Source organism: Vanessa tameamea, chromosome 12, assembly GCF_037043105.1.
Source record: "Vanessa tameamea isolate UH-Manoa-2023 chromosome 12, ilVanTame1 primary haplotype, whole genome shotgun sequence".
NCBI lineage: Eukaryota > Metazoa > Arthropoda > Insecta > Lepidoptera > Nymphalidae > Vanessa > Vanessa tameamea.
Window position 1 is genome coordinate 4590548 of NC_087320.1, and position 72089 is coordinate 4662636.

The window sequence follows — 72089 nt, forward strand, 5'->3', positions numbered from 1 at the left end:
CTATTTTCATATAATATAAAAAAGCTTATAGCGATCTATTACCTATATATACATATATTTATAGTTTAAATTTGTATAATTTTAGCTTAAAAACATTTGATTGATGTATTTTGTCGTAAATGTTCCTTTCTGATTATCGGTAGGTATCGAACGTATTTATATAATATATAGTAATAACAAGATTCGAACATATTTTTGAAATGATAATCTTAATGTTATTTTTGTGAGAACTATCTAAATTAATGAGATTTTTCGTTTTAATTTATATACCTGTGTTACGATTCATTTTAATAAAAAGATTAATCCAACGCCAATGTATTAAAGTAAGATAAAACTTTCACTGTAAAATGTCACAGATTATAAACCTGGCTAGTTATTCAAATGACCTGTTTCGATAAATTATGGTATGACGATCATCGACAGGTCTATTTTTTATCTTTTATTTTAAAATAAAGGACATAAAAACAGTTTAGTTAGTGTATTTGACTCTAAATATAAAGTATTTTTAATAACCAACCATTTCATACTTATCACCTTGAAGTTCTTATAAATTACCCTAAAGGTTAAATGGGCATTATACCTACGTCTTTAGCTGGCAATTCACTATTTAACGATCAATATTTTTTAATTAATTTAAATACAATTTCATTTATTCGTAAGTCAATGTGATGTATGAATGAATGAATGTATGAATAAGCTCAATTTAAGCTTAATATACTACTTTGTATATTAATTTGCACATGTTTTGTTTTTTAAAAGTAAATAATTTCTAGCTTGGATCTGTGTGGAGATAATACCTTGATATATAGGTACATAATTATTTTATAATGATCATTTTGACACAATTGTTGTTAAAAATGAATGCAAAGGAACATCCTGGTGGTTAGAGGTGGTATATGGTAGACATACGACTTTAAATCGGTAAAGTTCCATAACAATGGGATTTATATCTAATTTAAGACGTTTGCCCCTTGTAACTCTAAATACCCTAGCACGCTTACCTTTCAAGATGAAATTCAGAAGTATGAACATTGCTAAATATAATTGAATTTATTTCGAACCCATTTCTTAAATTAACTTGACATGATATTTTCATAGATCCTGACTAATGAACCTTATAAACATTACATCTGTTTCGACATAGTTTTGTAAAAATAACAATTTACTGTACTTACTATAAAACTCATTACGGAGTAAATTAGGGTGTTTTGTATCGACCCTCGAATGAAAGAATGAAAATAAATACTATTTTATGGGTTGAACGACATAATGTTTAAATATAAAAACATTTATTTTTTAAGTTTTTGATACTACTATATTTATAATTTTATGTATAATTATAATACAATTTTAGTTAAGTTAAATCTTATTGAGGACTTACATAAAAGTTGATGTTATGTACGAGTACTCGTTTTGACATGATATACCTATTTTGATATTATTGTCGTGTGTTATTTTATTTAAGATGATTGTTGGCCAAATTTAATATTAAATATTTTATTGGTACATTGATGCTATTATTCATCTTCTTAATATGAGAGGCATATGTTGTGTGATGTGTCCAGACATACCTACTTTGATTTTAAATTAACATGGATGGTAATTTCGTTGATATAAAAGAAAATAATATGACAATTAATAGTAAATATATGTAGTAATACCTAGAATAAAAATTATAAATTACAAAAAAGTTGATTCTTGTTTTTGATATGAAGAAAAAGAAAATTCAAAATTTAAATTTATTCCGCTACAGAAATAAAATGCGGTTATTTTTCCCAAATAGGTACTAACCGCTATTAATATGCCATTAGGTAGGTAACGCTATTATCTCACGATTTTATTTCCTATTATAAATTATATTCAATATAAAATAAAACGAATATAAATATTTTTAATCAAAGTCGCATGCTAAGTACCTACCTACATTTGTTTTTTTTTTTTAAATTAAGTAATTCATTTCAATAAATTTAAATAATACCCATTAAATTTGATTGTTATATGTTAAATAATGTTCAATAAAAACCACTTAAATAAAGCTAATGATGTCGCTTATTGATTAAATAACTAGTAAAATTACATTTGTGTTGTTTACACCTTTAAAGATGTATCGCTTTGAATGTTACCCACATCAGATATTAATTTTAAGTGCTTAGTGATAAGTAGATGGTGTAACTTTTTCAATAAATAAAATAAAATAATGTACTTGCAAGCGCACTGAAAAAAAAGGGATATATCAGAAAAAAAACAGTAATAGATATAGATACAGTTATTAAATAAAAATATCATTTATACGATTAAGAGTACAATAATACATTTTATTATCCTACCTACCTAAATGTAACTATGTACGTGTGTGTGTAAGTACCTACCTATACTGTGAAATACATATTAATAGGATTTATTGGTTTATATTGGTGGTATTTCGATAACATTTAGGTACTATACCTATTTAGGTAGGTATTTAAGAAAAATGTGTTATTGATTATTAAATTCTAATACCCATACCTATTTTTTCTATTCAAAATTATTTCCTTGTTAAATAATTACTTAGATATAATTTTAACCATTTTTTTTTAGAATACCTAATGAAATCTTTAAGTAGCTTGGTATTGCTTTTTATAAAGACTAAATGTTTTAAATTGTGTCTATATGTATGTTTCTTGTAACTATAACCTACGTTTTTTAACATTTTTCTAATATGTTTGTAATAAATATCTACCGAAAGAATATTATTTATGTACAGTCTGCGTCTGTCTAACCTACCTACGATAGCGCAGATCTACCAAATGTCAAAATTTTCAGGTATTGTGTTATTATTAATAAAACTTTTATATAAGTAAACCGTGTCTTATTAAATATCTTCACAACCTACCTTCATACATCATCATTTTAGATCATTATAAATGTTTTACCAATAGGTACCTACCTATATGAAGAATACAGCATGTTTATTCCGTCGGAGAGCGTGGGTTCATTGTCCTGTCGTAATAAATTATGTACAATTAAGTATTAGATGATTTGCATGTGACGTGGAAGTACATTTGTACAAGGCGTGCGTGTTTCCGGAAAGCCGACGGGAAATCCTAGCGAGGAAGTCATTTAAATATTCACACAATACCTACGTCTAAACATATTCAGGAAGGAGTGTCTGTTTACTTTCATTAAGAGTACCCGTGTAAAGTAAAACTATGCTATACATTACATTACAATGAAAGTTTTGCTTAAAAGATTTAAAGAATTTTAACAATATGTAATATTATGTAAGTACCTACTTATTAAACAAATGATATACCTGCATCGATCCATATCGGTATATAAGTATATTTTTTATATCATTACAGATTGACTATTTAAAAATTATAAAGTTTCATAGTCTGAAACTGAGTTTAAATCATGCATTTTATGTTCATTGCGTACTTCGACGTTACCTTTGAATACAAAATCAGTGTTGATAGTTTGACGTGATGCAATCCAAAACAGCTTCTATTTTGAAAACCAAAAAGTATATTATTGCTATGCAAATAATTATACTATGTACCTACTATTATCTAAATACATACTTGACTATAAAACTTATAAGCTTTATGATCATAACTACTAGAAACTAGGAGTCTAAACTGTTAAGTAAGTACTTATTGAGAATGTAAAACATACCCTTACCTACCTACCTACTTTATAAGAAGTCAGGTATATGGTTTTTTAGTTGGTATGATTAACAATCTACCTATGTAGACAGTAATTTATAGTTTATTTGTAATCAAGTATTTATTTTCTTTGAAAGTCCAGGACAAATTTCTTGGTGGTAGGGCTTTGTGCAAGCCCGTCTAGGTAGGTACCACCCATTCATCAGATATTCTACCGCCAAACAGCAGTACACAGTATTGTTGTTTTCCGGGTTGAAGGGTGAGTGAGACAGTGTACGTAACTCCAGGCACAAGGGACGTAACATCTTAGTACCCAAGGTTGGTGGCGCATTGGCGATGTAAGGAATGGTTATTATTTCTTACAACTCCATTGTCTATGGGCGGTGGTGACCACTAACCATCAGGTGACCCATTTGCTCGTCCACTTACCGATATCATAAAAAAGAACAAAATCCAATTAAAATTAAAATTAGTTAATGGTATAGGTAGAATATATTTTTCAAATTTTATGGAGGTAAGTATCTAACTATTTGAGATGTGTATTTCATTACTAGTACCTACCTATAACGCCTAGGTTGAAACACCCAGTTATTAGGTACAACCTATTTATTCTTCAGCACGTAACGCTTCAGATTAAAAAAAAAATGTATTTATCATAATTAAAAAGTGATTTTAAGATCATTCTTTAGTAAAGCATCAAATTTACCTATTTTAATAATATTACTAAAACTATGTTGGTACCTATTTAAGTTCTATTGGATCTCCGATGATTACCTGCTTAATACTCTACCTAATCTAATTAGATAATATTTCCAACTGGATTTTTTCAATTTCTTATAGATTAAAGTTAGATTTGCTTAAGATAGATAGTTAGGTCTACCAATATATCTATCTGCTTACCTAACTAAACAAGTCTTAGATTTGTAGGATATTGCCAGTCTGTTTGAGGAGAAACCACTCCCTCATCAAAACATTACTATGTAGTGTATGTAAAGGTACTTTGTATTGGAGTGTTTCGGTTTGTACGGGGTGTATCGAAGCCTGTGCAAATACAGACACAACATAAAAGATAATATTAGATTTTACAAATACCTACTTACCTATACACCTTTAATTAGATAAGTACCTATATTAGAATAGTAGATACCTAAATTCTTCCTGATTTATTTACCAGCTTCTTAATCGAAGTAGGCAGGTATGTACAATATGGCTTATATATTATTATAATATACAGGTAATTATTTCCTAACGCTCAGTCTGTCTAGGTAGATAAGGTAAGTTAGGTAATTAATGGTTTCCATTAGTTAGATAAAAGAAGTAAGGATTGCAACTTACCGATTATAATATAATAGTATGTAGTTACCAAATACAATAATCACGTATACTACAAGTCAAATATTATGATTTCAATATTAATTATTAAGTAGTTTTTTATAAAAAATCTAATTTTATTATTATATAGCTCTTACCGCCATCTACTACAAAGTGAATGAACTACGATATAACCAGCGCCATCTATCCGCAACACTCCGTAGCAGTAACTCAAACCATCTCTCCCATTTGACATTATCGCCGTACTCTTTACTCGCTTGAGTAAAGAAAGAGTACGATATATATCACAATTTATCTATCGAATGAGGTTTTGAATATCATCTTCTCGCTGATTGGTGAAAAAAAGATATGTTAGCCGATACTTGCAGAACGTACCAATAGAAACAAAGAGAGAGTTCTGAGAACTGTCGGCCATGCTATTTTAGGCGGGGCATAGCTTAAGATCCTCCTTTATATTCCTGACGTATGCACTCATTTGAGTTATGGATCATGGCGTCATAGGTTCGAGCTTCGTGTATTTTAAGAAATCTGCTGAGTTTTGTTTTCTTTCGAATATTTCTAGTGAAATACGTGCCAAATATCTGGGTTAAGTAGGCTTATTCATTGTCTACATTACTTGGGATTGGCAATATCATTCAGCATTAGAAAAATACATATTAATACAGTCTCATATCATATTTTTGCTGATTTGATTCTGGCTTCGACAAGAATAAAACTGTTTGAGTAGTAGGTATTTGAAATTATACTCCGAGCAAATAAGTAAAAATCTAAAATTTATATCTAGTTACCTATGTCAATTAACTCTACTAAAGATAGAGTAGCGCTCTACAAAAGTCTGACCTAATGAATGTTATGTGTATTTAAATATCTATCAACGCCATCCTACCTCAATATAACCATAAAACAGGTGACCAGTGCTTTACGAGCGACGCGTGCGGGGCTGTCATAAAATCACTCGAATCTCTTGAACATTAAAACTCGTCAAAAGCCGTTCGATTTTTAATGGGATTTTAAAATACCTATCTACTTTTACGAACCGATTATTTTGTCCGACCTTTTTTTCATTTAAAACTTACCTACTTATATGTACTTATTTTTAAATTATACCTAACTAATAGGTATAGATACCTAACTGCTTAGGTACTAATGTATTTATTATGTGGCCCATAATAACATATAGGTAGGTATCTATTTATTTATTTTTTGTTTCACCTGCGACGCTATAACTAGCGTCGTAAAATTAGTTTTACCAAGTGATGATATAAACATATAATAAATTTAAAATATATAAAAAAAAACAATTTCGCTTTTTAATTTTTATTATCAAGGCAATTTAAATTAAAACTTATGCCTTTAATAAGTAATAACATTTATTACGAAAATAAACTGACAATTAAATGTAAAAATAAACAGATGTGTTCAAAAATTAAATTAAAAAATACATCGAAGTATACTTATATTAAGTCGGTGTATTATGTCAGTAGGTAGATATTAAATTCAAAATCCGATTTGTAATTCGGAAGCAATAATTTATGATATGTCTGTCCAAACAAACGATTAAATATATCTATGTATAGGTTTTAAATTAAATAGTTAAGTACGTAAATTGTGAACATATTTATGGAAATTGCTAGAATGTAGACAGAATTATAGTTACATGAGTAAGTACATTGTCCGAAAGAGCAATAACTTGTATTTATAAATAAATATTCAAAATGGATTAATAGTTACAAGGATTGAGAATAAAATTTATTGTAGGTATTTTGTTAACCTTTTAGTAAGTACTCAATAACTAAAGATCACGCAATATCAGTTTTGGAGCTGTTCAATTTTACTTACAAGATATTTAGCATGTAAAATTTAGATAGATTACCTAAATTTTATTTGAATGTAATTTATATTAATGTAGGTAAATATATTCGCTTATAATGTAGAGTTGCATTTATATCGAATAATGATATGAATGATACTAATAGGTAAATTATACTTGACTTTAAAATTACAATAAATTGACTGTTGTATTTATGTAGATGGGTGAGGTCTTCGTAATTGCTTAAATAAATGTATACTGAGTCATTTATGTATGCATACATTCTTTAAGCATATTCAGGTAATTAGGTTATATTTAGTAATTAGGTTTTGAGAGCGAAATAGCTATAATATTGCTATAATTTATATTGAAAAGGAAACGCGTGGTTTGGCTCATTATCTGCAGGGTCGGAAGACGCTCGCCTGCGGCTACTGACCCTTATTATATTTTCGCTGACATCTGTTCACATTGACAAAGGCAAGATGGCGCTAAATGGATTGGAGCTCTACTTATTTTTGATTGGTTTATTGAAGGAGAAAAATATATTATAATTATGGTATAATAAGAAGGTAAGTATACCGGTACGTATATAAGGAAAGTAAATAAATCTCTAAACTGTAAAAAATATTATTATCAACCTGATAGCTTAAATAAAGCTAACGACATATTTCTTAAAGTTCATTATCAACAGGCCTATAATTGTAGGTACTAAATATAACTACCTCTATGAACATTATTTAAAATATTTATATTATTCAAATAATGTTTCTACTATTTATTACTATTTATACTTACTTAACTATTGATGACAAAAACTGAATGTAGGTAAATGTCGAAATACGAAAAGATCGAAAACATATGGGTACTACATGTTGTTAAAAACTAATTTAGATAGGAACTATATTTATGTGCCAAAACAAGATCCAATTTGTGACAGAAATAAATTTAACCTAGAAATAATTAAAAACGGATGTACTGTGAAAGAATCAATTTGTAATCGCAAACAGCCTTTTTATACACCTCCTATTACTCACCGAACCTACAGTCTGCCGTCACGCGACGTTGTTTTGACCGAATATAGCAATTACGTTATACGATTATTACAGTGTAACTATAGTTTCATAATTGTTATTACTATCGTTCGATCGAACGCCATTTAATATTTTTTTTATTGATAACTTCGATCAGTTACATTTAAAAATTACCATTTTGTTTGATTGAAATGTTATTGCTGTATCGTAATGTAAATGTTGGTATTTTTTAATGGTAGCTTTAATTTTATTGTATGTATGAGATTAGGTATATTGCTAATAATTTATCATATCACAAGGTTCGTTATATTTAATGAAGATTTATTTCTTAACAATAAGGTTAAAATGGTAATAAAAACAAATCAATAAAATTGATATGTTTTTTTTTTCTCTCTTAACTAATGAGTTTTGATTATAATTAACATTGTACGTATACAATAATAGCATCAGAGCACGTTCACAATGATTGACTTACACTATCAAGGTAGCTGATCAGTTAAATTGGTTATGGCGAATGTTCTTTTTTTAAATTTAAATAATTAAAAAAATATCTTACCTTATGCACACGCGTTGTCAACCGTAATCCTTGAATCTGTAACAAAATATTATAAATTATGTAAAATTATAGAACAAGCTACATAACTTAAGGTATAAAGCAAAATAAGAACGTACGTAAAATAAAGATTTCTAAAGAAACGAAGCCTCATGTGTCCAGAATGTGTTCGTGACGTGTGTTTAAACATGCAGCGTTAGGTCACATGTAGGTACGTAAGCGCACGCCCCGCTGTCCTTGTATTGTGCGGTGCAGTATGTTTCAATCCGAAGTCGTAACCGGGCCTCATCACCTGGGCCGATCCGTCACCAGCGCTTCACACCGTAAAACCCGTCTGCCTCTAGTCTACTGTTTTTACGACCCAACCGATGCCTATAAAAATAACCGTCGTATAAAACTGCGTGCACACGCTATTATTATAAATGATACCGCCTTTACGACAAGTGAATATTTACGTTTTTATTTCAAGTGTTTATTGCCTGTTGTGCAACTTAATAGCACACTTGAACTTGTCAGGCTAGTGACACCGTTTGATCCAAATCGCGTTTTATTGTTTTGCTCAATGGACGGACGAATTTTACGATCGTGGCGTAATCTGTGACGTGTTTAATATGAGGCCGTAACGTACGCCCTGGACTGACTCATGCCTCATCTGATACGCCGTAACTTTTCATTTCTAATTCGTTTGTAATAATGCTTACCAATAAACAAATTTAGTTTTGTATGAGAATGTAAGGAAAGCTTTAAAGGCTCACTTTCAAATGATTATACACTCTACTTATATCTCACAAATGTAAGTTTAAGATAACCTTTACCTCGAAGTTGAATTTACTTATCTATATTTTATATATCGCTCCCTCAGGTATTTACATATTGGATAAAGGCAGAGCAAATCGTACCAGCGAAACGGTTCTTCCTCGAGAAAGTAGTATTTGCATCCATATTTCCTTAGTAAGGTAACGTCCCGGGAACAAATAATAGGTCCAATACATCTGGGCCCGCATTAAGGGACATCTTTTTATTTCTTTCGAGCTCCGGTAGGTAAATATTTTTGTTATTATCTTATGTTTTCGCTTGGGGTTCAGGTGTATATTTCGAAGGGGCACGGAGCTTTTGATAGAAAATTGCAAAGTGCATATTTTTCTCTATCATTTGCAGAAACCTAACAAATAATAAATATATGGTTAATTATAACAAAATGGAACAATTTGTAAGTCAAATTTCAAGCCTTATTAAGCCTAAGCATCAAACCATATTCATAATTACGTATATTTAATCAGAAGTTACGGCATTTGTAAACTATCAGTTGAAACCAACATAGGTATATAAAGTTTCGGGTAATCCTTTGTAACATGATGTTCCCATTTAGTACCTACTTTCGTAAGAAGTTAAATGAAATCCGAGCCAACCCTCATTACCTCGCATAAATAACTGCCGACATAAGCATATTTTCCAAAAAACCTGATACCACAAGGAATTCGAAGGTATTTAATTCTTAATCAACCGATCGGAGGTTCAATGCATAAAATCGAATATTAACACCGTTTCTGCATTACGTACCTTCCGAAAACTGTTTGAATGTATTAATAAAATCTGCAATATTATGTGACGGAGAATCATGATGTGTTTCGTGTCGGACGGCGCCTCTATAAAATTACACATTCATTTTGGTCTCTTGTTTGCGTCGAAAATTTTTAGCTGAGTCGATACACGTTTTTATCTTACAAGATAGGGTGCCAAGATTGCAAGCACTGAGTGCTCCTGTAACGATAGCTAATAAAGTACAAATAGCATATTCGTTCGAACCGTATGATCTTATGATTGCGGTTAAGTTTTTTCTTGGAATAAGGCTCCGTTAAATGAGTATTTGTTAACGTAATTAAATAAAATAATTCGATTTGAGAGGAGATGTCGTCGCGTTATTCCTTAATTTCTTTATCGTAAGAATATAAATGAAGGATATTTTCAAATTTTAATAACCATTTAATGTAGGGTGGTACATAATTACATTTGTACACTTGCTCAATAATTTAACAATCTATTTACAAGTAATATATTTCAATGTATGCAGAAAACTTATTTCACCTAAAGTTGCTGCGAGGTGACTAAGGTTTAATAGGTACCTACATAACGCTTTATATGTTTTTTACAGTTAATCTCGTAAAATATATATAAATTACTAAACTAAGGAGTCAATGGTTAATGCATCGCCATTCGCCTAAAGATACCCATTCAATAATCCACAATTATAGTTATACCTACTTATAGGTATCGGATTTATATTATTGTACGTTAGGTATGGTGTTGTAAAAATATTCGTACGTCTTTCAATACCTATCATCATCCTCCTGCCCTTATCCCAATTTTACTTGGGGTCGGAGCAGCATGTCTTCTTCTTCCATACTTCTCTGTCGGACGTCATCTCACAAGTAACATTCTTCCTAACCATATCGTCTTTCACACAATCCATCCATCGTTTCTTGGGTCGTCCCCTACCTCTATATCCATCCACATCCATTTTCAAAACCTTTCTCACAACATGGTCCTCATTCCTCCGCATAACATGCCCATACCAAGACAGCCGGTTTCCAGATAGCTTCTCGGTTACCGGTGCCACTTTCAAACTTCCTCTTATGTACTCACGTCTTTCAATACATAATATATAATATATAATTGAAAAAAATACCTAGGAGAATATTTTTTTTAGAATAGGTTACGCTTTTTTTTTATACATCTAATACTAAATATAAATTTAGCCATGTACTATAGCAAATGTTATATGTGTAATATTGCATCAATGTGTGATACCTACATATCTATATAAATATATAAGCAACGTAATTACTTTTTGTTTTAAAAACGTTTGGTAAGAATCAATATCGGTAAAGGAAAATTTATATTTTATTTTAGGAATGATTTCAGTAACTTTTCTGCCGACGCTACCGTAAAAGGCAGGATGCAGGAAATGCACCTCGTCTCTCGTCAGGAACGAACAATTCGTATGCTCGAGCTGAGCCAAAGTAAATAGGAACCATTTCGCCAACGAGCGCCTCTGGGATTGAAAGCGCGATACAAAGGGTGAACTAATGATCTAAATCGAAGAGGAAAGAGAAGTCCCTGAGATTTTATCGTCTCTCGGTTTAAATTGTAAATTTTTATATTTAAATTTTGTAGCAAATTTTAAAAAGTAAAAACTTTATACGATTTGCAAAAGAGAAGTCAAAGTTTTTTAAAGAATTAGGTTGCCATGATACATATGTGTTGGTAATACACACACTAACACACTTTTTAGTGTTTTATTTAATCAAATATTAGGTGAGTAATATAATAATATTATTATACACATAATATGCATAGTAACGCCACGAAAGATGACGTTAACTATATAATTCACAATAATGTTCTTGTATAGGTGATATAATCTAAATATATGTGTATAATACGAAATATAAATTCTATAGGTACATAATCATCAAAAATATTTGATCATACAAAAAATAATGATAGCTTAAACGCAAATAAAACATTGTTAGTTCAAACTAGCTTCTAAATACAGCGTAAAACATTATTAAACACTAGCATTTTACGATTATTATATCAGTACGAGCCGTTAACGGGGTTACTTTTTTTTAAAAGACTCGCTTGTTGAATTCAGTTGAAAACAAAGGAGCTCTAAGCATCGAAAATAGAGTAAGAAGTAACGTTAATACCGCCATGTTTCTATATTAAAATTTCGATGTACCGACGCTTGGCGAGCAGCCAGTTCCTCGTCACGGCTACTACAACTATGAACTTCTTTGTCACATGGATTGGTTATTTAAAAAAATATATTAATAGAGATGGTCGTTGTTTAAAAATAGAACATTTAAAATGTACAGTTGCTCATTATACTTTGACAAGAAACTATATGAATACCTATGTATTTATTCTATGTTAATTCAAATTATTTCCAAGTCATTGTTTCTTAGACCATTTATAAGTATATTTAGGTAAGGCACTAATAACATTTTTATTTCAAAAACCAAAATTTTTCCCTTGCACGTTACATAGTATGCAATACCTAAATAAAAAATATGGAATATAAACATAATACATACCCTATGAAAGTTAAATAGCATTAGGGTTACTAAGTGACCACCCTCAGATTATTAGAATACTTCTTCATAATATAATAGTATATTATTTTATATACTTATATAAATCTTCTGTACCTAAATATGTAACTGAACTCCTGCAAAACGTTAGATTTTTATAAAATTCTTGATGTCTGTCTGAGTGGGTTCCTTGCTGTTTTCTGTGAGACCAAGTAGATGGCGGTTCTATCGGTAAATAAAATTCTTGTTACACCCGGACGAAGTTAGGACGAGAAACTAGTCTACAAATAATACTATATAATAATAGTTTGTCTACAGTCGAAAAAAATAATTGCTACAGTTCACTATTTAAGTACATATTCGCAACTCCTACTCACGAAAATTGAACGAAAGATACATATCAAAATACATGATAATGTGAATTTTCTGACCGCATAGGCTTATAATATACTATTTCTAAACTTGTGAAAAACGTGTGAACATAGATATATTCTGTTACAATGAAATCGAAACTCATCGTGGAATATAATCGTGAAATAGCGGCTTTAAATATTTAATATAATATACGTCTAATAATTATTATAAATTTAAATGGATATACATAAGACGGACTTATTAATTTTCACGAGCGAGATAGGAAATGAGTTTTACAGAATCCTACGTACTGTAATAATTAAACGTCATTGAGACTTCTGATAAAACGACTTAGTAACATTTTCACATTATTTCTCACTAATTGTATTCGTGCTATCCATATGACAATAAGAATTGAAATAATTTATCAACTTAATAAAATAAATTAAAAACGTATTGTTGAAATGTTTCGATATAGTTACTAGGTACTCATCACTATCTAGGTGAAAATTTAACCTTTTGTCGACTCATTTAAAAAAGACTATCATGAATAAAGATATAAATTTATTAAGCTTTGTTTGTGCTGTCTATGATTGTTTTATTTACGTATTATGGGTAAATCCCGACTTCCTTTATGGCTAATTTCCACATTTATAAGTTGTATAATTTACAAATAATAGATAATGTAAAGGGATTAGTTATTAAGATCCTATTTCGATTACATATTCAACGTCAACCTTTAATCCTTATATTTATTTGCGTATGTAATGATATCGCTTTTGTTGTCAGTAAACTAGACTTTTCCAGTAATATGCTGTATAATAAGATTGGTTAGTTCTGAAGTAGAAAGAAAACATTGAGTAATTAACCTTCAGTGTCTATCGGTAAGGTTATATAAGAAAATGTAGGTACCACAATTGTAGTTATATATAAAAACTTTTCTGATTATCTAGCTGGCCGATCAATATACCTACTGATAAAGTTTCAATGCCTATTGAGATACTTCCAATATATACGGCTAACAAAACACTTCAGACGTTGTCTTGCCTATGTACATATCTCAGGCAAACTAGCTTAATTAGTCATTAAATTAATAGCCTAGCTATTTTGCTAAGCGGCGCCGTTAAATCAGCGGCCCGAACGACATTCAAGACAAACAAGCTTAATATTTATTGAATGTATTCTTTTTTTTAACCAAATAATGACGTTTTAAAAACCTAATCACAATATTTCACTCAACAATATTTTTATTTTCACGAGAGCCTAAAGAAAATTATCATATTCTATGAACCGAAGCTGCAATGGCTATTGCCATTCAGGTAATTGGTTAAAAAGCGCCGTTTAGTAATATGGCTAGGCTTTTAATTAAAAGGCTAACTTAACTAGTTTGCCATGACACATTATATCGACTGTCATTTTGATCAGTTGAACGCTATATATGTTATCTGCTGCTGCGCCATACAGCAGTGTGTCCCATAAACGAACAAACAACCTTATTGGTAAAAGAATACTCCACTTTCATATGTACAATAAAAAGGTATGCATGAGTTAGTTACTTAGGCAGGACACGAGAGACTAATAAAAAATCTGCATAAAAAATTCATGTACAATATTTTATCATTGTGTTAGCAATACTCTACACAGGTACTCATGTAAAGGATGTACGTCGTTGGCGCAAAGCTGTTGATTATAAATCAAATAATATCAGAAAAAGTGAACTTGATTGAATAATTCAAACATTTGTATGGGCTTGACGTATGGCGTGTAAATGATTATGGGTATTCAGATGTATAAAAAGCACTTATTCTCTTTAGAAACAGACGTATCACCAAAGGTTGATAAACTTATCTTGTTCACTGAATATTTATTTAGAAAAATATTGCGTGTTGTTGAGGTTTCATCAATATTTCTAAGACATTTACTTGCAAACAAGAGGCTATACTTAATGTTTATTACAAAGCTTAAAAAATATAAAAGAAATATTTATAAATATATTATCGTACAATTTTTCGATTGTCAATGTCACGAACTTTTAAACTACGTATTACAAAACAAAGGCGTTTGTCTGTCTGTTTGGACGCTAAAAAAAAAAAACTTCGAAATGGACTTACGGACGGAGTTATTCATTTAGAAGTATGATTTATTAAGCTTTTGTAAAATATGGCTGAAATATGACCATAAGTGTTAAATAATGCTTGGAAAGGAAGCCTTACTGGCGTGCACCGCGTACCTATGTCCCTTATCTTACACATGCGAAGCCGGGTTGTGTAACTAGTTGAAGGACAAAATCAATTTCAATGGTAACTGATTAGTAAAAATATATTAAATCACCCTGCAATCATCAACGAGTGAATAAAACTAATTTTACACATAAATGCTGAAGCCAACTTTTATCCTCTTTATTGTACTAGGACTTTTCGTTTGCAATTGCCAAAAAACAACTGTTTAATATTTCCACACAATCTGACGAACGATGCGTGAACACGGGCATAGACGACGATGCATATAGAATACGAGCATTCATTTGTATTCATAAGATTATCTATACTAATATTATAAATTCGAAAGTAACTCTGACTGTCTGTCTGTATGTTGCTCTTTCACGATGAATCCACTAAACCGAATTTGATGAAATTTGGTAGGAAGCAAGAGCTTTGTGAACCGATAAATAGTCATTCATAAAAACATACTACCAACAATTTTCTATTTCATATTTTTGCTTAACTATATTCGTATAATCCAAACAAATTAAAAAGTTATAACTACATAATGTATGTTAAAATATCATATAATATCTTCCATAAATTTGTGTAATACATTCGCAACGGGACTGTCTTTCTCGGTAGGTACATAAATATTTCCTGATCATTATTTAATGATATTCATTATATGTTGTAAAATATTGAAGTTGTTCGTTTGCATAATGCGTGAGAAACCCGCTTTTTGATAGCAGGTTAAACTCTTTAGACAAATATTCTGGATCATTGCAAGATAATTTACAATAGATTAAGCCTAATATGAAGAATTCTAGAACATATTAAAATTAATATTTCTCCTATTAATGTTCGCACAAGCAAAACCATGTGTAAAAACATTTTATTCTTATTAATTACTTGCAATTAAATATGCAAATATCTTTGATTCGTCTTAAGATAAGACACAAAAACATAATAATGAACAACTATTATGCAAGAATCAACTATTTTAACTCGGTACGATACAAATCTTCTACCTAGTTTAATTCGAGACAGAATTACTTGTGTTGTTTTTAAATTATTTGTATCGTCATAAAATTAATGAGTTTTAACTTTGTGAATGGTTTTTATTTTAACGTAAATCATGAGTATGATTTAATTTAATGTCAAAAAAATTCTTATTGTGTTTTTGATTGAGTTACTGAGGTAACATCATATATATTACCATATTATCTAGATTTAAATAATATTAAAATACCCTGACATAGGTAGATACATTATATTTTTAAATTATCTTACTTATTAACAAACGTTTTCTTAAATTGTGTTCTAGTTTCAAGGTAGGTTCCTATTTGTTTAAATACTTAAAAAAAGTTTTTAATAACTGTCTTTTTCCTTTTCCTAGGTCTTAATAGAGTTCTAATTACTGAAACCTTCCGATACTTATTTGCATACTTGATAATTGACTTATATCTCAAAATAGCGTTATCACAACTAGATTTATTTATGCTAAATATATATATATATATATATATATATATAAATATATTGCATAATTAAATCTAGGTTGTGTGTTGATTGTGATGATTGATTGAATGATTCATAATAAGAATTTTCTTATTATGTTTATTTATAAACAAAAGAACGTCAATAAAATTTTTGAAACAGAATGCGTTGTCACGAAAACCGTTAATGGTTTAAACACGAGTTCTCACAAAAACATTGAGCATACCTAGTTCTCATGGTACCGTACATGCAGGTAATATCAATAGCGATGCGTCCTTGTACATAAAACAATCCAATCACGAATAAAAAAAAAACAGAATGAATATGTTAAAAATGAACCTTGTATTATTAGTAGTATTTATAACAAATGCACGATACTTACATGAAAATTATATGTTCATCGATATTTTAACAAAATTACTTTAACCTTTGTCTTTTTAAAATTTGTTTCGTTTAAATAATACGATATTACTCTAACTTAAAGATATATATAATTGAAGCGTTGCTTTTCGAACTACTCAGAAGCCCACAGTTTTTGCTCAGCATTGCACTGTTTCATAAAAACGACTGGCACATGCAACGCAAATTGACTCCTAAAACTAATATTTTTCATCTTAACAAAGGTTGCGTAAGTCACCATTGTTTCTTTCGGCGTATCAAAAAACACCTCACCCCGTTCTTCAGTCTGTGTCCATTGTCATAAATTTATAAAGAAATTGAGAGTTTATTGTTGTATTGCAGACCGTTTTTACTTTTTGTTTGCACTTTTAGTGCGACCATAAAAATATAGAGTATAAACAAAAAAACCACCGATCCCTTCCGCATTGCGACAATTGTAACACTACGATGAGGGCATCAGTTTAAAATTACAGGTGAAATAGTGAAGGTGGTTTGTTCTTATTGTGATTATGTATCTTTTTGTCTCCAACGTGATCTTAATTGCTTTCTTTTATAACTAATCATTGATTTATTGCTGCGGTAACAGCGGTGGCCCGACGACGCGGACATGGTTTGTACGTGTAATTCATAATCTCTTTACCTTTAGTTAGTTCAGTTGCTTGCAGTCATTAAACCGATGAAAGGACATTTTAAGAGCTTGAATTTTCAATGAAAATATTGTTATATTTTCCACAAACTAGCAAGAGATCTGTGTGTGTATAAAATGGGTATTTTTTTTTATTATAAGTTAACTATAATTCGTGAACGTGATACAGAACGAACAACAAAGGCGATGGGTGTAAACGACACGTAATTTCATATCGACGTGCACAATTTGTTTTCTCGTAATGCGCTAGCGTTTGTTCTACGCCACTAGAGTATACTATTTACCGTGTATTTGCCGAGTCTGAAGCAAAATATTTGTGGAACGTGTCGACCGGCGTGTCAAATGTAACATATCAAGGCGTGACACGTTGCTCAGAACGACATATTCTGTTATTACATGTGTTATTATCTCGTCGTATTTTCTTTTCGCTACAATAAAGCGTCGATTCCACTGCCTTAGTGGAATTCGTCAATTTTCAGGGGCCAAATGGAGCCCGTAGGAGTACGATATCATAAATAACATTTATTATTATATCAACGAATAAATGTAACGTGGCAATATAAAAAATAACAAACATAAATTTTCGTTCCGACGTCATTTCTTTGTCGAACGATGACTCACAGCCTTTACCTACCGCACATGAACAGATTTCCATTACCATATATTTAAAGCGGGACAGAATTTAAATGCAAATGTATACATTTTTTTGTACCAATGAATCGTGTTTAGATAATACTTACGGAAAGATGCAAATAGACTGTTTCAAAAATAAACAGGGGTTCTTTACTAACCAAAATAGCGGATCAATGAACTTATGTATTCATAAAGGCAATACACGCTTATATATGTCAATCTAATCGAGATCTTAAGTACACATGTGTTGAGTTTAATTTAGTATGCAAGAATATGAACACGTCAGCGTCAATGCGTTTCGATTCGAAATAATATATGACAATATTTAGGCTACAATACATATATGTACGTTGTGGGAAGGTTCGCACGGTTCCAATTTCAATTTTGCGTGATTAAATCCGTTTCTGATATCAGAAGAGATAAGTTCTCGTTTCAAAGGTCGCGGTATTAAGTGTGGAAGTTTGATAACACTAAATTCCACGATGGCTAAATGAGTACGGAGTTTATAAATGGTCCAATTTCACAGATCGACGGTTAGCTGATGTGCGAAATAACCCGAATTGAGGAAAGTTTAATATTATGAGATTTAATTTTATATATTTTATCGACCAAATTTTATCAAATGATTTAGCTTAATTTGCATTGTAATTAGGAATGACAAAAAAGTATTCAACGAATTTTATCTTTTAAATCATAAACATTAAATATCTTTTTACATTATCATAATATTAATGAACACTTATTTATCATGAACGCTGAGTTACTTAGACTGTCTATGTTCTCAGTGATTGATTATTGTTTCAATCAAAAGCACATCACGTTGTAAACTTAAAAATATTTTTAATGCTAATAGTTATTTGATTAAATTTTGTGATTTCAAACATTGAATTTATATCGACATTTCATTTAAATACATTAATTGTAATTCGAAATATGCTAACAGGTCTTGATGAAAACTTGCATGTAATCGGTGAGCTTTCAAGCCTTCGCCATAAAATGCATGATGAATGACGACAAGCCCTTGCTTGGTACCGTTGCGTCCCCACTCTCAAGGGCTGGGCGCCGATATATCCACTGTAAAATGAGCTTCCTCACCCCTCTCATATAAAAGGATTATTGTCATAAAATAAGTAATGTATGAAACTTCGGGGATCCTACGATATTGGTCGCTTGTATCGAATATTGAAATGGGGTTCGGTGCACTCGGCACCATGTTTTAACTCGATCGCTAATGGAATACAACTCCAAAATGGCCGTGTTCGATGACGAGCTATTTGAAAGATAAAATAAGTAACATATAAAAATATTTGTTTCGAAAAATAGTTCATAGAAGGGTTGTAAATATCGTATCCATTTAAAATGTATATTGAAATTATTCATCACTCTGAGTCATGTTAATATAATTAAATATTGGAAGGTTTGCAAGTAACAATTGACGTAAATTATCAATATTTTCTTATTTATTTTCGCAGCTAATCTCCTAATTTTTAACGTTATTAACTTACCGACTAGGTATATTTTTTATTCCATAATGTTCAGGTTAAAGTGAGTTTTCGGCACATAACTAACGAAATCTTATAAGGTAAGATGCAATAAAAGCCATCTTATAATATTGCATTTAAATGCATTGCAGTATAAAATTTCGCTAAAAGGCTCACAGCGTGAAACGAAAATTATTCGATACTAATCTCATAAGCGTGTTTCAGGACCGCCTGCCTGACACTTGGACATACGAACACACATTTTATGTACGGGGATAATGCCATATACATAATAAATTCGCAATTTTTATAATACGTATCAAATTAACGTATCGATATGTATTTATCGTATGTAGCAAGATTGTCTTATTTCGTTTTGTGACTGGACGTTGTGTAACAACAAATATTACTGTCAATTTATGCGCGGGTATCGTAAATGAATTTGTAATAAAATTGTAACTTTATGACAGATAAAAGATACCTGCACTGACTTACAGAACTTAATAACTACCTACATGTTGCTTTAAGCCTGATTTACAGCTTAAAAGATTGCTTTCAAAAACGGTTAAGCTGTTCAAATCGAATGCTGCTGTTTAACTTTGCAAATAAATAAATATATAAAATATTAACTAACCATCTCAAAAATTAATTATATTATTTAAAGGAATGTTAGTTATTATTTGCCCCGGTTGAACAAATATACTTCTTTATGCTATTTCTCATTGTTAAATACATTTCCGAATTAATGAACGGTCGTTCAACGATGATTGGTAGGATATTGCCAGTTTCATTGGATCCGAATAGGTTTAATCTCGACTACCGACCAAGAGCAGTCTCAAGAGGCCTTAATTAATTTAAAGAACAGAACAACATTGACGCGACCAAACATTGAAGCTCCCAACCCGATAGCTAACGTATAATATAAATATGGTCTTCATCCCTACGATATAAAGGCTAGAGAGATGTTCTTGAAGAGCAAAACTAAGTTAGGTTTATTTGATAACGGAACGTAGAGGAACAGATGCCCCCAAAGTTGTTTTTGTGTAATCTCTTTAAAATTGTCGGTAGATTATTCTGTTCATGCCTTTTTAATATTCGAGGCGTGTGATTAATCTCGTTTTATTTTCTAACCAATTAACTCCAAGATTCATTTACAAAGATGGATCGATCTATTCTTTATTATTTTTCATATTTTATATTACGATATAATTTTTTACATGTTATTTTATATAGATCTCTGGTATACAACTCTAAGTTTGTTTAAAAAAATATTCTCAAAGAATATGATTTCATGTAAATGTTTTACTCGAAGTACAAAAGTTAATTTACGTTCTTTTTACGCTCAAAAGAGAAAGTTCAGCAGAAGACTTGGTCTGTTATAACGAGCCGGTTTCTTAACTCTAATATTTTAGTTAAGAGATATTTGCTCAAAAACTCGAGCGTTCTCTACGGCGTTTATGTCCTTCAACATAGCCGAGACGGTAGCCGAGAACGAGAGCGTGCTTCGGAATGTAAACTTCTAGAAATGGTCTATGAAACGAACAAAAATATATTTAAGTGAAGATTTATCAAATAACTCCTGCCTCAAGGAAAGGAAAACTTTAGATGAATTACGGACTTTGCCATATTTCTGAAATTCATTAATTTGTATCTATATATATAATTTACAATGGGATATTTACCCCTTGAAACTATCATATAATACCTTTTCCTATTAAAGTTATGAATCTTAATTCCTGCGTTGATCCGCTAGAGTTAACGAGTGTCCGAAAACTTATACAATACAAATCGCTGACTTCTGCAACTTAAATCAAAACACTCAGATCCATTTAATCGTTTAACCTTGCCAACAACTGAAGACTAAGATTAATTACTAGAAAGGTTTCCTACAAGAAATACTTGCAACCATTTCGTCTAGTATCTACATACTTCTATTACGTATTTTTGCTGCCATATATATTTCTAGACCCATGTAAAAGTATATAAACATTTATACTTCAAGCACTACGTATACCTTATAAGGAATTAAAATTATTGCACGCAAAAATAATCACTAGCTCGTGGATATAAGATTTAGATTACAATGAATATTATGATAAACATGACTGTATCCTAACCGTACCGGTTTTTATCCAATCGAAGTGCAGGCTTAATGTAAAATTGTGATATTTTTTAATACTGTTCGTAAAGTCTTTGATATATATCGAGTTTAATAGTCGGGTTTGAAAAGGTTCTTAAGTTAATATACACCTATAAGAATATTTAATAAATTAACTCACGCTTTATTGAGATTATTTAAATGCTTAAAGCTTTTAATAAAATAATTCAGAAACGTGATAAAGAGTAGATAGTATTTGAATTATTAATATAATTATAATGTATAGATATGCTATTAAAGTCGTCGATATAAATCATATATACTTGATTCAAGGAGGCTAAAGAAATTTAATGGTTCTTGCCCGGGTTTGAACTCAGAACCGTCGGTTACGATTCAAATCATTTAACCACTGGACCATCACGGCTCTTCAGTAGTCATATCATTGGATAAATGAAATCTCATCAACGCTATCAGAGAATCGTTTTCGAATATCGAACTTCGCAAATTCGGTTATTCGCATGCAGATCAATGTGAATGCAACGAAGCCTTTTGTTATAAGGCTCCCTTAAGGAATGGAGATACCCCCTCACTGATGGATCGGATACGATCGGAAACAAATAGAAATGTAACAAAATTTCTTGGATCCAATGAAATGACATATTTGGAAGTAGAAAACTTGTAAATATGAATATATGAAGTTCTATAAAACATAAAAGGCGTATATTGTTATGTAACTTCTTTATTAATAATGTACTTACTATCTTTTATTCGCCCGCTTTGCTTTGCGGCATTAATTAACAAAATGAGTAATGCTCAATAAAATAACAAAAATAGATATAATCTACGTATCTTACGGATATCTACGGATAATTCCGCGTCGAATGGTATGATATGATACGTTCAATAGTTTTCACGTGATTGACGCACAATAATCGTTATAATTGATATACTTACTTGTACAAAGATCTTCTTATTTAGCATTAAAAAAATACCAGTATTTATTTGATTGCGAATGAACATTGTTCGAAGGGCAAGTAAATCAGGGTAAATACAACAAGGTTAAAAATATATAGGAATATACCTATACAGTATAGTTATACTCTGGTTGGCAGCGTATTGACGGTACAAGAAATGTTTGAAGTAGGTACTAGGTATATTTGGATAATACGACAGTAATTAGGCAGCCTATTCATCCGTCTGTTATATAAAGATATAGAAAATCGAGTAAAATATTTCGATAAAATTAATATTAAATTATAAATTAAAATTATACAACAAAAACAAAAGAAAACAGAAGTATCTGCAACACAGTCGTTACATATATTTATGTGTATGTGTGTGTATCTGTTATTTATACAAGTTCAATTGAAATAGGTATTATCTATACAAGTATAAAAGGTATGCATTATCAGTGATAATGTATAATAAATTTGAATGGCAACTCCAATAAGTCACGAGGGGTTATCTGTGGCTGTGTTTTATCATAATAAATGAGAGCTGCACGATTTTCTCATTAGAATTGTGAAGTAATCTAACCATTTGGCTGTTGCTATCTTAATAGCCACGTGTTATGGATAGCGATGTGCATGAAATTGTTTTGAATCGTACCTAACGCCTATAGTATACGAATTATTTAATGAATAAATAGATTATGTTAAAAAAGTTACTAAGTTTCGATAATTTCAAGAATTTCTTTTTAAATCTTCATATCGAATAAAATCATTACAAAAAGGCTTAATTTAACACTTATATTATAAGTTAGTAGATATTCTAAATAATGTCATAATTATTCACGAAAGCAGATGTCTACTAAAAAATGTGTTTATTACCTTATAAAGAATGACATTTATTTTGACATTTGACATTTAATGTATCTGTTATCTATAGCTAGGTAGGTTATTAACGAAAAATAAAATTGTTTATTAATAGATATACTTACCTAATGTTTTGACGTTTATATCCAATAACCTGTCATCAACTATTTAAAACGAGTTAAAATCCTTAAATTGTATATCTTTAATATATTTAATGAATAGCACATTCCATGCCAAAGTAATTATAAGTGTTTTCATAAAAATGTTTATAAAAAATTTGGTAATTTCATTCGAATATAATATTGCACTTTTTAGCTGTTGTTATATTTTTCATTCTTATCTCCGTTCGTTTTTTATATAAATGATACGACAATAATTAACTTACTTATTATAAATTAGATAATTACTTTATCTGTGTCAATTTTATTTTTATTTGACCTTATTGTACACTATTAATAAAAAAAAAAAAAGAGGCAAACGAATGATTTGATTATACCTCACCTGTATACACTACGGATGTTAGGAATTAATACATTCTTGGCATTTTTGACCCTTATTTAATGTAACCCTACTTTGTAGATAGGCAACCCTCGGGAAATCGTGTCTTTCTAACCCGAAACAATTTTAATAAGAATAAATGTTGCCCCGTGGTATACGTAGAAAAAGTGTGAAAGAATTCGGGGTCCACGCGTTACGGACTATCTACCCATATTGGTAAAAGTATAAAAATTCAGTGCTATATCTATCCTTTTGTATGATTCAATAAACAGTTTTAAATTGTAATAACTAATATTTTAAGATAATAAGATAAGATTATTGGCTTTAAAAGCGGCTTATGTACCCTATATCGGTATCGTACCCCATAAAATATTAATTTCCTTATCTTATAAGCACCGGCATATCTAATTACACTTAGCTCAATAGAAGCGGTATCAATATTTATACAAAATAAAGTATCAATTAATTCAATTATATAGGTACACAAACCGTCTTGATACTTGCAAATTCTAATTAGAAACGGCATAAGTGTGTTAATTGAATTCGACAACGCCTTCCGACTAGCCTATTCTGTCCCTATTATTTCCTAGAGACGTGATATTATCGACCAAACATAATGTTGCTAGTGTTTACCAACAAATAAGACGAAAATGATACTACGCATGCGTCGATGAGCCTGTGTGAGTGACTATAAATATGGCGTCGGGACGCCCAGCCGACCGCGGTTATGCAACAACGTTTGATCCAGAAACATCCTCATAATTTGTACAAGCGTTGAGTAAAATAAAATAACAAGGCAATTAATGTCACACGAACACCACAGAGCGCCAGATTCGTCACGTTTCAATAATGTTTCTTTGACTCTGGCTTATCTATTTATCTTGTTAGGTTTAGCGTGATGAGATTAATATCTACATACTTTAAAACTAATTAGACTGATGCTCTATATATTTTGGTAGGATTAATGGAATAGTAGAAAAATAAATTGCAAAAATAACGTGCCGATTTTGTTCGTCGACTATTTTCGCCACAATGAGTAGCTTAGCGAATATATTACAATGAATACCTAATAAATATTTCAGTTTTGCGAAAAAAGATCCAAGTATTTAGCCGGCGGCCTATCTGTATCTAAATTAGAACAATGATGTATTCAAATTTATTCAAGACAGAATCACGACGGAACAATACAAAAGATTATTTTTGCGTGCGAAATTCTAAGCTTTAGTTTAGTACTTAACAGAATTAAAAATAAAACAAATTAGTGAAAAAAAAATATTATTATTTTTTTGTAAGTTTTTTTTTGAAACACACGGTAGAGATTTCCTATTAAGTGGAACGTAACGCCATCTATCCGAAATCCTTGGAGGCTCTTCATAACAGCACCGAAAGCTGCGGGACGTAGCAACATTTTTTTTTCCAATTTAAAATATATTTTATTATAAATGTATATGTAACAATTGTTTTATTTATGCGTTTATTCCATAAAGTCAAAATTACTATTAAACAGTATTATTGACATAAACTTTTATAAATAAAAAAAAAACATTTATATTTATTAAGAAATACCATAAAAGGTATATAATTTTTTTTACTTAAAATATACAATTATATAATTATGCTAAGTATTGACTTTTTAGACTAGAAAATAATTTATATCTCTATATATTTTTAAACTTTTTATTTTACTAATATTATACGAGTAATATTTATGGCATGTACACTCTACACAAATTTGAAGAATATTAGATGAAAACCATTATTCATACTAAATAACTAAATAGTAAAAAAAATAAAAATATATTAAAATAATACTTCGATAACAACGTCCCGAAGCTTTCGGCGTTAGGAAGTTTCCTTAGCGAAGCCTTTTCTAAAGACGTGCAATTCAATTATTGGTTGTCTCTTTCCATGTGATACAATCAATGGATGTTGGAAAGAGATAATAACATACCTATTATATATTTTAAACATCTTAAAGATCAAAGGATTGGTATGATCATTTTAATATTTTATTGAAGACGTATAGTTTATATTTTGTAATAACTACAATTTATAATAAATATTGTTTTCCTTTCAAAATATAAAGAATTTCAAATTTTGTTTAAAATAAAATATATTAAATTTAAAATTTATTATATTACCTATAGCACAAATGTAATTATTTAATGTCTGACATCCCAAGAGTTCAAATCCGGTCAACTAACATTAAAATAAGTTAATTAATTATGAATTTACTAAAAACAGCAACACTTAAAATTAATTTACCATTTAAAATATTCATAGTGAGAAGTATTAATCCATTTGATATTATAGTGTTATTATTATATGTACTCAAAAAAACACTAACTTTTGAAGCAAATTTTCTTTGAATATGTACCAGGTTCCAGTTTTTACCGGAGGTTATTCTGGGATGGGTTATACAAAACATTTATACCTATTTTAATCTTTTAAGTAGACTTTTTATGTTTTTATTATTTAATTTCTTTTATTATTAGATATGTATTAAAAATGTGCAATATCTAATTGTATTTTTTTACAAATTTACCTACTTACTTATTGTTCAAAACTTTGCTACCTACATACCCATGTGAAGGTTTATTTGTTTGCTGCATAAGTGATCGTCTATCATTAAATGCACATGGTTTTATTAGCGACATAGAGACGCTAATAATTTTTTTTTATGCCAACATTCACTATTTAGAAGGCAAGCATTCTAGTTTCCAAATACATTCAACTACATGTTAGACATATTTAAGTAGGAAATAGACATGTCTACGTGTGACGTCTTGTGTCAGTTGTTTAATTACAAGATTTGCTAATTTGAAGTTATTTAAAATCACAAATTAAGTACCCAACACAGTTTATTACATTGTTTTGTCTATTTCCTCATTACACACAAGAAGGTCATAAATATAATACTATGTCTTTCAGATATTCTTAATAATTCGACATGTTTATTTTTTGATTCGTCCGAACGAACTTATTCTTTTCGTATTATCTCTATATTTATGATACGGTCGGATTTTTCCGCTTGGTTTTCCTTTGATACGGTATCATTCTTTACGTTATTGAAAAACTTTTTCCTGACAATATACGATTCTTTATTAAAACGAAACTATATTACGCTCAAGTAAAGTATTCGGGTGATGTTCATTGTTAAAATAAGACCAATAAATACAAAACATGTACAAAAGACCGATGTTTAAACGAATGAAAGTAATTTGATTTTACTTTTGTCCTATTGCTAATCTCATCACTAAGCCGAGGTATGTGGCACGCACGGTTGGCAGCACGTGTAACCTTGAGCTCAACCGAACGTAACAACTATGGTACCGCATTCATTAACGTTGGCCAAAACCTGCGCTACTAGTAAATATTTTTTTTAAAACCATACGAGTGTTTATTTTTCGACCTTCAAAAGTTCAAACGCAGCCGACCGACTAAACGCCAATAATTGCCACCTGCTACCACGAAAGCAGGCGACAATTTGCAGGCGTTTTATTTTCGTCTCCCTCTAACATGAGTAAACAAAGAGGGTTAGAACACCGGCCCACCATCCCCTCGAGTCGTCTACGCCGAATGTCAATGAACTAATCTGGCTACAGGCCCCCACAATACAGTTGTCTGAATCAGAAGAGCAAAAATAATGAGTCTAAATTCGTTTCGCGATCTAAATATATGAACACAAATTTAGCTAGACGAAAAACATGGAGAATTTTATGATCAGACTGGGTTTTTTTTTATGGTAACTTATCATTTCTTTATAATTCTATATATAAGTTGATCATCAGCGGAACTTCATAAATTATGTGACTTACGTAATGCTCACGTGACGAGACAGCAGATATCATGACGTGGGTTTGTACAGATAAACGAATCGAGAATACATTTCAAAAGACCTCAGTTACTTCGAGTTTTTTTCACTTTTAACAATATTTATACGATAACTACACCCACGAAATAATAAAATGATGTTCTAAATAAGCATGACAAGGACGTACCCTATGTAGATACATAGTTATCGACCTCTACAGCACTCGTTTCAATATAGACAGGTTATGTCGAAAAATGTATTACAAGTCAAACACGTTTACAACGTAACACAATAAATAGTCGAGTGTGTTACGATGCTGTGTTAAGATGTTTTTAATTTTTGGAATATTTTATTATAGCACTATTGGATGGTATTTTCTTTCGATCTCCTTATTTAAAAAAATGATAAACATAAAACTTTAACTTTAATAACGTAATTGCGAACGATGTGTTAATTTATATAAATCATCATAAATATAAAATGAATTATAAATTGTAATTTTTTACAATGTTATTGATTATCTACAATATATCATTTTACTCATTTTAATTATAACATCCAAATCATTCCAACATCACTTCTCTCAAAGTAAGTCTTTGATAAAGTTCTATTTTAAGTTAGTGTTGCCGCGCAAAATGTTGCACGTGAAAAATCTAAATCGAAAATAAGGTTATAATATTTTTATTTCGTTTTTCTCAATATAAAAAAAACTCATCAAAAAATTATAAATATTTTTTTTTCAATGAAAATAACTTCCATATTATGCTTATGAAACATATTATATACAAACTAGCCCTTTCATTTGTAATACCTATATAACACAACCTTGACGCCTAAACGTTTTTTTTTTCTTCTAAAGACTAAAGATGTTATTTTAAAAAAACAATTTGTTTTTTATAAATTTGCAATAGACACATTATCAAACTTAAAAATATATAATTTGATAAATATTTTAGACTTTTGTATGTGTCTTATTTAATTTTGTAAATGAATGTGGGCCTGGACCGGATCAGATCAGAATGTCTTTTCAAACTGAATTTTTATAAGATGGTTTTAAAAAATATTTTGTTGCATTATTTAGCTAACATGAGTAAGATACTTATAACTAACTAATAAAAATTGTTTGAATATGTTAGATTAGGTTTTTTTAGTTATCAAAGTTAATTTCTACACCTGTCCGTTTTTTGCTGCTTCCTCTTCTCTTATTCTTCTCTCATTTGAATACGGTTGTAATTCCTAGTTAGTTTTATCCAGCATGGCATTCTTTTAAATGTCCATAAATGATAAGATAACTTAAATAGAATCTTTTGCTTTATAACAAACAATATAAATGATAGTAACAAGTTGAGCCAAAGTTCTAAGTTGTTTTTTTGGTAATACCAAAAATAATCTAATCAGATCATATTATATGAATCTGATAAAATATAATATTCGAATATATTCATTTATTCAAATTTCTATTACTGTCATTCATCGCAATCATAGGAATACACGTGAAATTAAAGTGACACGTCAGTAACTGACAGTTCATTACACAGCCATTAGAAAACAAACTCATAATATTAAACGTAACAAATTGAAAAGTAGCTGAAAATCATAATGAAATTTCTTATAAGATTTAACCGAATAAATAATATCTATAGTTTATCATTTAAGATTATATCTCGAGTACAATCCAAAGGGATAATTCAATATCATTTAAACATTAAATATCGTAGTTGTAATTGTAATTTCCGTCTTTATATAAAAAATAAGTTATAAAGTTAAAGTAGTTTTACATCAATCCATTTTTTTTAATTAATACCATTGACTCTATTTATTAAAAGAGGATTAATATGCGTCATCACTTTTGTTGTTAAGTAAAATTTCACGTACAGCCTGATACATCAGTTGCGTAACATTTTCGTTTTACTCGTACAAACTAGATGGCGCTACTAGTCCGTTTTAGCAACTTTTCGTTCGCTTCACGTGCATTGAACATTTTATATGTGTGCAGGCCTTTACGTAGACGCTACAATTTACACAACACATGCGCGTATCGGGTACAAGTCGCGTAAGCATAGAGCTAACTCACACAAACACGTATTGTTTCGTGTATCAGCTTTTAGTCGGACACGGTAAATAAAAAAGTATTCCATGTGTGTGTGTTTCTTGCGTGAAATACGAATAAATGCGTTGAGAGTTATACCAAAGTAACGTCTACGAAAACATCGATAGATGGCGTTAGTCTATTGAGTTTTAAAGGATTTTTGCAAAAAACTTTACATTTTATTTTAATACTTATATTTTAGTTAATATAAGAACGTTGGGTCTCGTGTTATAAGTTCATAAACATAAAATTGATGGAGATATTCATAGAGGCGACGACTTTTATAAGTTCTAGCCAAAAAGGTATAAGCGGCTATAGTATTAGTAGTAGCAGATTATTATCGTAGAATCGAATGTTATATAGCATTGGTATTCCTATTCGATCGCGAGGTCTTCGTCTTTTCAAGTAATCTTGTATACGAATGATGAATTTTATTCAGTTGTAGTAAAATATAGAGACGAACGATATACCTATTCAGCCTTATAATATTATTTTACAATTAAGTACCAAGTTGTATTTTATATGTATTTTTTTAAAGAAATTTTTAGTTTTAACCAATTTACGATGAAAGTAAGGAAGGATACGCTTGTGGCACTAATTATTTATTTATTAAAAATGTTGGTGGTCTATTGTGACATCGTAATTTTTTAAGCTTATAGAGTTAAAAAAGGAATGCTAGTTTTCCTAAAAAAATTATTTGACATATGTACAACGTATTTTTGGTTATTAGACACCAAGAACGAAATACGTTTAGTTTAAAGTAATAAGATTTTTATTTACAATGTTTATTCCTTTTCACTTAAAAAATCTGATCACCTATTTGTTTATTTTTTAGGCACCCGTTTTTCCTTAGGAACTGTAGGAACCTTTATTCATTTGGCTCCATAATTTAACGCTTTCGAATTGCAAATAAAAAAAAAAGAATAGAAACGCAGCCATCTTGCTAAACTTTATCGATTGGCAGGAAAAAATCAATTGTTTGGGATAACCATTCCCTATTGGCCCAGTTTTTACATGAGGGTGACACAATGAGACCCGCTTTCCCTATTTTTTGCTATCATGGCCCTTTTAATTCAAATTCTGAGTGAAATCGCATAGACGTGATACGTTGTTACAAAGTTTAGTTCATGATTTATATTTAAATATAACACCTACTTAGTTTTATTTCATAAATTATTCGGGTTAAAAATAACTTGTAAGGAAACCTATCAGGTAAGAATTTTTACAGATTTTTCTAAATAATTCCAATTAAAGTTAAACACGTTCAAGTTAAAAATAAATGATCAGACCTATATATATTACATTACATTACTTTTACGATTCAATAGTGCGTACTTAATATAGGTAGTACTCTACTTTGTATTATAAACAACGTTTATTTTTATTATTATTTACGTTATGTTATGTTAAAAATATAAATTATTTGACATCGAATAAAAATTACAATGTATGTACACGGGTATTAAATGAAATAAAAATTCTTTATCATAAAATATCATCTGTAGTATGAACTTCTACTACTACTACATTACTATTAATAGTTATTTAAATATTTGGAATTATCCAATAGTTTTATCCAAATAAAAATCTTACATAATAAATGGCTTAAATTGGATATATTTGGAAATACACATCTGGATATCTTTGAATAAGATTTAAAGATATCCAGAATTTTCCTAAATTTTATTTCCAATTCTCAATATGAAATTTCTTTGACGTATACGTATTCGTAATCACGTGTGTGTATCTAGGTACGTTATATTATACTGCATGACCGTAGAAAGTGGATAGTTTATGACTCAGTTGCAAGCTACGTCCGATGTATAGTGTACTTGCATAGCTCGCTGTCTCAACGGCCGTGAGTACAGGCCCTTACGAAAGTAATAAAGGACCGTTTGAACGAAGTATTTCTCTCTGCACTGTTTTGTGATAGTGGACAACGCGTATATTTAGAATTACTTTAAAAATAAAATTGAAATAGTAATACAATTGCAGTCTTTTGAATAATATGGTATGTGAATTAAACTATTAATTATTATAAAATTTTATTTTACCAAATATTCTAAATTTATAACTTTGTCCATATAAATATTTTTTTTATTTTCAGGAGAGTCTATAGCACATTACCTTTTTCTATAAACAAAATATTTATTGACTGAATACCTATCATTCAGTCAGCTCGTTGAACAACATCATTGAGTGAAATGGCTAGACTGTTAATTAAAAGGCTATTTAAACAAGTATTTAATATCTACTTATTTAATTTAAATTAAAATAATGTTTCTTAAGTTCTCGTTATTTTTAAAACGAACACTATTCAAGTCAGCGCGTCTAATTCGACATGACTTTTATACCTAACTAGAGCTAAGTAAAACAACCCTCAGGGAATAATAGATGCTCTATACTGGGTATACATATCTTACGTGCTTAGTGCTATGCATTACCGGCAACGTTTATTGACCAGTTGATAGACTGCACTCAGCGGTCACTTTTAAATCTATAGAGAAATGTCTAGAGGAATGCCAACACTCTTACGTTTGTTCTTTTAAAATTAATTTATATATTCGTTTTGAATTTTTTACGCAGCAAAATACTTTGGTCCCTGAATCTATGTAGTTATGTTTAGAAGCTATTTTTTACTTACACGTTAATATATTACGTTTAACATTGTAAAACATGAATATTTCTGCTTCGCTTGTGAGCCAAAAATGATATAAAAAATTACTCCAAGAGTTCAACAATGAGTTGTCGGTTCGGCCGTACCTACTAAGTAGACCGAGTAGGTACTACCCTTTTATCCTCCTGTCAACAAAACTATTGATTCGAATTAAAAACTTTAAATGCTAATTTTTGTAGGAAGGCAATTAATTAATTCTCTCCTTCGGATGTATGAAGATTTATACAGCTTACAAAAATCGATACCAGACAATATCGACATAATATGACCACGACCTATATATTTTCCTGCTTTTTCTAAACTTTGCGCTGTTAAGGTATCATATAAATGTAACTAATACCTAATATTTGAGATATAATAAGTACCTAATATAAAACCAAGGTAAATAAGAAATGTCCTATGTCGTTTAAAAGTTTTACCAATAAAGTGGCCAAATTCTCAATTTTTTCTCCATTAACATTCACATGATTACCTTCTCCTTAATATATAATGCTATGCGTAGGTATATAGATAGGTAGGTACGTATAAGATACAATAATATTATATAGCATCAGCCAACGCATCTACCCATGTTTACTTCAAATCTGTAGGTATGTTGTTAATAATTTCATAACAATATAAATTATGTAAATCAACGTCAACCGTTTTTTTTAATAGTTACTTTATCGAATACAATATCTTTATATGTTCAAATACTTATAAACATAAAGTAAAATTCAAATATTTAAATTATTGTTTATTATAAAATATAAGACTGGCGCTTCATTTTAATTGCTCCGTGAAATAAACATTCATACGTCGCAGCGTAGAATATTTAGCCCTTTATCTTCCAAATAAGGTTACATTAGAGCAATTTTCAGTTGATTAAAGTTAACACAATTTTGAAACAGGCAGAAAATGAGCGTTTCTTGGCGTATTTTAAAGGAAATAATGTTTAAACTTCCACGGTATGCATAGGAATATATTAATTTAGTATCTATGCGTACCTACAGCTCAGTTCCAAAACCACGAAACAAATTTGGACTACGAATTTGTTTTCTTTAATTTCAGAAATTAAATAAGGTAATAAAAATATTTATCATCATTTAAAAAGAAAAGAGTATTAAAATATAAATAGTATTAAATTATATTGATTTGCTTATAATTATCTGATACAAAACCTAAATTTATAAGCAACATAAATTGTAACGATGCTATAAATCCATTACAAATCACCTATAATAAAATATATTTTTTTATGGATTTTATTATGTATTAACTGATAATACTAAATATAATCCGTTTTATTTGCTACGTTTTTATCTTTGATTTATATATTTTCTAAAACCAAAAATAATATTTCAATTGGACTTAAATAATCAAGCCTTTATAAAATTCCGTTCCAAATCAATTACATTATTAAATAATGCGTTACAAATTGTAAATGAAATCATCAAATGGAAAAAAGATATCCTTGGAAATGATGTTTTGTGAATCCTTGGCAGGATGTGGGCTTTTAAGGAGTGTATGGTAATCAAAGTGGGAGCGCGAGGCAGTTCAACCTAATACCGACGGATCTCAAAGTAAAAGCCTCGGATTATTTGTAAGTACAAAACATTGCCTAAGAGAGGAATAATATTGTTGGGTTATGTAAATATACTCAATATCTTTCGTCTTACTTCTTCGGATACGTAGTATTTTATAAATAATTTCGGTTCGCGTGTAAATCGATTACTGGAGAGTATAAACAGTATTCTAGTTGAAGTAAATCAATCGTTACGTGGTACGTTTGCCTATCAATACGTGCAACATAAATAATAAAACTATGGTTTTACTTGTATATAAATATATTATCAGCTTTAAAAATATAGCGTTTTTTTTTATAACGTAAAAAATACAGATTTACATATATTAAAACATGTTGATCTATTATTTCCTGTATCGATTAAAATATAATTATATTCGAGAGAATCGATTTATATTTCGAGTAATTCGTCCGGACGAGTCGTTCATTTTGTAGAATAAGCAAAGTTAAATATTAGGTTATTACAATAAACTTTATAAATTGTAGATACATTTTACTAATAATTTTATTAGTGTAGGTTTATATGTGAACATAACCACGAAGAACATACCACTACATAATATGAAGGAGGCTTTTTATCCCGAGTTTTGGTCGGATAATTTTCATTTCGTCGTGTTTTACCGGATTTTCATCCCGGAACGACATATGAGGGTGATATATTATGTAGACAAGATTTTAGGTTTGCGAACGATTGTATTATTTTGTTCCATATATTTTTTATACAAATTATATTATTGAGTCATGAAATAGATACAGTTCAGAGATAAGAATTTAAAGTATATAAAAGTGTATAAATCGTAACCTTGTTATTTTTATAACAAAAACGGGATACCTAAGCGTGGTTTCTTTCTTTAAAGGAAAATTTCAACTTTATATAATAAAATAAGTTTGAAACAACTTGTTCCAGGTTTGAGTTTTATATTTACATACAAATGGGTTTAAATACCTACACACGGGAACTTGCTTAAACTCGTTGTACTTGTTGTTTCTCTTTTACGAAAAATGTCCTCATTATAGTTACGGGAAACTTCAAGTGGACATAAATAAAGAGCAAAATATTTGGCGGTCCCATCTCAACAGGCGGCGGGCACGCTGATCTCGAATTTTACACCATCCCACATTCGATACAGAACCCTACATCTTTCCTCGTAAAGTTGTATTTTCTTCAACGATGATATAATTAAGGTTTATATATATTAATAAAAGATTATGGACCTTCAGTATGTCAGTACAAGGCCTGATTTTCATAAACATGGTCGAACTCGAACAAAATTTCTCCACAAAATTGTACTGTCACGGCATAGGATTTTGGGAGAAGTTAAATTTATAAATTCCGTTGAAAACATTTGCGAATCATTGCTAATAAAATTTGTTATTAATTGATGTTAATTATCGTATATTTCCTTTACTATATTCATTAATAATAAATATTTTGTATGAAGGTACATATCGTTTTTATAAGTAACGTAAAACGAAGTCAAATATACCCTCGAAATGCTCAATATTACTCCAGGGAAAACCTTCAATTCCTACTATTTATGTTATATTTCTATTTCGCCAATGACTTTCTATTACCTAGTCTCATGCAACGACTGCGACGACAATATAAGAAAATAACCAGGCCATCTGGGAATGGGTACCCACCTTTGTGAGTTAACGTAGCTCAAAAGATTTTCCTCCGTACATTCTATTTCTACCTACATCTCAGCAAGGATCACGTAAAACGTAAGAATGAGACACGATGGCTTTCCTTTAGGCTCCATTTGACGGCCCAAGAGACTTATTATACTGTGTACACGAGATACAAGGAATATTTGTTCAAATATAATCAGGGATGCGTGTTGCGTCCAAACATATTCTCGTTTTTATTCAATATTATATAGTTCGGGGACGATGGTCGAAGGAACGCCAATGTTTAACATCATATTGGAACGAGGCTATATTTCGCTACAGTATGGTCCTATATAAAAATACATGATTGGATCGCCCTTTTAAACATATAAATCGAGGATTACGTCAGACGAACGAGACGACAAAATATTTCAAACGAAAAACTTATTCCGTTTAAAAAAAAAAACAAAATTAAATTCTGAGCTCGGTGTGTTGGAATACATTTAAGGTAACAGTGGCTATCCCGTACACGAGTTTTGCTCGCATTTCTGTAAACAAGGTAAACAGCCGGGCCGGGGCTTCAATAATATAAAACATGCGCCCATATTGCCCCCCCACCTATATTTGTCTCCACCCTAGCCCACCTGCGATGGGCATGTCTGTATCGAACTTCATGTGACGTACACCAACTATTTTTAGGATAAACAAGTCAAACTGAGTTCGTTCGAACAATATCTAAGCAATACTTCGAAGGGTAGAGACAGGCCGTAAAAGTAGCTTTCGACATGACACCGTTTTACATACTTGCGTGTTTTTATTAAACTATAGGTACCAGATATTATAAGTTGTAGTAAAGAAGTTTTATTGCATGATCTAATTAAAATATCAGCTTGAGAGTTAAAACGAATACAGTATCGATCGATGTCATGTAACTGTACAGCGTTAATAATTTTTTATTTAAATGTCATGTTTAATTAATTACAAGCAGCGATTTCAAAATATTATTGCTTTAAATTACCAAACAGCGAATTAAAAAGATTATTTTGTTTAAATATCCAGTTTACGTTTGTATTTCCTCTTTGAGTTAAAAGATAGCCATATCTGGTTATATTAAGCAGAATCGACGAAAATGGTTTTAGGAACGAATTGCTGACACGAGGGAAGGTCACGTACGCGACCAATGGTCGCTACCGAATGCCGGTTTCACTTCTCAGGTTTAGGTATTCGCTTATACGGCGATTTTTTAAATATTAGAATTTGACTTAATCTTTTAAATAAATTCTATATGTAGTAATTTATAATTTGTTTCATTTCAAAGATATTTTTGCATATTGCTCACTGTACGTTTTATTTTTCGCCTGCATAAAAATATAATTTACTTATATAGTACCTAAGGTGCAAGAACAAATACATAAATTTAAAAAAAACTATTCGCCACGCGTGTGGCAATTCTTACTAAATTTAATGATTGTAGAATACAAATTATTTCTTTAATTTTAAAAAATATATCTGTTGAGAATACGTTTATCCAAAGAATAGTCTTAATATATAATTTTTTATTTGTTACAAAATACCACATTTATCTCTTAAGGCGAAATACTAAAGTAATATTATAAGTATAATACCTATTATAGGTACAATACGTACCAACCTACACATTTTGAAGCGTCAGCATTTTTTCCAAGCGGCCTAGGTAGATACTTTAATTAATGAAGGTTGTAAGTTTGAATTGGTTTACTCTAATCAACCGACCACACAGGATTTTCTTTTATTTTTAAAGGTATCTCAGGGTTCATCTGTCTTAAGTTACTTTTAACAATGAAAGAAATTGACTTATTCTTAAAAGATTAAAAATATTTAAATGATTTGTTTTACATATGTTAAGATTAAATTATTATTATTATGTTCTTGGCTTTTATCCGCGACCTCATCTGCGTCAAATTTATTTTTGCTTTAGTAGTCCCGTCTTTTTCAGGTTTAAGGAATTTTATGTTAAATTACGATTGGTTCAGTGACTAAGTCGAAAAAGGTAACAGAGGGAGTAACTTGCGCTTTTACACAGTACGTTCTCGATTCACCTTTAAGACACTCATATCTTTCATTTTGTCGGCAATGTTGTCTGTTTTGTTCTGTATTTATTTTATTAGATCAAATGAAATAGCTACTAATGGGTGTTACTCAAACGCCCGCTTAAGTTCTCTGGATTCTCGCAATGTGTAATTCAGTTTACGGAGTAATAAGATGGACTCTGTAGTAGTTTCAGAAAAAAAACAATTTCATTTAAAGTTTATATATTTCAGTTTCATTAATTGAAGAGAAAGCTTTTTGAAATAAGCAGTATAGAACAGACGTTTTTTTATGAAATACTTGGTTCATTTTAAAGAAGCAAAGACAGTCATTATACTGACGGACGGATATGACGTAGGGGATTATGTTGCACGAATAATTCGTACTTTATTTTAAAACAAAATTACTCACACTGCGCACATCAAATTAAAATTAACTGTACGACTGCAACATAACCTAGGTATGCTAATTATATACAATTAAATATGTCCTCGTAACTACCTACTATCGCACATGGTCAATTATCAAACTGGGAATAAAGAATTAGCTTAATATAATATTAAGTAATTAAAGATATTTAAGGCAATTTAGATCAATAACATACTTTTATTTGTTGTTTATTTATTTATATACAGGATGAGTAACGTCGATTCGATGGTAGGTATAAGACGATTAGTGAAATATACCTATTGTTTCAACTTGTGTGATTATTTATTACGTCATCATATTACACTAAGCAGTTCAAACCAAAAAATAAACGGAGTACTTGATATGTTAATTAAATTATAGTTGATTATTTTTAATATTATTTAATTTATATAATTAAGCAGTTGTAATATGTGAATATACTTAACAAGTGACAGAACAAAAAATCGAAATACAATTATTTAATGTACCTACTTAGGTACATAAAAGTTTCGTTGTGCCTTGTGTAACGAATTTTTAGATAGGTATATATCTATTTAATTTTATTAGTAAAAGATTATTATTTTTGATATCTCTTATTTTCAGCCATCTCATGAAGAAGTTTACAAGCAAGAGAGGGCGAATGAAGTTACTGTAAAGCATTGAAACTATAATTTGCGTAAACGTCAATTGTTATGACAGTCGACGCGATTGCCAGAGGAGTAGTTTGCAAGATCGTTCCAGAATACCTTTACACGACTCTATAATGTAAAGCCGAAAGATTAAAGAAGATAAGTAAGAAAGTATTTCCAATTCCGACACGATTTTATAGTTACATTTCTCGTTAGTTTCATCATTAGTCTTATCTTGTTTCTCTCGACGTTATTAATTAAAGAAAAAATGTAAATGGGCCAGTGAAGGAAATGAACACGCAATATAAATAGTTACTCAGGTGAGCTGCTATTGCGGTACCCGCATGTACCCCTTATCCTCCCCCCGCGTCATTGACATGTAAATGAAACGGCCCACGCCAGCGGCTCGTGGACCGACGGTTATTTATCTCTGATTGGCTTCATTTATTCCAATTTCGAAGACAGGTCTAATTCCAAATGAAATCAGCTTGCCTTTAAATTAATTCAGTACTTGCGTACATGACTGAATTCGGTTAAGTACGTTGCAATTAATGATGTTTTTGGAATTTCATGACTGCATTTCGTTTATACAACTTCTTGGAAATTAGCCCAAAATGCTACCCAAGTACCTAAGTACTAAAAATAGGTACAAAAAAATAAAAAAAATTAATTAAACCAATCTGACTTCATATCGATTTTCAAATGGACTATTACAAATTCCTGGAAAAAAACTATCTATACATAGGTATATATATTTTTTGTAAGTTACATTTTACATTATGCGTTTAGGATATTTATTACCTTATTATTATAATACGTACACATTTAATTTTTATTATATGCTTATGCATATTACACGCAATGTTGTTATATGTTTGTGTGTATTTACATGTATGTACATATATGTAAGTCTCATATTACCTATACTTATCCGGTTTCTATTTTAATGGCTTCCAATATATAGACCTGTCTGGAAGAAAAAGGATTAGTAATTAACAAAACAGCAGTTCCTTTTACTACACATTAAGTGCTTCAAAGATTTTTCTGTTCTATTTTCTTTTGGTGTACAATTATGTACAAATAAATTTATTATTTATTTGTAGTACCTATGTAAAGTTAACGAAAGTAAGTTTAGTCAACAATTTATAGTGACAAAAGGAATGCCCTATCTGGAACGAGGGCATAAATTGTTTGATCAAGTAAACTAATTTAAACTTTAGGTTTGGTATGCGTCTTCCTGTTGATAAGAGGTAGTCATATAAAGTACGAACCCGCTTTACTTCCTATATTATCTAGCAACAATTAATATATATTTATACAGTAAACCTGTAAACGTGTATCTAAAACAATTCATTGAAATTACCATTGTCGTTGCCGCCTACATTACATTACCTTCTATCAATACCATAATTTAGAATTAAAATACGTATTCATTCGCATTTTAAGTTAAATAATATGCAAACTGTGTCTGAGTATATAAATACATATACACGTACGGTAATAAATCTTATTATTACATGTTTTAAGCCAATGTTTCCTCTGGATAAAAAGTATATTTTAGTGTATGTATTTTTTATGTATGGGTGTTTGTTACTCTTCCACGCAAAAACGACTGAATGGATTTTAATGAACCTTTACAATAATATATTTTATACATCAGAATAACATATAAGTATATATAAAAGTTATATAATATTTAAAGATATTGTGTAAATAATACCCGACAACGAATTCCTAAAACGCGAGCGAAACCGATGGCGAAAACTAGTAATTATTGAAAATCAGTAGTCTCAGAGGTTATCGATTATAATTCAAACAATCTTATCCTCTTTTTAATATTAATATATATGCGTTATAAAAGTTCTTCCAAAAACCTTGTACCGATATTTTTATTTTTTTATTTTAAGTATTGTACAACAACATGTATATAACCCCATGTAGGTACCTAAATCTCTATTTATAAGGATAGCATTTTTTACCAAATACATATATTGCGAATATGCCGAGAACTTATAACAGTAAGTTGTTTGTTACGTTTTGTCCCAACGAATCCGAGAGGCCAATATTGAGTTTGTTTGGGGTCGAATATCCGATCACATTACCATATTAGAAATATCAGCAAAACCTCTCTTATTTTATTCTGTTTTACATTTTCAAAAATTTGTCTTTTCCGTAATGTGATCTTATGATATTATTAGATACGATTAACGTAACAAAATGATAAAATAACTATGTTTATAATGTTATTTAAGACGTTTTTTTTTATTATATAATAACCGTTAGTAATTCAAATGACCTATATATTACCGAATTGTTTATATTAAAGAGTCTACTCAACTATTTATTTTGCTATTTTTAATTAACGTTTTATAAGTCTATCCTCTTAATTGATATAAAATAACACGTTTGAAGATAGGTAGGTACTTTATATTATACTTATTTAGAACTAAGTTTACTAACTAACTAACTACTAACTTTTCTATTTAATTGTGTACATATAAAGTATAGCTTGTTAATAATTTTTACATAAGCTTAAAATTTGTTAAATAACAAACAGTTTTAAACTGATTTCAAAAGGTGAGGACGTTCTGAATTTGAATGTTAATATATATTTATATTTTATTATTTATATTCGGGCTTAACTTCGTCATATTAGGTGTAGAAGGATTTGTAAAATTATCGTTTTGTTCGAATGAGTTTTAATCCAAAATAGTCCCGATGGTCCAATGGTCTGATGATGAGTTTATATATACATACATATTATGCTATGTTGCTACATGTGCCAAGTTCATTACTAAGGCGTCGTATATGCACTGATCCGTTCTTACGCGATGTGAGTACAAATCCGAATGCGGGAGCTAAAATGACTATTTTTCGCAAGTCACGTCTCGTCTCGAGCTTATCTGGCGTTAGGTTTGATGATAATAAGTGATACCGCGAAATATCGAAACAGATGAATTATTGACACTGGATATGTCTTCATATTATGTATATTTATTATATATAAGTATAGTACAGATAAAGGAAGTAAATATATTTTCAAAACAATGGATGTAGTTTGCCAAAGTTATATAATTCGATCAAAATATATCATTCACGCCGTTATATTTATAAGCATTATAAAATAATACGCAATATATTTATTAAGTAATTATATTAAATGACGCAGAATACAAGTCTTAAACTTATACTTTAATATGTATAGAACTTAAACATTGTAAGGTCACGGTTAGGTACCTATGAGTATATTTTACTATAAATAAATGAAAAATACATATTACACAAATTGAGAAACGAAACAATTTATAATCATGAAACGTTCATTGATTCAGTATCGATGTATTATTTTAAAATATATTAAAAATCTAAACAAAAAGTTACTTATAATGAAATTATTTGATAACTCAAAGATTTTTAATGATAATAATAAATCGATAAACAGTAAATATTAATAAATAGACGAAATAATTGTTTCTGCTAACAGTGATCAGAATTATATAGATATATTAATTTAGTCACATCCAGCTGTGTCTAGTCCGGAGATCATTTACGGAGCGTCCTCTCAGAGTCAATATCAATAAATGGGAAGTTGGCAAATTGGATGTGTTTCGGCTCATCGAGGCCCAAGCCAACACCGTACGTAATAAGATAGTAATGAGCTGATCTTGCCACTCGTAAAAATATGTTGGCTCCCGATCTATGACTAAATATTTAACAACTCGTCCCTAAATCATACATTCTCAAACCTTATTATCGTTTATAATAATGTTAATAATAATTTAGATAATTATCTGCTATACATAAATACATATTATAGATAGATAGTATATTTTTACGCTATTTTATAAGACAGTGTACATTAAATAAATAATTGCAGTAGTTTAAGTTTACGTACCGTTTAATCCACTGTAAGTAAGTCGCTAACCATTCATCCTGAAACAAAAACATAGTATGAAATATATTAGAATAAAATGTTATAATATAAGCCCGTTGCATCAGCCTACGAGGATTGATTTGACATTGACACGATACGCATGCGTATTACTCTAATTGGGTGCAGGGGCTCTTTGCTAAGAGAGATAAAGAGAGGTATACAAATTTTGCATACGTTCGACAAGGATAGATACAGTCGCGCGTACTCAGAGACGGGTCAGCAACATGGCCGTCGGCTACTGCAACTGCATAATATAGAGGAAACATAAAATTCTTTCACTTCATTACGTTTATAGTAATTTATAAATTAACCTGATATGTGCATCTCATTTACTGTTAATTACCTAGTTTTTTTTAGATATTCACCTCGATGAATATTATCCTTTTAAATTAAAGCAGCTTTATTCCTTCATAAGTGTCTAGTGTTTATCGGCGTACGAATAATGCAGTACATAATATTTTGCAATTATAAAGTAAAATACTTTGTAATATTAAAGGTTATAAGACTTTTATTCAGTTTTATTTTGTCTAGTCTAAGAGTCATATAGGTACCTACCTAACATCTACTCAAATTACTCATCAATATATTTTCATAAATATAACCAACAGTTAACTTTAAACGGAATAAAATGAACTACTCAAATATCATGTTACAATTAAACTCATTTAATTTGTATGTTTAACATTAGTGCAATTAAATTTTTCTCAAGTAGCTACAAATTTGTATTAGAAATGAATTTATTTATCTCTAAAATATTATATAAGTATGTAGATATCTAATCATATTTAACAAGATTTTTTATATATAATATAAAGAACCAAGCATTAATCGCATCAATTCAAATGAACTAAGTAAATAAAAGTTTAAACGGATTAAGCAGAACAAGGGTCAGGGGCGCGGGGTTGCGGGCCGCGGGGGATAATTATCTTCTTGTATATACCCTTATAATTGTACGTAGGTTCACCCTCAGGAGTAATGTGTAGACTTGCGACAGAATCAAGAAATTTTTATTTAGAAGAGCAAATGAAATAGCATATTGAAGCCGTTATATTATACACATTTATTAAAATGTAGTTACCTACTTGTTACATACCTATTTTAAAATACAATGTAACAAATATACTTATTAAAGATTATATTTCTACAACATACCTACTTCTTAATTTCAACTAACAAATATTAACCTCATATCAAAAAAAAAAATGATTTTTATTGATAAATAAGACTTACCACTCCAGGAAAGATTATATAGATGATAAAAAAGTATGAATTTAGTATTCGTTGATTAGTATTTAATGAAAATTCAGTAGCTACTGAGTTTCTTGCCGATTTTATTCAAATATGTGGTGGAGGTGATTTACATTTAAATAATTATTGTAGGTAATTGATGAATGTTGTATTAAATTATTTTAAATAATTAAATATAAACAAATATTATAAATAGAGCCAGGACCGAGACAAACGATTTTTGCGCCCGTATTGTGCTAATAAATCTTATCGCACGCCCCACTTTTTTCTCGCAAGCCGTTAACTTTTTAAATAAAACAATCTGACTAATATAAATTAAAATGTTTGATGTGTCTTTTCTTATGGTACAATGTCAGTTGATTTTAAGATCAAAGAGTGTAAATTTTCTCCATTTTTCTGTGGGTACTATTCAAAACGATATTTTTCTCACGATTTCCTTAGACCGTTAAAGTAGTTTCCCTCCTATGACGTGTTGGTATTAAGTCACACGCGATTGTTAAATAAATGTACAATATAATATAAATGTCTTATGTCTGCCGCGTTTAAATAGGGGCTCTATCACATAGACGAAACAATAGACCTTCTCAAAATGAAACCTTGAATTCCCCGCGACAAAACGAGGTCACTAGGAAGAGGAACAAATGATTTTCAAATTACTTAAGGGTTTTAATTTTTTTAAGAGCTCAATTATTTCGAGGTATTCAACTTTTCTCCTAAGATAATTTTTTCCTTTGTTTATTTAGTTCATATTTTACAAATATAGATATAATTAAGATATTAATACATTTTTTAAATGTAATTTCAAACATGATACCTAATATATACATAACCTAATACTTAAATGTGTAAAATACAGGTCTAACTTAGTCATAATAAATTTGGTATTCATAACTCCTGAAATAAAATACATTCTGCGAAACGGTAAAATTCTCTTAATTACGCCAATTAGTTTCAAAGATCAAAATATTATAATTCGGAGAAGAAAGCGTTGTTAAATTAGCATAAAAATGGGGAACGCTTCAATACATTTTTACTTTAATCTTTGTAAACATCTCTAGACCTTTTATTTTCATCTAAATACATGGGTAAATATAACTCGAAATACATACTACAACGGTAAATTCTATAAACTTATGTAGAGTTTATTGTAGTAGGTAAATCATTTTGAGCATTTCAAAATACTTATGTACTTCAAACGACTTATGAACGTTCAAAATGCATTTAATGTAACAATGGATGTATACCAAAAAGAGTTGGACAATTCTGTGTTATGTTAGTTTAACTAAGTAAAGTTTTGTTTACAGCACAGTTTATTACAAATTGTATGCTATGTCACATTGAATATATTTGATCCTTGATGGACATGGAAATATCAAAATGCTCAATTCCGACAATAATAGGAAAACGTTCCAATCGTTATCTATGAGTGCCAGTATAGCATTATTGAACTCGTCTGAGATAAACAACTTAAGGAAAATGTCGGATAACATGCGGAGAGCGCAAACATGTTAATGAAATCAATTTCTTTCCTTCCAGGGTTCCGTTGGATGGTGAACGAAAATTGTGATTTCCTGTTCCAGTATAGTATTAGCGAGTTTTTCTGATTTACATATATATATTGGTTCGTTCGTGACTTGCATCCATCATTCGATATACTTATTCCAGATTGTTCTGTTTAGATTAAAAGCTATATTTACATAATGGAAGACAAGAAGACGCCGAAGAACTATTGATTTATAAAACAACTTTTAAATAATCTGTTCATTACTTATATTTTTTTTAGCTTTATGCAAACAAGTATTCAGCCAAATAAACGGAACAAAGAGTTTTTATATAAATAACTGTAAGTTTCAGACATTTGCATTCACCTGCAGGCTACAGGATATAACGAATGTCTTTATCTAGAGGGCAATAATCGTGGTTGTACTAAAGGCAGTCTATTTACAACTTTTCTCGTTGCTCGTATGTTTTAGCTATTTTGCTAGTCGGAGATAAAACAAAAAGGTGAAATAAGGTTTGTTCGTCTAACTTTTACCTCTTAAGTCAAATTACAACTGCGTGTTCGTAATAAGACCACGAAATAAAATGTTCTTTTACTAATATTTAACAAATGTGTTTTAATATAGTAATTTCTAAAATATATATTAAATAGATTAAAATTAAGATTGGGTAAATCGATTTTCATTTTGATCAAAAATAGTAAACAAAGTAATGAAGAGCCCTGCCCTGACAGTGACTGCGCTTAGCGATCGTCATTATAAAAACCCTTAACTTTACTTATATTACGTAATTCTAGTCCTCGACGGATTTCAACTTTCACTTTTAACAAAAACTAAATTTTTTGAACTACTATACTCATTTATAAAAACGTTACGGCAGCGGCAGTGACACACGCAATCAGGTAACATTAAACAAAAAAATGTCCCAATTTTTTACTGAAAACCTTTATACTCAATTGTTAGCTTAAGAAATATATTTTTATATATAAGGTTAGTCAACGATATAATTTGTTTAATAAAATAAATACGTTTTAAATAATATAGGAAGCACCGAATTAACGAGTCCCATTAGTATAAACTAACGTTAGATTGCTTAGAAATTAAGCTAATTTTTATTTTTGTGAGTTTTCTAGGATTTGGAGTGAGCGATCAATTGTTTATTTATAAATCAGAAAATTGCGAAAAATCGTTAAAATGTCATTGGTTATGTATGTAGAGATAATTAAATTATTATTACAAAATAAAGTTGAGTTAATATTTATATTTTTATAACGTTGAATTGCAATTTTTTTTATTTTGGTAATCTTTGTTTAAAGTCATTAATTTGATTTTAATTCATTGAGTTTTTATTAGCAATGTTTTTCATGTATTTATTTTGAATTTTACTTTTAAAAGACTGTTAAGTTTATAAAAAGTGTACCTACATTAATGCTTAAAAATTAGGTATAAGTGATACATAGGTACATACTACATACTTAGCCGTTTCATTAAAATTTAAAAAAATGTGACGGAATAACCTTATTACCTATTTTTGTTGGTCAATTGTATGTTAATCATAAATAAGAAGTGAGTTTAGGTAGTAGGTACATAGGTACTACCTAAACTCACTTCTAGATATAGGTATAGATATCATATAACTATAGTCTTTGTAAATAACCTTGTTGTGTAAATTTTGTATGATCAACTTGTATCTTTTGTTTAGTATTTTAGATTAGTTTCCAACACGAAACGTAGACATTTATTACGATATAAACATATATTGTACACAATATAACAAATAAACAAATTCGTCGTTGTTGTTTGCGTGTTATTTATCCATTCGATTTAGACGAGACGTAATTCTCTCGAATATATTCACGAAAAATATGAAGTTTGTCAAGGGAGGGACAAACTATTCCCTGTCTAATATAAATTTCACGAAAGCGAGTCGCGCAAATACATTTTGCATGAACCTTCCGGGCCGTCTCGAAAAAGTTCGCAAATATACCATTCCGAAGGATATTGTTACTGATTCTAGATATATCATATTCAAGTCTCCAGATACTATAATTAAGTACGAAACTTATATATATATTTTATATTTATATTGTTTAAATAAAAAAACGCATATGCAATATACATATATAGGTACCTATACAGAGTTATCTACATATATAATTGGTGTTTAATTATATATTGCAAGGTAAACAAACAAGATACTTTGTAAAACGTATCATTAATAGTATGTTAATGATAATTGTTGTGCTATTTTTTTTTAATAACGTAATTAGAAGCTATAATTGGAAGCATCTGCCTTAATTTTGTTTACTTATTGGGCAGGTGAATGCATTCCGAAAAAAATAAATAATTATATATATATATTTTTTTGTTCTTTTTCCGATATCTTAACAATTTACATATAGAATATAAATAGCATTTAATATAACCTTTAAATTAAAAGGTAAAAGAAAAATACTCATGTATACAAATTGTTTAAAAATTTAAAAAATATATTGATAATTTTGTATCTATTATTTCGTTGCTTCATAAAAAAAAATACTTCCAGATTTATCAAAGTAAAAGCTTTTCTAATATAAAAGCGTTGTAATATTATACTTATTCGACGAAACAAAATCTTCATCGTTAAGTATATGCTGAGATTTATGGTAAGGCTGTCAGTCCGTTGATGGGTTATAACGGAGAATGAATAATGATATGAGTATGCATGGTCACTCGCTTGGTAAACTATTTAGTGAAGGATTTGGAGTTATAATTTTATAAGTATTAATAATATTTCATTGGTTTGTTCTAAGGGTTCAGATGCTATTGTTAGTACTAAAGGTAAACATTTTGTATTTATCAAGAGAGTTTATTATTTTTTTATACAGGTTTAATGTAACTCTTGAAGAATAAATAAAAAATATAAAATGACAAATTTTGCAATTTAGTAGCACGGCTTGACTTTGATTTACAACCTTTGCCTTATAAGTATCGTGTTATATATATGTATGTCGTTGTTAATAGTTTAGTTTTAGTTAATGTATAAATTAACTCGTTGGTTAGAGAACTTACTTTGACAACCACAACTTTATGAAATTGAAAACTTTATTGTTGCAGTTCAAGACTACCACTTAGTGTTATTAATTTGGCAGCAGTCCTTACAATACATTAAGTGATATGCTACATTTATAACCTACTTGGCCATGTATTTGTATAATAAGTTATGTTAAGTAACTTAAATACATTCATAAATCTACGCATTAACTTAAGTTACCAAACGCCATAATTTTATCAGTTAAATTATATAGCTCTAAGTAAAGCTTAAGAAAATAATAATGTAATATTTAATTATAGAGGTAATGGGAACCTTACCTACTAATAGGCATATATACTTAATACTTAGAAAAGGTCAAGAATCGAGGTCATTTCAGTATTGACTTATTTTATGAATGTGTATATAGAAATAGTTTTACCTAATAATTTTAATAATGAACATTTTCGTTATATTTTTGTACTATACATTACCTTACATTATTGTATGTAATATATTAAATATAAGGCATTCATTGCTATCTGTACAAAAATATTATACATAGGTATACATTATTTCCAAATTTGTTTTTTAATTAGACATATTGAATTGTTTTAAAAACACAACCTCAAAATATATATTATACTTAGTAAGGTTCAAAAGCTATTTTATAAAGTTATACGTGAACACACGCAATATTAGAAATACGAGTAGTTTAAGTTGACTTTATAAAACGATTGGGTGCCTTTTCTCACGAGGAAGCATTACTGTTTAGCTACTGGCTGTAATAAGTATTACTCATAGATCAGAGAGTTAAATAGAAAATACATCAATATAGTGATTTTGATAATTTATAATTTCATTATTATTTTATTTTTTAGATAATACCGGATTTGATTGTGTTGTTTTAAATTTATCAAAAGTTCTTCGTTTCATTCATCCTCACCTAAAAATACCTTTCGTAATATGACCTTACGTAAAATATTACATTTTCATATCTTTCGTCAAAGATGTATTCTACAACAACTGTATTAACGATTTATTTTATTTTATTTATATCATTTTTACATATAGAAATATAGTTCAAATGTAAACGGGAATGACTTATATAAATCATATTTATATGATATTTATATGATTTATATATTTATTACAAAATACAATAATTTTATTGCACATCATAAAACAGATTTCGGCTTTTGGTGCATATATTTAATCTATGCAAGTTTGAACAAGTCAGTTTCTGTATTTATAGAACCAAGCGTACCAGTCAAGTTAAATACACAGAATTAAAACTATAAAAACGACAGTACTAAACGAGTTATGTTTTGATATAAATTAAGTGGATCTTGTTGACATTGTCAAAGCGTCATAAGAGAAATGTTCTATGACACCACCCATGTATTGCATATGCATAAGTATATCTTGAGGGTATATTGATATGTTACATACGTAACATTATATTTACATTGTAGATAATTTACATAGGGTTAATTAGCAGAGAACCTTGGCCGCGATAATAGACGGGTGTTGGTTCAGGTTCCGCTGCCATTACAATTCAAGCATATTTCTTTCTAGAAGAAGAGTCTTGGTTAAATACAATATCTACATAAGGTCGCGTGTAATGATGAAAAACAAATACCTATATCGAAACTATTTAAATAGCCTCTGAATATTCATATAGATAAGTTAGAAACACAATACATTTTTATTCCAAATAAGCCAAAATTATTACCAAATATTAATAATATAAATATTACTGGTATATTACATTTTATGTCAAAATAGTGATTACAGAAATATTGTATTTCTGTAATCACTATTTTTTATTTAAACGATATATCGATATTTTATTCAAACTTCACCATGTAAGAACGGATGAGAAAATATATTATTTTCTGAAAAACGTAGTTTTATTTCTCTTTGTGTTAGAATGGAATGATTTCAGATATCAGCATCGGGTGTAGTCGAGACGGTAGAATTGGCCCGACTGGAATAACGAACGTACGTGCCCTGCAACTTTAAGAAATTATTTTTAAGCTGCCCAAATGTAGAGACGCGCGTGCTTTTGTTAAATGTAGCATTTTGTGGGCATGTTTTTATTGTCTTAGCTGTTAATTGGAAATAATAAATAAGCAGCCGTTGTTTTGTAACAGATATTATAATATATGTCTGTTTTCATTAAAATGTTTATTAAAATTAGTCTTTCTTTTTATTTGTGTATATTTTATAATTTTCAAACTGTCTTTATTTATTATCTGTCTGTCTTTATATTATTTCATTGTAAAATTTTCACGTCATTTTTCGGTATATGTGAATGTTATAAAATGTTGTTGATGCAAATCAGTGTATTATTATCAATAAATATTATTCATCTATAATAAAATGCATATCTAACGTATTCACGACTTTTTTTTTGTTTGTGTCACTATTTAATGAAAATATGTAGGTATGAAGTAAAAAATATTAACAATATAGTAAAACCAAAAAATGATCTTGTTACTAGTAGGTACCTACTAAATTACCTTCTACCGTTATAATACAACGAGATACTAAAAGAAGAATAGTTTTTGTATTAGGTAACATAAAAAAGTATTGATATCACAATATAGGCTGCATACAGCGAGGTCTTTGCCTCATCTACTTTATGGTCCCGCTCAATTCCACGTTCCAAAGTTGCGGTGCCATATATCGTAGCATCAGCTTCAAATTTGAAATTGGAACGAACGGAAGACCCAAGTAATGGCTGAAGTTAGATGAAAGGGGGTGGAGGGGAAAGGGGCATTCCTTCACCACCCGAAAGTAAAACTTGAACTTTGACTAAATTTACCAACTACGGCCATTTTAAAATAATGAAAAATACTCAAGTGCGTACCTACAAGTACCTACCCCACAGAATAATATTATCACTCTAAACTATAGGTAGATACTTATCTATCTATATCTATAGTTTTGCATTGTAGTAGTATTTATTCTTATTAGAATAATATTAAAAGGTAAGTATGATTTATATTTCTTTAACTTTGACAGAACAACTTAGCTCATTACGATCTAAATTATCCTACTGATCATTTTGTTAAAGTATATTGAATTAGGTACATACAATATATTTATTCATAACTTATACTATTAACTCGTTTATTGAATAACCATAAAAGTGTATTCTAATTGAATACATTTAATTTGTTTATGTACCACATTATGAAATAATACATACTGTAAATAGACCTAAAAATAAAACATTTAACTCAGTAATAATTGCGTTGCAACTATTGATGTATAACAAACTTTCCACTTATATTTTACTGAGATGATAAGTTAAGACTAATAAATTATTAACCGCACAGTGGCGCCACACTTTCGGCTCAGGAGTAAAAGTTGATACGAAGTTACGAACCTTGGCAACAACGCCACCGTGCGGCGAACGGCTGAAGCTTTTCAATCGCTCTTTTTACGACTTTATAGCACGTTTGTATGCGTGGAAATATTTACGCACACCGACATAAAAACACGTTCCAAATTGTGCGTGTAGTAGCCATTTTTATGTGTTGTCAGGACCCATGTACAACGGTTGTTCCATTGCCCTTAAGTTGTCTATTGGTTAGGTAGATGGCATTGGGTGTATCGTATGGATACGACAGTACAGCTTACATCGGTACATTGAAACACTCACCCAATACAAGGCGGGAAGATTACGCGTGTTTTCCACACATGTTTTCTGTTAAACACGTCTGGACAGTATTCGGGTCGAAACACATAATACAAACGTTTGAGTTCAGAAACATTTTCAGTTTCACACTGACACTCTTACAGATATAATTAAAACAAAGACGTGCTGCCCAACGCGTGGTCTTCTAATAACTGTGATAAAACGTAAAATTTGTTTCACTAAATAAAAAACATGCCGCGTAGAAATGTGAAGCGAAACTGCCCTGGCTATTGTTTAGTTTGCCGATTTATACGGCTCGGTTACACTTGCGCCTTTTATTCAAGCATTACCGATAAAAAGAGTCATAATAGGTTTTATAGTCAGATTTTAATGGCGATATGTAGCATAAGTAGATTTAAACTGCGCTGACTCGACCAGCAGTGCGTAGCAGACTCTACGAATAAGTCCTTACAGTCACTTTTGGTCAGTTTAAAACAACAGCCTGCCAGCCTTCCCTGGCTCTTCATAATTATTCTGCATCGATCACAAAATTATTACACTAAGCAACTTAATATAAACCTTATTACTCATTAATCTTTGTATTGTATCGAGAATATACACAATCAATGTAAATTAAGGTCTCAGTAATGAATAAATCAAAATCGATTCCCATTTATCTAAAACTTCTCGAAGGATTTTCAATCGCGATCTTTTGATTAGTAATTCAACAACAATGGTCCAGTCTTATCGCTGTTTATCGAGTTTAATATGCGTAGAAAGTCGCATTCGTTATCAGGGACGCGTTCCATTTTGTTATCGTGCAGGTTGCCGTAGAAATTGTTATTGTGTTTAATATATGGTCTGAGGAGATTAAGCGGCAGCCTAGATACATTTTTATTACTAGTTTTAATATAGAATATACATTTTAGATATTAAGCATTGGTCTTAAGTTAGTTGTTAATGACTAGCAATTATATATATACATATACCTACTTACTATAGGTATTGCTTATTATCTTGAGGTGAAAGAAGGTGCTCTTCTCACTGAAACTTAGGATGGAGATAAAACACAATATGATTCGAGTGGATAAAACAAATACTAATCAACAACATAATTTACTTCTAATAAATAATGATTTGAATAAGAATAGCTAGAACTGACTTAGTATTGGTTCCGAACAATCTACATATTTTATTAAAAAAAATATTATTATACAATTAAATTGCAAAACGTGTTAATAATTATGCATTAAAAAATATATCATTGTTTAAAAACAAAAACTATTCTATCCATATTAATTTATATGAGGAAGTGGATTAAGATAATTACTTGAGTAATTATAATAATATACACAGGAGGTCAATTACATTAGCGTTACATTAGCAGCCTGTAAATTTCCCACTGCTGGGCTAAGGCCTCATCTCCGTTGAGGAGAAGGTTTGGAGCATATTCCACCACGCTGCTCCAATGCGGGTTGGTGGATTACACAAGTGGCAGAATTTCGTTGAAATTAGACACATGCAGGTTTCCTCACGATGTTTTCCTTCACCGCCGAGCACGAAATGAATTATAAATACAAATTAAGCACTTGAAAATTCAGTGGTGCCTGCCTGGGTTTGAACCCGAAATCATCGGTTAAGATGCACGCGTTATAACCACTGCGCCATCTCGGCTCCTGAGGTCAATTAACGTCAAGATAATAAGAAACTAAGACGACGCTGGTAACTTGGGCAATAATTGTTTATGCAATTCAACATTTAAATATTAGAATATTTCGTAATTTATTACACTATGGACATTTCATAAAAAATTTAATTAAATTCAAGCGAAACTAATCCAAACATTATTCTTAATTAAAATATGTTTTACTCTTAATTATAATGCAAATATAAAAATAATAAATAATAACTTAAAAAATTACATCGTGGCAGTGTTGTTTGTTTTTTTAATTTTATAGAATAATACATATTACTTTATCTCAAATAATTAGATAAAACGTTTGATGTTTTTTGTTTGATGACATATCAATAAAACACTTGAATACAAAATACAGACTATAAATATAAATAAAGACACTTATTATAATTTAAAGAAAACAAAAATACTTCTAGAATTGTTTTATTCCACGTCATAGGAAATTGAATTTCGAACAGATTTCTTCGAGTGTGATAGAACGATAAACAACATAAACGTAATTTCACATTTATAATAGAAATAATATTAATAAAATATTAACGTAAAAAAAAAATAAATAAAAAAAAACCAAACCAAACCAAATTTTACTTAAGTACATTAATATGATTAAATAAGTTTTTTTAGGTTTTCCGCTTACGACGTAAATTGTAATTCAATTGACATAGAAGTTCGATAACGATATATTTTTATATAGATTTATAAAAATATAATACATTCAGAAGATCTTATGAGATAGGTTTTAACGTCAGCGTAATCTTAAAGCAAATTATCGAACCGTGCGCTATTTATATGAACGCTGCCAAAATTTAGATGTTGCAATGTTTGCATAATATTCTTTGAGAATATAATTTACTCCTAGATTTTTTATAACTGAATATTTAAAAATATATATAATATCGGTCTTTTCGTTGCAGAGTTGGTGCTTTTCTTTTTTAAAATAAAGGAATATATTAATTTATTTACAATATACATAAAATGTTCTATGAAAAACGTTTTTTTATTATAATTTATTTAAAAACATACTTTAATAATGTTATTTATCCGGATAGGTCCGCATTACAATATGTATTGTAATGCGGACCTATCCGGATTTACAATCCATGGTTTGTAGCTATGAAATACGTTTAAATAAAGACAAACAGGGACATTTTATTATATTTTTGACATGATTGTAACATGTTCTTTAATTTGCTTAGGTACTGTTTGGTCTACACTTATTGACTATACATACCTATTTTATATAGGTATACATTCCTAACGTGACAATAATTGCTATAGAAAACAGTATTAAAGTATTTATCCAAATAAAAATTATATGTTTTACGTACATAGGTTCAAGACAACTTCGAAAAAGTGGTTACAACAGAACCAAGCTCGGGTCATCGAATTCAGCGACCTCACCTCAGCTGATCGTCTCGCCGTTAAACCTTTATGGCCTATGACGTCACACGGACTTTTTTCTTGAAATGATTTACAGCCCAGCCATAAGCCAACACAATAACTGTACCGATTGTTTAACAGTTAACCGCAATGTTTGAACCCTTTCTAGGTAACGGAAGAACGAACAATATAAGGAAACTTTTTGCTCCAGTTTAAACTATTTTATTCAAATCTTTGTCAAGGAAGTCGTTAAGTTGTTATGCAATATGCAAAAAAGGGTTAGGACTGTTTCTATAGAAAATCAAACGACTTTGGAATATTCGTATTCTATAATTTTCTTTAAAACCGTGACCATTTACCTACTTTGCATTGAGTTTATGTATGGCGCGAACATTTCAATGGAAAACAACATTATTTTACAATAACGTACTTACATATTCGAACCTCCATCAACAAACAGACACGTGAATCATAACTAAATTTCGGGGTTCAAAACCAATTTTTCATGTGCTTAGTTTTTTTTAATAAATGTGTTACCTATTAAATCGTGCTTGTGCTCAGTAAATGTTGTGACGAAACCTACACGTGTCGGATGAAATGCTGACACGTGTATCCACCGACCCGCATTGAAAATTAGTGTTGGAATAAACTCAAAGCCTTACGAAAGAAACATCTTTACTTCTATATTCAACATCTACAAGAATATCTATTATCATTTTCATGACCTATAGATACAATTATAGACAAAAAACACTAAAATAACATGCAATGTTGAATTTTATGTGCCCATAATGCAATACTAACAAGATCATCAAAAGCTGGAAAAGACATTATTTCAAACGGAAACAATTGTATCCAGATAATTGGCTATAAACAAAGAAAATTGGACAGCTCATACCGTGACAGTGAGAGAAAATGTTAAGCTAACGATGATCCTAATATAGACCAGAACAGCATTACGTTAGACACGCAAATACTCATTAATATAATATATAAGTTTCTATGTATAAATATATGTATAACTATACTAAATACCTATAAGTATAATTGATAATATTCAATAGATAGAAATCAGCTATGAAGCGAAATAATACCGTGGAGGAACGAGCAATTGTATGAGTTTATGGAAAAATAATATTTTGATATTAAAAAGGTGCATTAATATTTTATTGATCACCAATATAATTGAATATGCGGTTTTACCTGCACGAAATTTATAAACTTCAAATCCCCGTTTTACCCCCTTATGGTTGGAGTTTCGTAAAATCCTATAAGGAACCTACCTGCCAAAATTCTAGTTCGTAGGTGTTATAATTACTGACATTTCGTAATTAATAATGGAGTGGTATTTCGCTTTTATATAGATAACAATTTAATATTTTCATTTGTTGATAACAATAAGAACAATCTATATAATTAACAATTAATAATAATAATTATTGAAGCTATGGATGGAAAGATAGTTAATATAATACAAATCACCTACTTCATTACGTTCTTCTTTCTTCATTAAGGTATGATGATAAATTTTATTAAAAGTTATGTAACTTGTGCACAACTTTTTATATAAGATATTTTAATTTTTTAAATTTAATCAGTAATTTTTTTATAAAAATTGTATACTTAAGTAATGTAAACAATTGTTATATACACAAAAATATATTATATCTATAAAGTAACAAAAATGTTGACGAATGAGGTGTTTTTTTAAATTGTAATAATTTGATACGATCAAGTTTAATCTCTTAAACAATGTAGAGTCTGCCAATCGAATGTCAAAATCTCAACCTTGCTGATGCGTCAGCTTTCGTTGAACCCAAGTGGAATGTTGAAAGAGAAACTGATATTTTTTCCTACTATAAACATATATTGGTGTATGTCTTTTATCGCATACAACCTATATATTATAATACTTAATCGATTTCCTCCGCCTCTTTATTGTTACCTACACATTAATCAGCCCTACGAGCATCAGCCCAGATTTTTTTAGTGTACTCTAAATATATGCACAGTTGCGTATAAATCATGGACTCGTTACGATTTATGGGTTCGACCGAGCGCAACGATTGAAGCTTTAACTTCTGCTGTGGATTTAGTGGTAGGCTTAGCGAGCGTCTAAAAAATATTTATCGAAAACAAAATTTAATAGCTGATGATTACTAGTATTATTTTATTTACAGGATGTTCAAAGCTACGTATTTTTATAAATATATTACATAATTCAGTGTATATAGAGATAATCTACATTATAATCAATATTTAAGATTGTGTAGTGATTATTACAATGTAGCAATGCTTATTATGTAAATCTTTACTATAAAATTGAAGTACGAGATAATGTGTTTGAGCTCGTTAACATTATAATCATGTATTCATGTTGTCTAAGATACTGTTACACAAAACGCTATCGCTTGTGCAATGAATTCGGTTGCAACATCGTCAAGGGCTTTAAGCGGCCATGACCCGCCGTTGCAGGATACTAAGATTGGATATATGAAGTACATACAGACGTAAGACACTTGTAATGACAGTTTATTCAACTTGAACTGAGATTATTCATGGCTCGATTTGATCATCAGCTATGGAGCTGTACAATTAAATGTTCAAACTTTAATGAAACTAAGATTCCCTGATACTGTTAGATCTTTATTATCTTCATCAATTAAACCTTTCTAAATATAATAAATCACTGCTTTACTATTTAAAGTCTTCTATTTTTATACTTAGTATTTATCTTATAATTATTTATATAAAAAACAATAATTTAAATAATCGAGAAAATAATAAAACTAAATTGGATCATAGTAATGATTACTAAAACACCTAATTTATAAAAAATATATATAGATGAGCTTCAAGAATTAAGGCACATTTTCATTTAGTCGTAAGAAGTAAAGCGTTAGATATAGGTTATTATATGATCCATATTCCAAAAATGCTTGTATCTGCACTTAAGTTTGAAATGACAATCAAAAGACAATGAGCCTTATTATAAGGAGATAAGGTTTGATTTGTAATATCATAGATAAAGTTGGGGTAATGGTCTCATTTAGCCGTGCGAGGTGTAACACGGGATATACGAAGAGGCGTAACCTAAAATGTCTCATATTGGTGCCGTATTTGTCCCCACTGCGTACACAGCGTACGTCATCCTAGACGAGAAGTTAAATATTATTTTCTTTTAGATTCAATTTATATTTTTACAATCAACATCATATTTTTAGTACTTTGTTCGGCTTACCTATATAAAATACAATAAGTATTATACCATTTAAACTTAAGATATGGGCTGGAATTGTAAAATAAATAATAAAAATAATATTGTACGGCAATTGAAACAAGTAAATAGCAATATACAATGTAAAACGTCGTTTACAAACCGCTATACGAAACTAGTTTTACAAACTGGATTTATTATTATTAGTAGTATTACTTATGACATTTTTGTTTTGTTGATTTAGTACTTACTATATCAAGTTTTATAAGGTCACGAAACCCGTTCGTATTCAGTGTGTTGGGTTTTACTTTGTTTTATATATGAACACTATTATCTCACATAGAGAGACTGTTCCTTTCAGGATAGACATGAATATGAAGTAACAAAATAAACATTTATTTTTATTTGATTATTTGATTCATATTTGATTTTAATAAATTGGTCTGGTTTTTGTATTGTTTGTTACGTTGAATATCTATGTTAGATTATAAAATTATAAAATTCGTTAAAACTTGTTTCTTTTATCGTTATTAGGTTTTTATTAACAATTGGATCCCGAGACACTAATTTATGGTCTAAATTAAATAGTTAAATAAGTTAAATTAATTATTATTAAAATATAAAGATAGAAATATACTTAACGAACCGATATCTAGAGCATACTTACAGTCATTCACACCAATTGATGTCGAAATAAAATGTAATACAAAATACAGCCAAAATAAAAATAAAATATTAAAATTTCTCAATGTTGTCAGCAGTGTGCGTAACATAATGTCGGAGCTTTTACATATTGGTTGGCCCGTCGTTACAGGCGAGGACTCAGTCTATCCAAACCTTTCTGCCATTACAGGGCCGTTTATCTTACGACGACGTAACGACACCGATACGAGTAGAACTAATTAACATATAAAGTAAACAACTATGTTATCCCTCTTTAAAATATGATGCATGAATAGTCCTACTTTGTTTTAAGAATCTCCTTGAAATCAAGTTATGTAAATTATTGAAATAATTAGGAATACATAAATAGTATATTACTATTCGATAAATAATCATAAAAACCAGTCAATTAGGTATATAAAAGTTTCGATTAGCGATTAGCGAAAAATATTGAACATCTTTCCGGTTTTTCTCAGTAGAATCAACAAACCGAACCAGTTTTAGCGAAATGTTAAAATTAACCCCTAAAAATGACAGTTCAAAAGTACTTCTAAGAGCCTACTTGAATAAAGTGTAGTTTTACTTTGATTTTGAACATTGGTCAGGGATTAATATAAAAACTGCATATAATCTAGTATCGTGTTGCTGAAGCCTATCTATGTTATTTACTACTCTACCATAAATGATAAGACAAACTTTGATTTAATTTTATAATATAAAAAAATCGTGTCGCATTCAATAAAGAGGAATTTTAATCTGAACGAAAGTAACGACCAGAAATTTTGTCCAATCTCATTACCCCTGGCCTTTGGCTCAGTTATTTGGCAGGAATTCAAGACTGACTTAAAGTCGCCATTGGTATCCTCGCAAAACACTTTATGTTTAAAATACATATGTATTTATTTACGTATTGGGGATATCCAATATAATGAGTTTTGCCCAGGACATAGATAATACTTATACAGAGAAAGAGACATTACTTCGAAAGTGATGCTTCTTCTTATTTATTGATTAGAATTTAAAAAAAATACAGTCCCCGTTATATTAACAGCGTCCAAAGATACTTGTATAAATATCCATAATTATTTTTAAGCCCTGAATAAATCTCTTGTCGACGAATGTATTTAGTTGACCTAAAAGTCAAGCTTGTTAAGAGGCAGTGTGAACAGATATACGTGGTCTTTTAAATGAATGCTGATGTCTTGTTTTTATATTCTTACCAAAATATATATATATATCTTGTTACTTTGCCAAGTAATTTGTATGTGCTGAAAAAGTGGATACTATTCTGACATCGATAGGTTTGAAAGATTTTAGTATCGAATAAAGTCTATCAATAAATTTTATGGCTACGTAACAAGGACTTGTTTTTCCTCCTTCGAAAGTTTGTAGGCTTTGATGAGTAAATTTTGTCTCATGGCATTTTTACCACCAAAGTTTGAACTTGGTTGGTGAACTTTTGGATCAAAGAACGAATATTTGTTGTTTCATTTATAGGATATTCAAGCCGATCACTATTTTGATAAAAATCTCAATTCAAAGATCTTGAAATTTATAATACCAAAAATAATACATTTCAGCAATATACGTACGGTACCTACATTTACTTTAGTGTGCGTCAATTAGCAAGGTCTTGCGAAATGCAAACACGTCGTAAATTAGGTTTCACACAAACACAGTTAATGAGAGCGAACAAACATCGCAATTGAGTGTGAAGAGCCCTTGTAACCAATAAGGGTGATCACGCTTGTCCTGATTGTTTGCAGAGGGGCGTTATTCTGATGTATTTGCTTTTGTTAGACACATTTATGTGTTTCTTGCGTATATCGAATAAATTCTTGAATACTTTTATAAATCAACAAATTTATTATATTTATTGTATTATTTGATTGTAATTCTTTAAAATATTTGTATTAAAATGTTAATGTACCTACAGGGTAATAGGTGCTGCTAAATTAGCTGTTACCATAAACTAGGTCTCTGCAAAGTGTATTCTCTGAGTTATGACTAATGAAGACATGGTCTTTGTTAGCACTTGGGGAAATATATCACAACTAAAATATTCTCATGGTTTAAGTTTATTGTTCTAAGCCCGGAATCTTTGAACGACTTTATTTATTAGTCAAGACATAGAACCAAACTAAAATATGAAATATACTTAGTTTTATTCCCAATGCGAATAACAACAATGTTCACCGATTCGTTACAAACATTCGTAACGTACAGTTCTACGAAACTTTCTAGACATTGTGATGTTTACTAAACTTCAAAGAACGAAGAGAATTCCCGACCATTTAATGAAGAACTTTTAAAGCAATTGCGTAGTATTCACTTCTACGAACGTTTGTTTGTATGATAAATAGATAGACGGTTCTTTTTAAGCTGGTGTTACATTTGTGTATCTGTAGGAATATCTGTCGGACAAATATAAGCGAGGGTGGCGGGTGGCATGAGATGGTGTTTACTGCGCTCCAGGGAGGTGAAAGAGAAATGAAATTGGAAGATATTTCAGCTATATGTCGCAAAAATGCGCGAGCCTCGCAAATATAGCAAGCCTTCAATCAACTAAATTTAATAAAGAAAATGCTTCATGTACATATAGAATTGCATACGTAGGTATCTTGAGCGTTATATGTTATACTAAAAGTTTTAATATATTCGGTATGTGTATCTTTACTTTACCGAATGAAATATTTAACATATTATAGTATGAGACATTATTAATTTAACATCTTATCTGTTCTATGAAATATATTATTTGTGACTTATTGTATTAATACACATAAGCAAAGTTATACATACACATAAAAATACACTTTAAAAACAATTAACTTGTAATATATTTTTTACTTACTATAAGGATACTAATCACACAATAGTACCTACTGGATTTTTTAATTTAATACCTCTGTCCAATCCTTCTCTGATTGTTAGCTGAACAGAACTCTTTTACAATAATAACAAAATCTATTTCATATTATAAGTAACTATATATTGGATTTGTTAACGTTTTATACATTTTCGTATCGTACTTATCTATACTAACACAATAAATACGATAATAACTCTGTCTGTTGTGCTATCACAGCTAGTTCATTGAACCGAATTTGATGAATTTTAGTAAAGGGTAAGTTTGAACCCTAAAAAAGACAAAATCTACTAACGCGGTTTAATCCGCGGGCGGAAACTACTATATAACAATATATATCAACAGATTTTTTCAATCTATTGATATATATTGTTACTATTATTTTTAATTATCAATTTTTATTTTTATATTGATAGGTTATATGTTATGTAATCAAAGCAAACAAAGCCGCAGTCACAACTAGCATGACGTAACGCTCATCTGTCGTGTACAGCACCGTCACTTCATTTCCTTTTTGTTGCGTAGAGAGTGTTCATTTACATAAATTTACCTATTGTTATTCTCCGGGTCGCCTGCCATCTTCGTTTCGAACGAGATCTCAGAAACTTATTCCTATAGAAGAGGAAATTTGATTCGTAGATACGGGAGGCCGTATCGGAAACGAGTTAAATAACAGAGCTGTTTCCTTTTGTTTTCTTCGGAGAAAATGATAGAATAAATAACAAACAAACGTTGAATATTGATCGCTGGTTCGAGTTTGGGAGGCGACGTTTTTATTAGTAAGTTATACTTTATTTAAACTAAAGTTATTGTCTTTGCGATGAGCTTTATGATTAAACAGATACGAAATATCCATCTTCGTTTTTTAAATTTCATTAATGGTAATAATTTCCTAGTCTAATATTTATAAATTGTAAATTGTTAGATAGCCACTTTTACTAACAGCCTGTAAATATGCGAGTTCCTAACAGAGGTCCTCTTTTAGAGGTGGTCCGGATTAGAACCCGTAATATTCAGTTAAGCTTCATGTGTTTAAGCCACCGTGGCCTCTTGGCTAGCTATTAATGCTTTTATGTATATTAGGTACTAATTTTATTTATAAATCTACGCAAAATATTTGATCGCATCAATGGGTATTAAACTTTTAAGAGTGATGCGCAAAGCCAGTTAAACCAGAAATGCTGTGTAGCCGTATTTTCGACGAAACATCGACAAGTTAATGAGAGACATTTGTATGTAACGGACTCGAGTAAGTTTCCTCCCGGGCCCGATAATGGTTCTCATTACGTATTGATCCTATACACAGCATAGCAAGTGTGCGTGACTGTTGCTATCGATTTGAAGATACAGTCACTGTTTCTAAGACAGACAACGTATCAATAATTTATAAAACGTTCTCGCAATCCGCATAATTCCGATAGAAGATAATGATTCTCATTTTAGTTACAATGTCTTCATTTTATTAAAAAAAAAAAAAGAATCCAACAACAATTATCCGATACAAGAATTAATATATATGAATAATAAAACCATTAGAAATAACCGACATATAAATAAATATTTTATACGAGAAAATTTATACATAATAATTAGCCCATTCGGTATTTAGGTTTTGGTTATTCAAACTAAGCAACTTGATTATGGAGTCTGGTATTTAACTGTAATAATAAAATTGTATTAGAAAATATTAAACATTTCCATGCAGAGTCTATGGCTTTAGGTTTATGTAATAAGGTCAAAATACTTTCATTCCCGTAGAAAAGGCCGCCCGTAGCATTTGCCCCGAGAGGTGGCCATTGACTCTCTGGATACTTCGTCTCCGTTTCGTATAAACTAAACAGTCTTCACCTAGCAGCATTTTAGCCGGCGTCGTAAAGCGAAAGATCCCGTCTTTTACAACGAATAATCGACATCTGTATTCAAATTTTTCAAACTATTTCGAGGTATATCGTAAGACGTTGAATCTGCATAACTTAAAATATATTTTAGATCTTGAATTTTATATCAGTCTATATGGTTCCGAGTAAATCGAATTGTATACGAAATGTTTTCGAATATTCAAAGTAAATCTGCTTCAACTAAACTTTTATTATTCGTTAGTAGAATTTAGATTCTACAGTCAACTGAAGTAATTATAAAGAAAAATGTCACTGGGCGTCGAGGTTTGTTTTGCGAATAAATATGCTTTGAGCATGCCGACTAATTAAATCTTACAATGTATGTAAGGACGGCGGACCACGCGATTCGAAATGGTTTATACAAGGTTAACGCAATAAATAACACGAGAAGTATTGCATTAATTCCGTTTTCGAATCGAAATTGCACATTTTGTATGAAGAGTTTTATTACCTAACGTTGTTCATTAAAGTTATGATATTGTATTATAAGTTTTTAAAATATTTCGATCCTACGTTTATAAAACAAACGATGTCCTTGTTTATGATCAATATAAAAACTTAGTATACCATGTACGTATAAGAATATAGCGAAAAATAGTTCGATTTCACGGATAAATCGGGCAATAACACTACATTTTTCCATGGGAAAATCTCAGAAGTTTCCGACCTTAAATATTGTGAATAGGCGCGTAAAACAACGAACAACCATTCATTTAAGGTTCTTCAAGTTACGTCAGCGGCTTATGAATAAAGAGGGTCGCCTCTGGCAAAAATAAGGGAGTTATTCAAAAGAAAAAAGTTTTTACGCAAAAAAAAACGACGCGTAAGCGTTGGATTATCGTCCACCGCCGACAAGAGTTTTGTGGGATCCAGGAACATAAAATCTAATTCTAATTCAGGCGTATTCTGTCGGAATAAAGAATCTGTTCGAATTGCATTGTATATTAAATCGCTTAACAACACGTTAATTAAAGAATACCATAGTCTCATTTTATGTTAGTAAGTACTTAATCTTGCAAATATTTCTAAAACCAAAGTTTTTCTGCTATAAATGTAACAATGTTAATGAGCAGGTGTCGGGCCTCCCACAGCGACCCCTTCCAAAAATCGCTAGCTAAAATTAATATTTCTTGCGATAAATAATTTCCGCCCAACCAACGCGTTGTTCTCACGAAAAGCGGATGACTTTATAATTATTTTTCACATGCCGAGTGATTCGTTCCACTACATTAGCGATGGGTCGAATGCCGGGACTAAATCCCGGCCGAGTAACGAGATCTCCGTCTCAGCGTGAAATTGTGAAATTACCAGGACGCGCCAGGCTAAAGTTTAAGGATCTATATAATGTCTTGATAATTTAGTCTTACGGATGAAATTTTTATCATTTTATCAATAATGACTGCTCTTTTTTTTCCTAAACCACTATCAACAATTTAAATAATGATGCATTAAATAAAAATATGTTTTTATTATAGAACAAGAAAATGGACAACCATGATCGTTTGCTTAAACCCACTTAAGTAGGTACATAGGTACCTATGACATACCTACATAGGTACTAAAACTTTTTAAATAATTGTTCCTATTTTAATATAAATTATAAGAGCGCTTATGAGTCTATTATAAAATATCAAGACTAACTGAGCGGTGTTCTTTATTAGAACGATATTTATTGTTTCATATCTAAGAGTAGGTAAGTATCTATCTATTATGACTGTATGAACGCAAGGCAGCGCTTAGTCGATATTCGCGATAGACGAGCGAAGCATTTTGCGTTGAACGAGATAATGCCGCTTAGACCTCTGTGGCCTGGAAATTTTGTCGCTTAGATAAAACTGAATGACTTCATCGAGGTATTATCCCTGTTATTATATTTTGTAGGGTTTATTATTAAGTTGGAAGCAGCTAGGTATAGTACCTAATAGACTCACTAATTTTTTTAATTTTTTTATGTAAGTTATAGTTTTAAATATAGAGAAAATTGTAGAAAAAATTATCTATCATATATACCGTTTGAAATTAAAAATTTTAATTACTTGAAACTAAGATATATATCTACAATATCATTATATGATATAAAATATGAAGGTAATTAAAAATAATATAGTTAAAGCAACATGTTTATAGTGCAAATAAGAATTCATAGAATTCTAAAGAAATTAGAAAAATAATCTGGCAACAAATTAATTAGGCAGGTACGTACTGAAATACTTTAATCCTTTGTTTAGTTTATCATCGGCGGCGGTGACCACATAGCATCAAGTGGCCCATTTATCTTATTTTATACTCATATCCTTAATCAAACACCTTATCAATAGTTATTGAAAGTTATCGTTTACTACCGCACGTAACATTATTTCAGTGGGTATTAAAGTTGTCCCACAGACAGAGATGGCCTTATCGAAATACATCTTTATTTGTGTTAGAGAAGGACGGTGAACTCATGGCTCAGCTAAACCTGATAAAACAACCTCACGTTTCAATTCAAAAACAACTCTAATTTTAAAGATTTAAACTTTGTAACTATCAAGTGGGAAAGAAAGATTATTTTTAAAAAGTTAATTTTATTTAAAAATAATACAAAATATTGACGAGGTATTAAAATTAAAAATATACTAAATGCGATGTAATAACAGAAAATGAAATGTATTTATAATCAAATTATTAAAAAAATATTTATTTAACATACAAATATTTTGGTCCAACAAAAAGCACGAGAAGCGTTAAGTACATAAATCATACACTGCGGGCATGCGCCGCCCCGGCCCGGCCCGCTTTCAAAATGGCCGACTATTGCCGTACAGCTGATCGGCCCTTATTCTTTCGAACATTCCTCTACTTGTTACTTCCTTTTTAAAATTGTATTAGTTATAAAAGTATGTGTATTAAATATTAAAAAAAAATGTGACTACTGTTTTATATTTTTAATTAATTAAATAGGATTAGTTACCTAGGTATATTATTTCATTAATTATTATAAAATTTAAAAAAATGGATAGACTTAAAATATTTGAAACAAAATTAATCTTTTTAATATTTATTATTAGCATTAACAATTAATTAGTTGAAACAAAAAAAAAAATTACACAATATGAACATATCTTTACATTTTAAACTACGTTGTGAACTAGCGTTACTGCGTTGGAGCGATCTGCTCCGGCGTAAATTTAATAACTCTTTGATGTGTTCTAAGGATAATATTTGACTTCTCTGTAGGTACAAGTTGGCTTGTTCCATCTTTATGATATTAGGTTAAGTTCGCTTCGAAAGGATTAAGGAGGTTCTTAATACAGCGCCCGCGGGCCGAAATAAATTTTACGCTTTGAGAAGCTTACCATGAAAAACTTGTGATGTTTGTTTAACCCTTCCGATATTTCTGAACGAATCGCAATGTAATCTACTTCGAATAAATTTTTAGCCGGCTTAGTTTTACTCATGTGTAGTCATTTGCAAAAACATTCCTTACTTATAAATAGATAGTAATATATTCATAAACTCTACGTTACTCCCTATTTACCTAACGTCTAGTGACCGTTAAAGTATGATTTCATACTATTGTAAGCTCAAAACATGAAAGAAGGAGCTAACAACTAATTAAGCAATTTATATATATACTAATATGATAAACATTTATTAAAAATATAATATGCTTTAAATACATTATAGTGTAAATATACTCAGGTAGGTACAATATAGTGTTACTTAGTAAGATTAGTCTGTGGATTCCCAGCGTCTACATTTTAATATTAAAAATTGTAAAAATGTAAATTAAGCCGACTGACTTGTCTTCACGTCTGTATGCAAGTTAGTAGCTAAAATTTGAATTAAGTTTTCATGTATATTAAATCAGTAATTCAATTAAACGCTGTTTAAGTGTTGCCAATTTGTATTTCAGTTCTAGGTAATATCATTTAAGTACACAACAGTTAATTCGAACGAGACACCTACTTGAAACCATTATACGGAAAGCCTTAAAGCGAAACTCAGTAATTGGAATGAATCTTCCGATATTTTATATTCCGCATCAATTTTATTTTATTTTCTTAACCGGTACGCCGCTAGCTTGATGGAAGGTAATTGTAGGCTGCGAAGGGTTTTACTTGAGGGAATAATTGTACAATGCAGGGCTCGGGAGAGCTTAATATAAGGTTATGTCGGACCTTCGTCGTTTCGCTGGGTCTGCGTTATGCTTATGTAACACTGGACCAAGGACGAAAATGATCTCTGAAATGAGTTCCGTAAAAGCTGCGATGGGAACTAATGAGGCAATGGGTCCCTCAACTTGTTCTGTTTATATGAAGGGTATAAATTTAATTTTGTTTACGAGTTGACGATTAATTTTGATGTTTATGTTAAGAGCGCTTTGCAAAATAATTTTGCGGTCGTTTTGAATTGCGCTTAGCCAAAAAGACAGCTGAATAATAAATAAAGGTCAGACTGTTAATAAACATTTAAACATGACAGTACAGAAAGATATTTAAAATATACAAAGAGAAGAGGACTTACCTCTGCAAATTAGGGTAGGTCTAGCTCGGGCTCACTGCACACCACTGAATAATTTAAAATAATGAAACGCTCGGACAACGGTCCTGGGCGTTCCCTTTTTAAAAATGCACTGCACTCAAGTTTTACTACAGCCATGCAGGTTGGTCGGGCTAAACTGATTAAACTAGGATAACAATCGAGTTACGAAGGTTGTCTCCTACCGACAGTATTTGAAATGAATAACAAATTACTACCCTACGAAACCTGTATCCGTCCTATCCAGCTATATCCTTTCAAAACTTAAAAATCTTACAATAGTCAAAGTCTACAAAAGTGGATACATCTACCGTTCCACGTTTTAAGTATAAATTCAAAATATTTAAACGTAATTCCTTATTTAATATTCACGACGCGATGACAGTACACGGCCGGTTCATATTTTAAACAAGTCAGTCCTTAAAACTTATAAAATCCTATACATTAAAACCTTAAAAAAATTATAAAAAATAAAGTTATATTAGCCAGATTAGCTTTTTAATATTATAACAATTTCATTAGAGGACACAGCCTCATTTATCTTTACTACATTCGTTAGACGAATGCCACAATTTCAAGTTTAAAAAAAAAACTAATAAACTTAATCGAACAGGGACGCTAATTTATTCTTATTAGTGATTTAAGTCAATAATAGGAATGAAAGTAAGGATATGAAAAACAACAATGCGTCGTTTCCTGAGCTTAATCCCGCACAGGGGGCTGGGCTCTTGAACTCGTTTGAATAATTACGTCATCGGAGAATGTTAACAGTCGCTTCATGGTACATTTATTAAAATATATAAAAAACTAATGTGATGTATTTTTTTAAATCTATTCGTGTAAGTACAATTCCATAAAACATACAAAGAAAAATTATACAACAAATCAACAAAATAAATATTATATTACAACATCAATATGTATTTATGTAATGTCTTAATTATAAAAATACAATCACAGAAATTTAACACTGAATGTATAAATAAGTACCGTGCTAATGAGCTTTTACAATGCCGATTGGGTAAAGTCGAACCGACTTACATTTAAATGGATGAAATGAAATTCAATTATTTGAAAAATAGATTAAATATTTATGAAAATATAAAAAACATAAATATAGGCAATATTTTATTTGATAATTTTAGTTAAAAGTACATTAACATATATTGTACTTAGGTATTATTTGTAACTATACTTCGATGCTAATATTATAAAGTGGGAAGCTCCATTTGTTTGAAGTCGATAAACTCTGTGAATACTAAACTGATTTTATTTATCCATTCACCAGTAAAAATATATTTTATCCAGAACTATCACACTATATACATACCTATATATATATTTCAGCATAATACAATTTATAATACAGAAATAATGTTATTAGTAAAGTAAGCAAAAAAAGCGCTGCGTGTGTGTATACTCTATTCCAACCATAACAGGAAAAAAGCCAAATAAACAACGTCAACAAAGCCAAATAATCGCGTCAATTTGCTGTCAAATTGACGCGATATCATTGGTCGAGAGTTTGTTTAATCTATCATGTTACCAATGGATTTGCGAAGAAATGGCATTTTTAACGTCGACGAAACTGTTATCGGAATTTTGGAAGTACAATTAAAGTGGAAATAAGTAGTTAAGTGCAATAGTTTTGTATTATAAAAGATAAATTAATCATAAACTCTTAGAAGTGCACAATATGTTATTAGCAAATCGCATGAAATACGCAAATCTAAGGTTTATTTATCTTTTTTCCTATTTCCATTGGAATAGGCTATATGTAGGTACCTACTCTTATAGTCATAAAATAAGGAGGACGACGCCGCGGGCAAATGTACAATAATTGAACTCACACAAACCGTTATATATTACCAGCAAAAAACATTAGCGTCATCTCATTACACATAACGTTATTATGCAAAGTGAATTGCAAATTAGAAGCGCTCATTCAGTGGCAACGTTTCTTTTGCATATTAACCATTTCAACCACAGTTTCGATGCTAATGTACCCGACCTCAACAAATGAATTTTATGAAACAAGACCCCATCGGCTTCATTCGTTTATTTTTAGTCACGAGCGTTGGCTCAAGATTGTTGTCTTTGCAATATTTGCTTAAGAATCGGTTTTATGAAAATATATATAAATATCAATTTCAAGGCTATATGTATTTTAGGTAATATGTTTAAAGAAAAAACAGTCTCATTGATATAATTATAGACAGTTACAATAAAATTAATTTATTTAATTGAAAATAATTTCATATTGAATAAATTGGGTTGACTTATTCACAATAACATGATTTTAATGTAGTCTATAAGCACTTGCCGTATTAAACTGTTAAGATTATACAGTATAGGTACCTACATTTTAACGTTTAGTATTCATGTATGCGTGAACTAACTTCACGATCCGTTCTACTGATAACTACAGAATATTAGAACTTGCCTCAATAATATAAATAAACAGAATAGATACAACAGTCAAATGGAAGTGTAATGTCTGTTTGTAAGACCTTTTCAGGCATAAATAACCATCACTGTCGCGACTCTCGAGGAGGTCAAATAATATGTTCACAATAATTTTAATTCATAATCGATGTTCCTTTAAATGATTCATGAGACTATTAACGTGGGAAACTATTTTATTGAAAGATTACGATTTAAAAAACGAAAATGACGTCGATTACCCACATCCCACTCCACCCTCACTATATATTTTATAAAGAAACTTTATTTTACACGTGTATAATATAAAATAATAGTGTATAAGAAAGTAAGATATAAAACAAAATAGAGAAAAGTATTTCCCTTTTTGTTTAATATTTGACTCATACACCTGATATCAAATAAGGCAGCGGAGAGCTTGCAGGCGTCGACAGCCAATGATATACGCTGAGCAAACGCGTGCTGACTTACAACTATCGGTATCAACGCTCAGGGCGTGGTCTACATTACAAGCGGTACAATATTTTAATATATATTTTTTTCCTTTGTTTAATTGAATATGAAATATGTATTCAAAATGGACAAACCTAAAAGGTAATTCTTAGACCTGAATAGGTTAACTAGTGAAGGAAAAATCTGAATAAGAATAATTATTTTTTCTTACAGTTGTGCAACAAAGGAAAGATAGACGAAAAATACCATAGACATCTGAAATCGACAAAGTATAAACATTAAACTTGACGCAATAATTTGTTCTGGTAAACCAAATCGAGAAAAAACTGTGTTCTGAAATATATATATAAAACTTGGTTTGTATTTTTAAATCATTCCTTAAGTAATTCAAAGCTAGAGTAGTCAAAAATTTTTTGAACTAAAATTCCAAAATATGAATAAGTATATAGAATATGTTATGCTGTATTCTAAACAGATTTATCAATGTTTGCGTACAACTAGAAATTTCTCTAGTCTGGATACATTTTTCCATGTTATTAGATATATAATTATGCACTATTCTATTCCACCGTGGCTTAGCACATACGTCTACGTAAACAATCAAACTAGGTTAATGAAGCAAAGCCAATAAAACTAATTTAGGTTAAATCTCGATTTGATACA

The 72089-nt window shown here is 30.0% G+C and overlaps 1 long non-coding RNA gene across 1 annotated transcript; it reads right to left on the reverse strand.

Annotated features, from left to right (window-relative positions):
* Positions 1-8366: 8366 nt before the first annotated feature.
* LOC135193561 (uncharacterized) lies at positions 8367-52567 on the reverse strand. Its single transcript, XR_010309304.1, has 3 exons — positions 52312-52567; positions 42843-42880; positions 8367-8409 (listed from the first exon to the last, which is right to left on the reverse strand). It is a non-coding gene; the product is annotated as an uncharacterized LOC135193561 (long non-coding RNA).
* Between the last annotated feature and the right edge of the window lie 19522 nt (positions 52568-72089).